At 35.2% G+C, this 72,089-nt stretch overlaps 3 protein-coding genes across 6 annotated transcripts; all 3 read left to right on the forward strand.

Annotated features, from left to right (window-relative positions):
• The first annotated feature begins 6,468 nt into the window (after positions 1-6,468).
• On the forward strand, positions 6,469-9,724 carry LOC108347645 (PHD finger protein ALFIN-LIKE 1). 2 transcript variants are annotated; one of them, XM_017587029.2, is made up of 5 exons: positions 6,469-6,733; positions 6,822-6,854; positions 7,414-7,636; positions 8,427-8,559; positions 9,237-9,724. In XM_017587029.2, the coding sequence occupies exons 1-5, from the start codon at positions 6,643-6,645 to the stop codon at positions 9,486-9,488; spliced, it is 732 nt and encodes a 243-aa protein (XP_017442518.1). In that variant the 5' UTR covers positions 6,469-6,642; the 3' UTR covers positions 9,489-9,724. The 2 variants fall into 2 exon arrangements, with proteins under 2 accessions (XP_017442518.1, XP_017442519.1); XM_017587030.2 differs by having other exon boundaries at positions 6,471-6,733; positions 8,427-8,547.
• Positions 9,725-18,317: 8,593 nt separating this feature from the next.
• LOC108347365 (uncharacterized) lies at positions 18,318-56,031 on the forward strand. Of its 3 annotated transcripts, XM_017586551.2 has the most exons (27): positions 18,318-18,718; positions 19,098-19,257; positions 20,079-20,171; positions 20,256-20,361; positions 20,465-20,633; positions 21,121-21,295; positions 24,465-24,593; positions 34,806-35,360; positions 35,515-36,129; positions 38,565-38,633; positions 40,669-40,785; positions 40,864-41,115; positions 41,372-41,419; positions 41,498-41,635; positions 41,751-41,912; positions 42,010-42,072; positions 42,158-42,265; positions 42,353-42,436; positions 42,513-42,560; positions 47,628-47,702; positions 50,484-50,579; positions 50,652-50,732; positions 50,814-50,885; positions 53,857-53,901; positions 53,982-54,065; positions 55,096-55,199; positions 55,380-56,031. In XM_017586551.2, the coding sequence occupies exons 1-27, from the start codon at positions 18,474-18,476 to the stop codon at positions 55,645-55,647; spliced, it is 4,161 nt and encodes a 1,386-aa protein (XP_017442040.1). In that variant the 5' UTR covers positions 18,318-18,473; the 3' UTR covers positions 55,648-56,031. The 3 variants fall into 3 exon arrangements, 1 of the variants encoding a protein (XP_017442040.1); XR_001833874.2 differs by lacking the exons at positions 55,096-55,199; positions 55,380-56,031 and adding an exon at positions 51,633-51,944 and having other exon boundaries at positions 53,982-54,040; XR_001833875.2 differs by lacking the exons at positions 50,814-50,885; positions 53,857-53,901; positions 53,982-54,065; positions 55,096-55,199; positions 55,380-56,031 and having other exon boundaries at positions 50,471-50,579.
• An 8,085-nt stretch (positions 56,032-64,116) lies between these two features.
• On the forward strand, positions 64,117-65,322 carry LOC108347153 (rhodanese-like domain-containing protein 10). Its single transcript, XM_017586303.2, has 2 exons — positions 64,117-64,684; positions 64,916-65,322. Exons 1-2 carry the CDS (start codon positions 64,215-64,217, stop codon positions 65,106-65,108), a joined length of 663 nt encoding a protein of 220 aa, XP_017441792.1. The 5' UTR covers positions 64,117-64,214; the 3' UTR covers positions 65,109-65,322.
• The last annotated feature ends 6,767 nt before the right edge of the window (positions 65,323-72,089 follow it).

Raw genomic sequence — 72,089 nt, forward strand, 5'->3', positions numbered from 1 at the left:
ATGCACATTCAAAACAGCCACATTGCATACATGAATTCTAACAAAATCATCCTAGTTTCAGTCCAACAACTCTAATACTAACATAACCTATACACATGACAGAAATCATTCAATAATTATAAAGAAAATCCAACTTCCCTTACCTCACTCAAGCTCTACATAGCTCATAGAACCCCGACTGAAACTTGCACCGCAAGGAAACTCAACACAAACCTATAATTCACCGATTGGCGATAGAAAACAGCTCTTAGAACCTAAATTGAGCTGAGAATTGAAGAGAGAAACTATTATACACATGCAGCAGAAACAATTGCATGATCAAGGTTCAAGAACGTACGGGAAAAAGCGAAAAATGACTTACTGACCGAGAATAAGAAATTAATCGGTCTAGATTGTTGCCCTTGATGCCAGGATCGTCTAGGCACTTCCTGATCGTCAATCAGAGACTCCAATTGTGAAAAAAGTGACGGAAAATCCCCTGGCCATGGTCAAGCACTTTCAAGAGAGTGGAAGCCATCCATGAAGATGACATGAACTCTACCTTGTGGGCCACCTTTGGAGCCATCATGGAGCATGGATTGAAGATTAGTGTAGGAATTTAGGCCATGTAGTGTAGGTTTGTTTAAGGCTTGTATTAAGGCCTAAGTAGCATAGGATTTTCCTTAAAAGTTAGACATCCAAACCAAGTGGAAAGTGTGTGCCATGTGTCATGCTTCCATTGGAGAGGATTTACTTTTTAAAAGGTAGTCATATGGCACCTTAGGAGTGGAGAGTTTTTGCTTTTAGTAGTGGTCACATGGCACTCTAGGAATGGAGAGGATTGTGTTTTGTGAGTGGTCACATGTCCTCCCATCATTGGAGAGGATTTGTGGACATTTGTCCACTCCTTAGAAGGCCTCATTTTTTGCCAATGAGAGCAAAGGTGGTAGATCATGCTTTTAGGGTTAGAAGGAGACACCCTTGGCCTATAAATAGAGGTGTCTCCACCCTTGTATTTCATCTTTGATGTTGAGTAATGTTATGCTGCCCATTTTTTACCATACTACTCATCTTAGATCAAGACTAGAGCAACCCATGAGGCCCCTCCAGTCACCTTCCTCCTTGAGTTGGCCTAACCTCTCTTGGAGCCACCAAACACTACACCACCACCACCATATCTCCTAGAGGCTTTGAGCTTCTACACCATTCATACATTAGCTCATCATCCTTGGACCATTTACTACCACATTTCCGCACCATTCATCCAATGAACACCCCTCCATGCACATCTCCTAGCTTTGGCCCAGCCTAGCCAAGGAGGTTGTCATCCTTTGGTATCAAGAGCTTTGGTTCTTCAAGAGCTAAATCTTTTGGTCCTTATCTATCCTTTATTCTTCCATGTTTTTTTATGTTATTTCGCTACTTGTCTTGTGTTTTTTTTCATCTATCATTTATTATGGCAGGAAACTGTGACGATTTTCAAACTTAAACTGCCTCTAGCTCAGTTGTCCACAAAGTATGCAAAAATATTCAAATGAAAGCCCTTTGAGTCTAGTTTCCAAAAAAAAAATCACTTCATTTGGAGTTCTGTGCAAAAAGTTATAAGTAAAACACTCAACAAAGGTCAAAGCTGTCAGGATGTTGTCATTAGCGTTTTTCAAGTTCGTTTTTGGTAGTTTTGGCTACTTTTTTGTGCCTTTTCTATTTTTTGAGCCATTCCTTGCTGTTTTGTTTGGTCTTATATGCTTATTTTGTGTCATTTTTATTTTTGAATCCATCCATGTTGTCTAGAGTCATGTTTAGTCCTTTTGATGTCTCTATTTCCTAGTTGAAACTTTGAAAATCATCAAAAATATATGTTGAGGTCATGTCCAAAAAATGATTTGTATTTGTGCCTTTGAGTGCTTTTATTTTATATATTCGAGTTCATACTTGTTGTTAGATCATGAACAAGTTCATAGAGTTAGGTTTCCATTATGTCACTTTTTGTGTTTCATGCTATATTTGATTCTAGTAGGTTTTCTTCATTTTGGTACTATAAGCTTGTATGAGCTTGAAACTCCCCAGATTTGATATCTGATTTGGTGTCTGTTTGTGCTAAAAATTTCAAAAAAAATAAGAGACAAAAGGTACAAAAGAAAAGTAGACAAAAAGTACAAAAGCAAAAGCAAAAAGTAAAAGTAAAAGCACATGCATGTACCATATGTAACCAACTTTTGTGGGAGCACTTTGATGTTGATTTGGGAGCTGAAACTCATGTCCCTAGCTGTTGTTCCAGCAACCATGATGACCTAAAAAGGTTTTGCTTAGTGCACCATTTGGTCTAGCTTGCAAAAGAACAAAAGCACCTTGTGTTTTTCTAGTAGTTTTGGTTTTTTGTGATTCATTCTAGTGCCTTTCTTTAGGTAACTCCTTTTATTGTGCTAACCTTTCTTTCTTACCATTTAATTGCTTGATTGTCTTCTAAACATTCATGGTTGTCAAAGTAAAACTCCTTTTGAAGAGCCTTTGTTCATTTTAGACCTTTTCTTGATTTTTCCTTGGACTCCTTTTGGCTTTAGTGGTGTTAACTTGTGGTGTAGGTCTTTGGATGTTAAAAAACGTGAGGATCATGGGGATAATAGCCCAAATTAGTGAGCAACATCCAAAGGTGAAGGAGGCCTTGAAGGGAAGCTTGAAGTCTTGGTCTAAACACAAAACAAGAGAGTATACACTTGGTAAGAAAGAGAGATTTATGTGTATTTTCTTTGAATTGTAAAAGTGTAGTTGTTTTCCTTTTTGGACTTGTAATATTTGGCCTTGTTAGGATGTGTCCTAACAAGAACATTGGACTTTGATTAATCTTGCGTTTTGTAGTTGGTAAGTGTGAGGGAACCAAAGTTCCTTCTAACTTCACCATTAGGCCGCATAGATTAGCTTTAATTGCTTTCTTTAGTTGTGATAGTCTAGTGTGTGTCAACTTTTATTTCAAGTTTAAATCCCTTTGAGAAGTTTGGTACAAGAGAACTTGAGGTAAGCTTTGGCTAGGAAAGACTTGGTTTCTAAGTAATCCATAGTGATTCACCTCTCTTTCCTAGAAGTGAACTTAAGCTTCTCTTGTCTCCTTAAGTCTTTTAAGGAATTTTATTTGAAATACTAAGTTTGTTTGCTTAAGCCATTTTGAAAATCTTAAAAATGTCTAGGATTATTTGTGAAAATTGTTTTTCAAAATTCTTTTAAAACAAATGAGTTTTTATAGTAGCTTGCATTTAAGTCATTGTGAGGTTGAGCTACATTCTAAAGTTAAGAGTGACCTTCCATTATTTGGTGAGAATACTAGTGCATTATCATACCTAGCATGGGAGAAAAGAATATAAGAACTTCATCCATTCCTAGTTAGACATGGTAAATATCATATACTTAGTTTATGCATCTCTAGGCTTGTAGGACATGCAAGTGAATGGTGGAATCAAAGACAATCTAAGGTTGAGAAAGGTAGAAAATCTCCAATTAAAGATTGGTGTGACTTGAGAGCATGCATGAGAAGAAAATTTGTTGCTTCTTCCCTTGTAATAAATCAAGAGCAAATATGTGAGATGAGAGAGATAGAAAAGAAAGAAAGAGTTGAAACAAAACAATATCTTGCTACCTTAGAAGAAGAGCTTAGAATCCTTAATGAAAAACAAGAAAAAGTCCAAAAGGATTTAAGGAAGATAAAGAGAAGAAGAGATAAAGACAAAAGAAGGAAGAAAGAACAAAGAGAAAAAGAGGAGCATGAGAAAAGAGAGAAAGAACAAAGAGAGAAAGAGGAGCAAGTAAAAAGAGAGAAAAAGGAGGAGGAAAGAAGAAGAGAGTATGAAGAGAAAAAGATAAAATAAAGGAATGAGAAAGAAAAGAGAGAAAAAGAAGAGATTGAGATAAGAGAAGAAGAGGAAGAGTTACTAAAGCCCCCTACCACTCCCACAATTAAGATTGAGACTAAGATGATGAAGGGAGTTTTCCAATCCTTGAACTTTTCTCAATACATCCAACCATCTTTCATAACTCCAACTTTTACTTTTGAAAAATTTTCAACTTCTTTTTCACCTCCCACTATTTTTAACTCCTCAAATTTTTCCAAATCAAACTTTGAGTTGATGTTACCTTCTACGATACAATTAACTCAAAGTAAACCCAAACAATTTTGTGGAGTAGACCTTCAAAGTTTTCATGTAAATTCTTTTAAAATTAGCATAAGGTCTTCTTTAAATCTTTCATCTAGATACATGTTGTTTGTGGCTCATAAGATTATTGGTTTTGTGTTTGATGACACTTGCATATGGATCTTTGATCCTGGTGGAAAGATACACAAATTAACCAATAATAAGAAAAAGGTTTTTGTCATAAAAGATCAAGAAGATTTGAGGACAAATCCTTTTCTAAAGGGAGGGTATGATGGCATATCCCTAAAAATTAAGTCTTGTCTTGGAATGGATAGTCTTTCAAACATATACATCCAACACAAGACAAATTAAAGCTTCAAAGATGCTCTTACTCTTCAAGACCTTGATCATTCATTTGATTTAAGGTGTATCATTGTTGGGAGCTATATTCTTCATTTACACACTATTATAACATTTCTTCTAACTTGTGTTATAAAATGGGTATTTGACCTTGGTGGAGAAGCACACAAAACTCCAAAGAAGATAAGGAAGTTTGCCTTGTTCCATGTTGAAGATTTGAGGGCAAATCTTTTTCAAGAGGGAGGGAATGATGGCAAATCCCCTAGTCATGGTCAATCACTTTCAAGAGAGTGGAAGTCATCCATGAAGATGACACCAACTCTACCTTGTGGGCCACCTTTGGAGCCATCATGGAGCATGGATTGAAGATTAGTGTAGGAATTTAAGCCATTGTATTAGGCCATGTAGTGTAGGTTTGTTTAAGGCTTGTATTAAGGCCTAAGTAGCATAGGATTTTCCTTAAAAGTTAGACATCCAAACCAAGTGGAAAGTGTGTGCCATGTGTCATGCTTCCATTTGAGAGGATTTACTTTTTAAAAGGTAGTCACATGGCACCTTAGGAGTGGAGAGTTTTTGCTTTTAGTAGTGGCCACATGGCACTCTAGGAATGGAGAGGATTTGTGGACACTTGTCCACTCCTTAGAAGGCCTCATTTTTGGCCAATGAGAGCAAAGGTGGTAGATCATGCTTTTAGGGTTAGAAGGAGACACCCTTGGCCTATAAATAGAGGTGTCTCCACCCTTGTATTTCATCTTTGATGTTGAGTAATGTTATGTTGCCCATTTTTTACCATACTACTCATCTTAGATCAAGACTAGAGCAACCCATGAGGCCCCTCCAGTCACCTTCCTCCTTGAGTTGGCCTAACCTCTCTTGGAGCCACCAAACACTACACCACCACCACCATATCTCCTAGAGGCTTTGAGCTTCTACACCATTCATACATTAGCTCATCATCCTTGGACCATTTACCACCACATTTCTGCACCATTCATCCAATGAACACCCCTCCATGCACATCTCCTAGCTTTGGCCCAGCCTAGCCAAGGAGGTTGTCATCAAAAAGTTAGAGAGAAGGAAGAGAAAGGAAAAGAAACAATGTTTTAGAAAAATAGTACGTATTTAGATAATGAACCTAACTTTAGAAATTTCTATTTATATTATAAGATTATTTTATAATAAAATACTCAGTCTCATTATTTTAATACACCTATCTACTCTAATATTAGGTCCTTACAATTACACTTTAATATTTATTCAAGAAAAAAAATTTACGAATTTAACAAATATACATATTCAAGATATTCATAGTTTATATCCTATTATATAATAATGTTATATAATATCTTAAAAGATAATACTTCATTGTCTCCAAATAATATAATCTATCTAATATATTTATTTATTATTATATATTTCAACTATTATCTTTCTCTCATTTTATAAATGTTAAATATCTTGAAGATATCATATTTGGATTTTATACTTGAACTATTTTGAATAGTCCAATAATAACAATAATCTAAATTTAAGCTGCATATGTACAACACACAAATTAAAAAATAATATATATATTGAAATATTTTTATTTAAATAAATTCATCTTATCAATAATTTAATTAATTTTATTAGAACATTAACACTTTAATAGAAAACACAATTTAATTTATAAATTTTTCAAAAAAACCTAAATTACAATAATTTTCATTTACAAAAACTTTATGTCACATATAAATTATTAAAATTGTTTAATTTAGAAATATTTTAAAAGGCTATAATTTCAATATTCCGCATTTATTTTTCATTTACAATAGTCTGATATGGTTTATAAAAGTGTAATCACTGAATAAAAAGTATAATAATAATAATAATAATAATAATAATAATATTAATATTATTAATAATAATAATAATATTAATATTAATATTAATATTAATAATAATAATAATAATAATTTTTTGATTGTAGCGTTATTCACATAGACACGCAGACATACACTCTTCCACTATGTCTGTTGTTCTATTTATTATTTTCCTCTCCAAATTCCAGCCTCTTTCTCTCAGTCCCTAACACCATCACATGCACCCGCGATCCCTACGATCCCTTCCCATGGTCTCGACCCTGCACCCACGTCGCGCCTTCTAGAACCTTCCCTTCAGATCTCAATTGCCCCTTCCTTTCATGCAAATGGCTTCCACTCCCCGCACCGTCGAAGAGATCTTCAAGGATTACACCGCCCGAAGAACCGCCATCGTTCGCGCTCTCTCTCAAGGTCCTTCCTCTCTCTCTCTCTAACTCCCCTTTTTCCCCTTCCAATTTCAGTCATCGCCCTAACACTTTAGGGCTTTTTCTTCTCTCAGATGTCGATGAATTCTACGGACTCTGTGATCCAGGTACAGCGAACCCGCGGATCTGAATTCTGTTTGCTTTACGTTCCAAGACTGTTTTCTTTTACTGATTTTCCAATTGTGTTTTTTTTGTTTCTGTGTAAATTGAGCAAGTTGACTTTTTTTCTTTTATCAGAATTTGAGCGAAAAAACATATAATAAAAGAAAGTCAAAGTTTGACATGTCCCATCCGACATGTTTTATAACAAACGAATAAATAAATATATATGTATTATTTGTTTATAATATATGTAAATTAGTTAACAAACTAATTATCAGTTAGTGGTTTTGGATTCTTAGTTTGTGTATGTGTGACACTTAAGCAGTTTATGTGTTGTTACTAATCTGGTAAATTTTGAAAAGGTTAAGGTTGACTTGGGTCGGGTCTGTTCTTCTGTGACATGTTGGGTTTTGGATTTTGATTTGGGCGTAAGGTTTGAGTTTGATATGCGCTTAACTAACTGGTTGAGTTAGATGTGGTAGTTGTTATGGTTTTCTGTGATGATTACTGTGAATTTGTGTTGTTTCATTGAGTTCGAGGTTTTACTGGTTTGCTTGTTTTAAGATAAGGAGAACCTGTGCCTCTATGGACATCCGAATGAGACTTGGGAGGTGACTTTGCCTGCGGAGGAAGTTCCGCCGGAGCTACCGGAGCCTGCTCTTGGAATCAATTTTGCAAGGGATGGCATGAACCGCAGGGACTGGCTTTCTCTGGTTGCCGTGCACAGTGATTCGTGGCTGCTTTCTGTGGCTTTTTATCTTGGAGCTCGTCTTAACCGCAATGAAAGGTACAGTCTATCTTTGGTTTGGGTGTGAGCATGTGGTGAGGATTTAAGTTGGTTTTTGCTCGGTGTGTGCAATGCTGATGCTTAATTGCTGTGTGTAATGTTGAATACTGGGGTCTTGTTATTGTAATGGGTTCTGAAATGCCTCAGGATCGTGATGGGTGAATGTTGTTGAAGAAATAATGGTTTTTAAATTAACTGGAAATGAATGTTGTGATTCTGGATTATTTTATGCAAGCAGTCCTTTTATTAGAGGTCTCTTAAGGCAATCTTATCTTCTAGTTTTCCTTCTCATCCAAAAGAGTAACAATTCAGCAAACTAATCATGAATTTGAGGTTGGTGGGATGGATTACCATCGTGCGTCTGTGAATTCTTATTATTTAATTTAAGTCCTCATCTTTTGGCAATCATGTTTATCTTTCCCACTTACAATTATGAGCTCCAAAGGGGATTATATTTTAAGCTGTAATAATATGCTTTATATTTGAACTCAACAATTATGTCAAAGCAATTCATAAGTGCCTTTATCTTTCTGCAATCGTGTTTATCTTTCCCTCCTATATTCAATTTAGAGCTGCAAAGGGCATTATATGTCCCAAAGATACTTAAGGAAAATATAATAAACTGATTTTAATTTATTATTTGAACGGGGGAATATGTATATGCTGTTGCTTTGGTTCTTGGAAGTTTTTCCTTAGTAGAATTCATGTTCTCAGTTTCCACGACATCTGCTCTGTATCGAGCCTATAACCCCTACTTTCTATTGATGGTTCCATAAATTCCTTATGGCAGGAAACGTTTGTTTGGCTTGATAAATGATCTTCCTACTGTTTTTGAAGTTGTGACTGAGAGGAAGCCGGTAAAGGACAAGCCCACAGCAGACAGTGGAAGCAAATCTAGGAGCAGCACCAAGGTTAGTGTTGTTGTAAGTGTATGCATTTTATTTATTTATTTATTTTGTGGTCGGATCATCTGAATTTAGTTGATTAGCACTCTGTCATGGTTAGGTTATACTCACGCATTATAAAAGTTTGTAAGGAAAGTAAATCAATCAATGTCATTATATCTTCTCAAGTTATTATGGTACTAAAAATTAAGCACAAATTTAACACTTTATTGTACATAATCATCGACTTGTTTATTAATTTTTGTACAGTCAAAAACTAAAGGGGCCTTTAAAGATTCTGGATCTTAATCTTTTTGTGGAACTAAGAACAGAATCTGTCACACTGATGCAGCGACAATTATATTTTCCTCTTTGCATTATGATAATAAAAATTACTGTGTAGGTGAATAAATGGACTGTATTTTAGAAACCCTTTGATCATGAAATCTGTTTCATGTTGCAAATACTTTTAGGAATAAATGGAATGTATTTTAGAAACTCTTTGATCATGAGGTGAATAAATGGACTGTATTTTAGAAACCCTTTGATCATGAAATCTGTTTCATGTTGCAAATACTTTTAGGAATAAATGGAATGTATTTTAGAAACTCTTTGATCATGAAATCTGTTTCAGGTTCCAAGTACTTCTAAGACATTGAATTAAAGGTTGCTAAACCTTGCTGCTATATGATGCTTGCTTGTTCATTTATCTGCAGAGATCAAGTGATGGGCAAGTTAAAAGCAACCCGAAGTTTGCAGATGAAGGATATGAAGAGGAGGATGACGAGCATAGTGAAACCCTGTGTGGGAGCTGTGGCGGAAATTACAATGCAGACGAATTTTGGATTGGTTGTGACATATGTGAGAGGTGGTTCCATGGGAAATGTGTGAAGATTACTCCTGCAAAAGCTGAGAGCATAAAGCAATACAAATGTCCATCATGCAGCTTGAGGCGGGGCAGGCCCTAAGCGAGGGCAATCTGAGAACTGAATAATACTGTTTCATGGCCGACAAGATACTGTTATATTGTTGCATCTCCTACAGAAGTTTGTGTAAACAGTATAGTATCTATGTCTGATCATAATCTTTCAGATTAAGTTAATTTCTTCTACCCAGATTAATCATCAGTGTATGTTATATAATTTATAGAATAGGATACCTTACATTCTATTTTGTCGATTAATCTATATTTTGCTTGAATTTACCAGGTGTATGTATGCTTATTTTATTTTGTATCTGAATTCTGACACAGAAGGTAGCTGGTAAAATACTGAGGTGTGACCCACCATTCCTGGATTCTTCTAATTCTATAACTATTGTGTTACCGAATAGGTTAATGAATGTCTTTTCTGTGTTATTCTATTTTTACATTACATACGTGGCAGACTTGATATTAAACATACAAGGTTGTGTTTGATTTGAGAAAAGTATAATGTTTGTATTTCCTTCCGTAAAAGGACTACCAAAAGGGTATGTTTTCATGTTTTATTGGTTCCTAAATATGTTTTCATGAAAGTGAAAAAGTTGTTATAAACAATATAAATTTGGGAATTTTACATGTGTTTCTCACTAAATTAATTTTCGTTTCGGTTCTAATATAAATGTTTGCTTATGTTTTGGTTTCTACAATGTGCTAGCATTGGCTAAGTGAACAAGTGTATTTTTTTTTTCTTGTTTTCAACAATTTTTTATATTTTGTTTTGGCTTTTAATTTTATTGTTCACCATAATTTCTGTTATTATTTTGGTCCATGTTAGAGGTAATTGACTCAATTGGTTGATTGAGAACGGAATATGGTTCCTAGTAGTATAAATCATAGTATAAATCTTTCTTTCGTTTATTTTTGTTCCTTGCATATTTTGATATTGCATTATGGTCTAATTGTGCATCACTAGTGATATATTGCAAAATTTTCAAAAAAGTTTAAAAGTACAAATTATCATCTCTTATGTTTTTCTGTTTGTTTTCACAATTGGTATCAATCCTCTGCAATGTTAAGCATCACTTAATGTCTAAAGGAAAAGGAAATCATAGCCCTGGTTGAAATCAAGCAACAGCTTACAACAAAATAAGAGTCCATCAAAGGCCTCCAACCTTAGAGAAGAATTTCTATACTATAGAGACGGGATGGAGATGTATGTTAAGTCTACACATTACCAGTTGTGGAAGAAGATCATCATTTGAGGATATATTAAGATCACGTCCTAAAAGAAGACTTGGTAAAAAAAAAAGGATTTTAACACCATGCAATTAACCAATAATGAAGGACACACTTCAACTTTTATTTTTGTCCAAAAATGAATATAAAAATGTTTGTAGGTTGAAGGAGGTTAAGGAGATGTGAGACTCCTTAAAAATTAACTGTGAACAACAAAGACGTTATACATTGCATTCCTCATATATGAAAATTTTCAAGTATATTTATAATGAGAGATTCTCCTAAAGGAATATAACATTTTTTTTATATCAACAATATTAGTTGTTAGTATTGTTAATGGAAGGAGTTGAACCCACAATGTTCAGTGAGAGTTAGATGGTCTACACAGGTTGTTAGATGATTGATTTATAAGGCATCGTTTAAACCACAATGTTCAGTGATAAAGTGTTTTTCAAACGTTTAGTAAAACTACTTTAGCATTTGAGAAAGAAAACTTTTAAGGAAAATAGCGTCTAATGACAAGAGCATTTATCAATGATTAAATTCGTAAGCAATTGTAGCGTTTATAAATAAGATATTTTGTAAAGCTAAAACAATAAACACACAATTATTTTATATCGGTTCAGTCAAATAAGTTATGTCTAGTTCTTCTCTAAGACCTTTTAGAGGGTTCCACTATAATCTCAATAAGATTACAACTGAGTATTAGCATCACTCCTGGTTACATTAATCAATCTTGGTAACACCTATTACACTCACTAGAACTTAGTATTAGACACCACTCCTGGTAACCTAGTCAATCCTCATAACACCTGTTACGCTGACGATTTCAAGTATTCTAAACCACTCATGGTTCCCATAGTCAATCTTGGAAAGACCTATGACACTAACTAGTCTGAGTTTATCCACTCCTAATTTCCCCTAGAAATTGTCTAAAAGGCGTTTAACTCAACTAAGCTAACCACCCTAAACCCTAAACCCTAAACCCAAGTGTTTGAATTCTCTTTAGAATGTATAATCAATCATATTGTTTACAAGTCTCAAATGATAACTCTCACAAAGAAGATGTGTTTATAATATAACTCAATCTAATAGATCTCTTAGGATTTTCTCTCTTCTTACATATGTAAGCTTATGCCTCTATGAAGCTTAGGAGTGTATTCTCAGAGTTTTTATTCTTACATGAGTGTGAGTTTTGCTTTTTAGATGATCTTTTTGTTATTCACGTGCATATCCTTCTTAATCTTCTTTACAAGGGATATTATATCTATAGGCTTCATGGGAAAAGATCTGTCAGACAATGGTTGTCTTCAACATGGACTTCCATATAATTTTGTTGAATATAAGTGGATTAAAGAATTACTTGTATATTTAAATCCAAATGTAAAAGTTCCAAGTAGGAATACAGTTGTTTATAATATTTCAAAGAAATTTCATGAACACAAAGAGAGGGTGAAACTTGTAATGCGTAAATTTCATAGTAGAATTTGTTTAACATCTAATTGTTGGACTTCTATAAATCAAGAAGGATTTATCTATTTGACTGCTCATTTTGTTGATGTTGTTTGGAAGTTGAATAGTAAGATTATTGCCTTCTGTAAAATGGAATCTTTACATATTGGTTATGATTTGGCACAAATTTTTTTATCTTTGTTGCTTGATTGGGAAATAGATAGGAAGATTTTTTCTATCACATTATACAATGATAGTGCCAATGAGGTGTTGCATAAAATTTCAAGTGAGCAATTGAAATTGCAAAATAGTTTGATATGTAATGGTGATTACTTTTATGTAAGGTGTAATGCACATGTCTTGAATATTATTATGCAAGAGGGATTAAGGGTGGCTTTCGATGCTTTGCAAAAGATTAGAGAGAGTATAAAATATGTGAGAGGATTAGAGGCAAGAAAATTGCATTTAAAGAATGTGTTATTCAAGAAGTAAGGGGTATTGATTCCAAAGTAGGTTTGAAAATGGATGTTCTTACTAGATGAAATTCTACCTATCTTATGCTTGACAGTGCAATTAGATATCAACGTGCCTTTGAATGTTTGGCTATCCGTGATAGAAATTATGTTCATCGTCCATCAAATGGTGAGTGGAAAAACGCTAAAAAAATGTGAGTTCTTGAAGCCATTTTATGTAATGACTAATTTGATTTCAGGTTCTTCTTATCCAACTTCTAGTCGTTACTTCATGCAAGTTTGAAAAATTGAATGTTTGTTGCAGAAAAATGTAAAAAGTGATGATCCGACGATTAAAGATATGTCATTGAGTATGATTAACAAGTTTCGTAAGTATTGGGATCAATGCTGTAACAATCTTGCTATTGTGGCTATTCTTGATCCACATATGAAGTTTGAAACAATTCAATTTTGTTATAGAAAGATTAATCCTTCTACTTCTGAAGAAAAAAAATAATATTTTAAAGGTTAACGTGTATAAGTTGTTTGAAGAATATGTCAAATTATATTCAATTGAGTCAAACACTTCAAGTTCTCAAGTTTCCCCTCCAACACCACAACCTTCTTTTACTAATGATGAGCTAGTGATGGATGCAATTGATGTTAGTTTTTAATTCTCAACTTATTTTATTTTATTTCTTACTTGTGATGAATGACATATTAAATTTATTTCATGATGTCTTAGGAATATGTTGATTATTTGAGCCAACATGTTAATGACATTGGAAGATTCACTAGTGCAGAATTGGGCTTTAACGTCACCCCGTAGACGTCGGACCACAAAATAACCAACGTAAATTATTGACCGGTGCGTAAATAAAGGGGCATATAGACGTCCGTTAGGAGGGGCACTGAAGTCTATAATATTATAGACACCGGTGCCCCTCCTAACGGACGTCTTTATGGTTGACAGCTAGGTGAAAATTCATTTTTTTCTGCCTTAGAGACGTCCAGTCCCGCCACCCCAACGTCTATATTCGATCATAGACGTCCGTGCCCCTCCTAACGGACGTGTATATGTTTGACAGGTAGATGAAAAATTATTTTTTTCCGTCGTACAGACGTCAGATCCCGCTATCCGACGTCTAAATGGCCTGACAGGGTAGGTGGAAAGTTGTTTTGGATGTCATATTAGTGAGGGCCCTGACGTCTAGGCCAGAATAGACGTCGGTTCACCTGGGGAACCGACGTCTAGTTTGCTGTTAAATCAGACATCAAACCCGCAGTTACAAGCACTTCATCGTCTTCGTTCTCGCCTTTTCTCTCCACGACATTGCTTTTCCAGGTAAGTTTTTGTCTCTTTTGAACCGTTTAAACGTTCTTTAATTCCGATTATATTAGTCTTTGGTTGATTATCTTTCATTTGAACCGATTAAAATGAGTTTTTGTTGTGTTTTGCTGCAGTTTTTCTCGTGTCTTTGGGTAGCGTAGTACCGCATTCTCCCTTTTCTAGTTTCCTCGTAAGAAAAACTTGCGTCTTTTGGATGTCTTATAGCATTTCAACCCAAAACCGAACTTCGGTCCTTGCCTAGTTCTATTGTCACCGTTCGTTTTCATTGGCGGTTTTAGTGGAACTAGGCAATGACCTAGATTCCATTTTTGGTTGAAATGCCATAAGAGATCCAAAAGACGCAACATTTTCTGTGACGAAACTAGCAAAGGAAGAAGGTGTTACTACGCTACTCAAAGACACGAGCTGCAGTAGACGTTGGTTAATGCAATGTTCAACATTTATGGAGTCCTTTAAACGTTGGACAATGCATTATCCGACGTCTATGGAACCCTTTAGACGTCGGGGTCATGTAATAACCGACGTCTATAAAGACGTCGGACCTGTTTGAGTTTGATGTTTGATTAACGTCACCCACAAAGACGTCGGTTCTGGAGCTGACATTAAAAGGCCAAAATAACAGATGTTAAATGCCCTTTTTGCACTAGTGGTTTGAATTGGACCTTTATTTAGATGAATGGAATCTTGATCCAAAGTTTTTTGATAAGTTGGATGTATTGAGTTATTAGAAGGATCATCGAGATCGTTATCGAAACTTATCTAAGATGGCTTGTGACGTTCTTAGTATTCCAATCACTACAATTGCTAGTGAGTCTGCCTTTAGTCTTGGTTCTTGTATGCTAACCAATATCGTTTCTCCATTTTTTCCAGAGAAAGTTGAGACACTCATTTTAACTCAAAATTGGTTGCATGATTTTGAAATAACATGTAACATTAATGTTAGTACTATGAAATTAATTTAATTATTTATTACTTCGTGTTTCAATATTATTAGTTAACACTTTTTTTATTATATTGTAGATGAGGATAAAGAAGAAGATGCTTCAAGAGAGCAAAATATTGTGGATTTATCCATTCAAAACTAATCTTATAAATGGATAAGTTACACAAAAATGATCAATATTAGAAATTTATTTGTTCGCCTTTTGTATTTGCTTTTGGATTGCATTTGGATTGTATTGTTTTTTATTTTGAATTGTCTTTGAAGTTTAATATCATCTTGAAGTGAAATTTATTTAGATTTGAATTACAAAATTTGTAATTTTTTTTTGAAAAAAACTTATAATTAAGTGAGTTAGGGAGCCAACCTATTTAACCCACCAACCCGTGGTAGGTTGGGTCAGATTAAAATTTTTCTGACTTGCTAATAAATAAGTCAAATTGGATTCACTCACTAAATGACCAACCTGTGATAGGCTGAACTGAGTCGGGTCGGTTAGGTAACCCATTTTGAGAACATTACGTTTCATGTTAACATTTGAATGGTTTATACTGACTTATCTTTTGAAAGTGAACTTAAAAACATGTTTAACACTATAAAAAAATTTTAATGTAATTATATTTAACCATTCATTAAATTATAATGGAATACAATTATTTATTTCATTACGATATCTGTCAGACCTCGGAAATTTAACCCAAAACCCCTGTTTAATCTCATTTAATGCACCCAAAACCCTGCTCAGATGCATTAAAAATGCACTCAAACTCTGACGCACAAATTGCCAAGTGTCAAAATGGAACATTCGGAAGTCACTAAGTGGAGTGCAAGTGCCAGCAGAAGAGCGCACGACCGTTTGACGTGGGGAAAACAAAAATGATTTCTGAAAAAAAAAAAACCTGCCACACTCTTCTGCACGCACCGTCTTCCTCCCCAAACTCTGAATATCCATTTTCTCCTCCTTCTCTCTAGAAAAATCTTCCTTCTCTCTACTGAAACTCATCCTTTCTCTTCTTCGTTCATCATTCAGAAACCATAGAAGTACTCCCGGCGTCGTGAGCTTCTTGCTGGACCGAACAGTTTCAGAGTCTGAAGCTGGTAAGTTCTCGTCCTTAGCCGTTCGTTTTTGGGTTACATGCAAAACCAAGATTTGGTTGCATGCAGGGGTACAATCTAAATTCTTCTGTATTTTTATGGTTAGACTTAGTTGGAGGAATTAAGAAAAATCGTTGAGGGTAGAAAGCTGTAGTTGGACGAATCAAAATAATACTCTTAGGACGTTCACCACTGATCCAGGTAAGGGAAACTTATTCAATTTAATTCGTATATTTGTATTGTACTGTATGAATGTTTTGTGTGTCACATGAAGTATGATCTGTATTATTTGATTGTTGGTATATGATTAAGATTATGAGTTGAGGTATGAGAATCATGAAATGTACTATGATATGAGTATTTGAAAGTATGAAAGTTTATGCTGAGAAATGAGTTTAATGTAAATGAAACTTTGAATATGAATTTCCTATGATAATGAACGTTCGTCATTGAACGGTCCTTGACCGTTCGGTGTTGTTACCAAACTTCTGTGAAATTAAATTCTTTCATTTGGAAAGAATTCTAGTTGAGGACGAACGCCCTCTTGCATTAAGTGCTACGTTTGAGCGTTCGACCAAAACGTAGATATCCTGAGTGTTGTGTAAGGAATTGAGAAACTTGTAAACATAACTGGATACTTAGTCATTATGAATTCTATCTTCACTATCCTATATTACTCTTGTTACTTTTTCTATTATGAGTTCAAATCAACGATGGGTCTCGACCCAAAGCGGACGTTATGAGCGGCGCTCGGTCTTATACCGAACGCTCGTCCTTGTCTTTAATTACCAAACGAGTGGAAATAGCGTTCGTCCAAAATTTCAGTAAATACGTATTACCGCGTTCGGTCATTGACTGGCCGTCAGTTTCTATAATTGAATTGTTCTCGGTATAGTTATTTACTCGTCTTGTGGTGTCTCTATCCATTTGTATTCGGCCTAGAGCCTTTGTACTTAACTTATTCTGAGTATTGATCGGATCGTTCTAGAGTCAGTTCATTCAACTGATTCGAGTGGTAATGACGTTCGTCATCTGATATGTGTCGGTTTTATTCTGTTCTGAAACGAGGATTTCTCGGTCTCGTTTTTAACGTTCGTCCTCGTTATGAAGAGGGTTGGACGCTCGTCATTTTACGTAATTGGAACGGAAGATGGAAATGATATTAAAGTGAAAAATTATAAAGAATGAACAGTATATGAGATGAAATGATGGTTGTGGATTTTGAACGAGCGTTCCAGGGAGGAACGACTCTTGGATGAAAGTTGAGATTTGTAAAGTATGAATGTGGACAAAGCTTAGCTGGCGGTTCATCCTGATGTTCCGTGAGTGCTCGTCCTCAAGTAGAGGGGAGTATGTCATGTGTGGGAACGGCAGGAGGTCCTAGTCCATAAATGTAACTTGGACGGAACGGACTAACCTCGGGTGGTAGCTGATGAAAATTCCAGTTACTATATCACCGGGTGCACGAACGTCGTAGCTACACAGAATTCATACGGTCCGGACAGTCAGTCTAGTATCAGGAATTGATTGAGTTAAAGAATTGATTGAATTATATGTTGTGAATTATTCGATATGTTTGATGTGCTATGAAATGCATGTTATTACTTGATTTAAATTCAATAAGCTTACCCTTCGTTTTTCCTTGTGTTGTCTCGTCCTTGTACGTCCGTCCTTGTCTTGCAATGATCATCCGTGTGGATGTGAGCAGATGGAGAGGCGTTGCTTGATGAGACGCTTGAAGAAGGAATCTTAGAGGAAGAAAATCTCGTCGATGTTGAAGTGAAGGCCGAACAGTAGTACGTTGGGCTATCTGTTTAGTTTAGTTAGATTAGAGTGCTGTGTTAGAACGACCCCTTCCCTTTTTGATTAATTTGACCGTTCGGTATTTCTATTTTGTAAACCGTTCGGTCAGGTATGCTTAGATTGAACATCTTTATTTGTATTAGCTTATGTAAGGCCGTTCGGCCAAAAGCGTACTTTATTCTCTTTTAAGTGTAAGACTAAATTGATATATTAATATATGTGAATATTCTATTTGTATGGTTTATGACTATATTTATGGGATGTTACAATATCTATAACCAATAATATGTATAATTATTTTATTTAATTTTAGGTTTTAATATCTTTTACATAATAAATAAAAATAATCATCTAAAATATATTTTAAATTTCTATTGTATTTACATGTGATATTTAATAATAACATACATTATGTTTTTTAAATTAAAAAGAAAAAGTAACATTTTCTTTTCTGTCGTAATTGTGAAAGTGAATATGTGAATTAAGAGGGTATCTTATTATAATTCTTTAATAGTAATTAAATTAACATTAAAAAAGTTGCCCATTTCTTGCAGTACCATTTTCAAACACCCCTTCTCCCTCTTCTTCCACCAAACCCTAGAACAAACAAACCACAGTGATCCCCTCGCTTTCGATTTCCATGCAAATTCTCCCAAACTAGCCTCTGGCTGCTGCTCGTTCTTCTCCTCTTTTCTCAGGGCCATGGTCGGAAAAACCATGTCCATGGTCGGAAAAACCATGTCCATGGCGGCAACTTCGCGCGAAAAGCTCGCAAGTCTCCTGAACGCTGCCAAGTTGGCCAGTGACATCCCCTCCAAGCTCGAATCCCTGCGCCAACTGCGCCATGAACTTCCACCCGAAGACCCCGTCCTCCTCACTGAGTTCCTCCCCTCACTCTTCTTCTTCCACTCAGATCCCTTTGGCCCCGTTCGCAAATTTGTCACCGAGTACACCTTTTCCCTTTATCTTTTCTCCGTTCTCCGTCTGTGGTTGGATGAGCTTTGGCCAAATTGATTTCCAATTTTGGTTAAAATTTGTTTTTAGATAAAATGATGCTTTTATCTTAATGCCAAGTTTACTGCAAAGCATTGGCTAAACTTTTCAACATCATGTAAATGCTACTTGTCGTCGGTTTCCAGATAAAATTGATTTTATCTATAGCAATAATCAGACTTGTTTTGTTAAATTGGGTCTGACTGCAGAAGCCAAAATCAGTTTCATTATTTTGACCTTGAAACCAAACACACTTTTTAACTTTTATTTTTTTGCGTTGGCTACTGGAATTGAATTTTGAGGTGAACCTATTTTTTCTCTCTCTGGTTTCAGGATGCTTGGTGAGATTGGATTGAAGAACACCGAGTTCTTGTCTGACATTGTGCCTGTGCTAATTGAGGTTCTGAATGACGACACACCGGCAGTAGTTCGGCAAGCTCTTCTGTGTGGAATTGAGTTGTTTCGTGGCACACTTGAGAAAATTGTGGTTCAGGTGCGAGCTTTGTTTTGAGAGGGGAATGAATTTACAATTTTGCAAAGAAATTGGTAATGAGTGTGGTTAGTGGTGGTTCACTTATTGTTGTTTTTGGCTGTGTGTTGGTGTGATTGCTCGTTGTTGTGGATTTGGGTTGTGTGAATTTGTTTCGAAATTTGTGCAACTGAATAGGATTGAGTATTTAGTTTTATTTTTCTTTTCAACATGTTGGCATAGATGTTACATTGATTTCTTTAAAAGGTAATGTTATACCTTCTGGAAGGGAATCATGGTTTTAAAAGGTCCACAATTGAGATATTGGTCACAACTGTGGCCATGTTTTCCTGTAATTTCCCAGTGTCAAGGTTGGCAATGAGACTGCAACTGCAGTTTTAATTTTTGTAAAGTGACAGAAATCTTGGTTAGTGAATTTGATGTTTATTTGTTTCAATAAGAGGGAAAGTGAGGGAAGGTGACATTATTAGTTAAAACCCATATAATTTTTCTTGGGTTTATGATATGTCCACAGGGACTGCCAACCGTCCAATTCTGGTTCTGTGCTTCAAAGTTTTTATGCCTTTTGCTTCTATCAATGAAAGCATTATAACTACTAGTCTAGAACATCTTGTATAAAGTTATGAAGCAAGTATATTATTCATAACTTCATGGCCTCTACCAAAACAGAAATCAGAAGACGAATAAGAAAATGCTGGCAAATGTTTAGTAGTTATACGTTAAAAAACTTAATATCTGACAGTAGTTATCTTTCATATGTTAATGTTCACATTGTATTCATTTGATGATATGAGCATTCCCATTCTGGTTTTATTTTGTGTTAGGGTCTTTACTCTAGTGATTTAGATGGTGCACTTGAATCTGCATGGGAATGGATGCTTAAATTCAAAGAAAAAGCATACTCACTAGCTTTTCAAGTAAGTAATTGCTCTCATTGAAAGTCTGAAGTTTCCTGTTTTGGTTTATGGTCTGATGGTTGTCCTTCGTAACATGTTTGAAAGTATGGAAGTGGTGGTGCTAAGCTGCTGGCACTGAAATTTGTTGAAGCAGTTGTTCATCTTTACACTCCTGATCCTAGTGGTTCCTCTGAGCCTACTTCTCATCAAGGTATTACATTTTGAGTTTGGTTGAGAAAAAAATGGTACTGCCAAACCTTTTGCTTTTCTAATTCTTAAATTATGTGCTTTTATGACTTCTCACTTTTTTGTAGGAAAGCCTGTGGAATTTAATATATCATGGCTGAGGCGGGGTCATCCAGTACTCAATATTGGAGATTTGAAAATTGAAGCAAGCCGTAGTGTGGGTCTCTTGCTTGATCAACTCAGATTTTCAAATGTGAAGTCCCTTAGTAACTCAGTTATCATTGTGCTGATTAAAAGGTATTTGATATTTTTCTTTACATCCTTTGATTTTCTGTCCAATGTGACTGCTTAAAAAGTATCATGACTTTATATTTTATTCTCGATGAAACATGCATTATGACAATCAGATGGTCAGTATTTGCTCGCATACTCCCTCTCACACACATGAATAGAGAAAGTTCTACTTGCTTAGAACTTCCTGATTACACATCCACGATGATCAGATAGTCAATATTGGATCGCTTCTCTTACTCAGTCACACCTGCACATGTGCATGCATTTATTGATAAAGAGAGAGGACTTCTTTTAATCTAATATATAATCATCTTATCTCAATGGTTTTGTTTGGAAGAGAACTGATCCATATTTTGAAAATCTAAGGATTTTCTGAGATGGCAAATTAATTATTTTTATCACCTACAATTACTACTAACCTTTAACTCTGTAAATTCATTGATCTGATTGGTGCTTTCTTAATATTGACTTCGTTATTGGTCTATAACAGTCTTTCAGCTATTGCAAATGAAAGGCCTGCATTCTATGGTCGCATCTTGCCAGTTTTGCTTAGTTTGCAACCTTCCAGCTCTGTTGTTAATGGGTTCTGTGTATCAGCTGCGCATCTTGCTTTGAAGAATGCCTTTCTAACATGCTCGAAATGTACACATCCAAGTGCTGCTCCGGTAATTCTATTGGATAAAATGTGTTTAACATATATTGTTTACTTGTTGTGTAAATTTTAGTTTTATTATTTAATTTGCTTTGGGTTCATGTCAATGTTTATAAATTTCTAGGTACCATGTTACAAGTTATACTTTTATATTCCTATAAGGTACAAATCCTTTATAATAAGGAATATCTAGATTATATATAAATTTTTAATGTTTTCACTTATTTCTGTATAATATCTTTATTAATAAAGGATATAAAATATTTCTATTTATTGTGTTGATTTTCTTTTGTCAATATAAAGAAAGCATCCGTGTTGTCTCAAAAACACATGGTTTAGATCAATGTCTCTCTCTTTCCTATAATTCAACATGTTATCCAGGTCTGTTTCAAAAGCGTGTTGTCCAGGTAGATCCATTGTCTCTGAGTTATTTTTTTGGTGAACCTTTCTTTTAGGTTAATGTGCACAGTTTCAGTGTTGTCTTTGGGAAGTTTTCTAGAGTCATCCATTTGCTTTGGTGAACATAGGGTTGGGATACTATTTAACTAGTCTATCCAACTTCACATGCCGACACGAACGACCCATCTATGTACCTTCACACATGTCGTCTCTCTTGCTCTACAACTCCAACTATTGCATACAATGATGCCTAATGGTTGACCAACCTACTCCCTGGATGTCTCCTTCGTGTGACCCTACCATTATGGCGGTTGCTCCATGGAGTTTGTTTGGTGGGTCAATCTATTTTCTCTCTTGGATTACTTTATTATTTTTTATTTTCCAAAAAAGGAAACTCTTCTAGCAACCAATCAACATCCATAGCAAATTCTCCCACCTTTTCAGAATATAACTAGTGTTTCTTTTTCCTTGCGTTGATTTCATTGCTGGTTCTTATCATCCACCCTTCCAACTAGAATTATAAATGATTGCTTCTACATTTTTGGACAAGAGACTATTCCTATATTTGTTAAGGATATGAGAATCATTGCTAAATGCAGGCAAGAAAGTTGGTTGAGGGATTCAATTGAGAACTGAAGGAATAATGAAACAAGAAAATAGAAGAGGGTTCGGATTAAAATACATCATAATTAGAATTGTCAAATGTAGTGAAGAGTTGACTAACATATTCACCAAGCTAAGAGGACCAAAGATTAATCATATTTGCGGCAAACTGAGGACATATGACTTATATGCTGGCTTTAGGATTATAATTATAGAAATAAGGGGCAAATTTATTATAATCAAAGAATATCTAGATTTTTTACACACACACACACACACACTCATATATATATATATATATATATATATATATATATATATATATATATATATATATATATATATATATATATATATATATATATATATATATATATATATGCACCTTAATTAGTAATTTGGTTCTTATATTTATGCCTATGATTCTCCTTGATCCTTATATTTTTTTTACTCAATTGAGTTCCAATATTTGTTAAATAGAGTCAATGAGGCACATATGTTAAATTGACGTTAATGTTTTTTGAAAGTGTCACACGTAAGGGAAAAAAAAAGAAAAGAACTAGAAGGGTTTCAAGTTAAAAGATGACCCAAATTTTGACACTTGATACTCCCCAACGGCATTAACACCAGTTTGACAGAAGGGACCAAATTTATTCTATTTAACAAATATTAGAACTCAATTGAGTAAAAAAGTATATAAGGACCAACGTGAATCATAAGCTTAAATATAACGACCAAATTACTAATTAAACCTATATATATATATATGCTCTATTAAGATTGTTTTTATTTTCCCTTATCATATCTTTATTATTTGAGGGTACCAATCTCTTCTTTTTGTTGTATTGGTTCCCTTTCCTTAATATAAATAAAGCATCTGTGTTGTCTCAAAAACATAGTTTTAGTTCAATGTCTCTTAGTTTCCTACAATTCAACATTAGGAATACTATGATTGATAACGTTGTTGTTTTGTGTGTTTGGTTTAGCTGAGAACAACAAAGTCTGTAGTGAGTGATCTGTCGTTTGGTGTATCAACTAATTTTACATTGAATTGTTTGGTCTAGCTTATTTTAGAGAAATAATCACTTGTTTTTTAGTAATGTTCATGAGCTGAAAATATCAAATAGCTTCTTTGAATATTTTTATATTCATTGTTGTTAATGGTGGTTGGTGTAGCATTATTGCTGTAGTTGTGTGGTGGACTTTTTACCAGCTGCCACAGGTAATTTGCAAAGGGATGCCCACAATGATGAACTGTTTGTCACAGTGATGTGTTTACATTTACCTTCCAACCATATTCTGTCACTGAGAGCACTAATTGACATTTTCCTTAAATGAGTAATTTGTGCATATGGTATTAAACAGTCGGCACTAACCTGATTTTGGCATTAACCTGCATCACCTTGTCATCTCGAGTCTTGAGGCAATTGAACTTTAGTTGGTAATATGCCAATTTATATGTATTTTAGCTTAATGTGCACACAACTAATTTTTTTTATAATACATAAATAATATATGTATATATATATATGTGTGTGTGTGTGTGTGTATATTATATATATATATATATATATATATATATATATATATATATATATATATATAACTTGAGATTAAAGTGAAGAAGATTTAGAGTGAATTTGAGAGAATGAGTTCTCTCCTCTTAGGTTTTCATATTTATAGTAGTTTGAGATACATTAGATACAATAGATGAGAGAAAAGAAGAGAATTCTAGAAGATGCTCCTAGGAACTATGTCTAAAGCATGCTCCTAGGAACTATATCTAAAGCATGCTCCTAGGTACTAGGTCTAGCACAAAGTAAAATAAATCATATTTAAGACTATTTATTCTAACAATATATATATATATATATATATATATATATATATATATATATATATATATATATATATATTATATTTGAACTGTTAAAATAAGAGCGAGAGAAGCATTGGCTGAATCCCTAGTAGATCACATATGGTTATGCATTTATATATAGGAAAATCAAAGAGATGGGTGTATGTATGCATGATGTGGTTTTCTCTATGTGCACATGATGCTATTGCTGAATGTTGTTGGCTTTTGGCCATTTTCTGCAATTGATTACATTGGTGCATATATTTGAGACATTTGGTCGATATGGTGTTATTGTGGAAAACTGATTATTGTATTTTGGTAGTGGAGAGATCGTTTGGCAGGGGCCTTGAAGGAAATACAGTCAGAAGGAAAGGCAGATCGGGTGTTCCACCCAATCTCATCTAGCAATGGAAGCATTGAGAGAGAGAAGGATGATCAACCTGTAATCAAGGTAAGCACAACCACTTCCTGATAAGTTTATTTTTTTATTATTACTAATTATTCTTCTGTTTATTAAATATTTGATCTCTGAACATGTAAGTATGGAGGTTATGTATAGGCTGGATCGAATATTAGCTGTATCCGTATCTATAGATAGATAATTGAATTGATAGTTTCAATTTCCTTTTTTGTTTACAGAAGACATAGATGGTACTCTTTAGAAATTTTAGTTTTAGAGAATGGGTTTTGTTCCATCATTTTTTGCTGCTTTAGAAAAGTAAGATGACATTAATTATTTATTTCCTACTTTATTGGTCTTCTGTAATCTTCAAATAATTGAAATGAAAAGAAAGAAATTAATGGAGTGTGAACTTCATATATAATAAAATTGTCCTCCTTCACACCGGATGTTTGGTGACAAATTTTCCTGTCCAATGGCACTTCCGTAAAATTCTTGTGATTTGGGATTGGAGGCTATTTTTTGTTTTTTCCAATGCATTTACAGAGGTTATTGTGTCTAGTATTGAAAGTCTTAGAAAAGGGATTTTAAGCCTAATACACTTGAGAATTAAACTGTAAAATAATTTTAGAGGGCTTAATTGATCGCTCTCATAATCTTCTATTTATAAGAATAAATTGATACAAGAGTACATGATAAATAGGATAACTCTAGACACAATATAATTATGATAAATAGGGTAATCGTAGACATAATATAATCTTGATAAATAGGGTAACCCTTGACACAATATAATGATGATAAAATAGGATAAATATCTTAACAGATCTTACAAAATTGACTTGTAAGGTTAAGTTTGGACTTATGTATATACTTATTGTTGGAAGTCCCACATAGACTAGTGATAAGGTCAATTTATAGTATATAAATGGGTACAAACTTCATCTTACAAGCCAGTTTTTTGGGGTAGAGTTAGACTTAAAACCCACTTTTTAACATGGTATCAGAGCCAAATTAGTATCCTAGTGATGTTTGTTGGACATGTTTTACCCGTTATCAGACCATCCATTAATATCTAGTTCCACGCTCGAGATGTATACACCTCGGCATGAGAGGGTGGGTTGGAAGTCCCACATCAACTAATGATAAGGTCAATTATACAAATAGGTACAAACCTCATCTTACAAGCTGATTTTGTAGGGATTGAGTTAGGCTTAAAATCCACTTCTTAACACTTATAATGACATTGGACAGTTTTGTTTTCTCTTTAGATACCCTTTAGATTGATTTACAGTTAGTACATTTTGAATTCTAATGTGATATTAGAGTCTATCCTAGTTGGGGCCCCCACTGCAAATGTCTAGTCTTGCATATTCACTCGCAAATGTCCATTTATATGCATGAGAGATGTTCCTGGATTCCATTTTGGCTGGGAATATGGCTGAAGTACTTATTATAATGACTTGGCGAATCTTCCTTACTTGAGCTTGCGTTGGGGTTATGTCCTTTCTATTCTCAGTTTTTATATTTCTGTTAGTATGTAATTAAATTCAATGCTGTTATATTCCATAAGTTGAACCTATTTTATTGCCGCCTTAATTTAATCATTATTTTTACCATAAATGGGAAATGTTTTGAAATAGGAGCAAATGTTAAAATTCCAAACAGTTGGCATTGTGGTTGCAATAAGAGAAATGGTTGTGGTTAGTTACATGGAATATTGCAGATAATTTTTTTTTTGTCAAGAAGCACGGTGAATTTAGGCTTTATTGAGGGGAATTTATATTTATCTTTTAATCTGTTTGTTTGGTTAGATCTGATTCTGAATTTAACATTAGGAGATTGTAACAAAAATAAAATCCCATAATTATAGGAATTTATTCTCTCTAGGCTTGTTTACTGTTTTATTTTTTAATTTCTGTTTTTATCACAGAACACATGTATAAATAAGGTCTGCTGACCTAATAATTGTGAGTGAGAAATAAAGAAATTCTTACCTTCTAAATTTAAGATGGTATGAGAACTCCTGACCCTCTGACATAACCTAAATTTCTAAAGCCTTCATAGCTGTGCAAACCCTAAAAAGACTGTCAGCCTTCATTGCCGCACTTAGTCCGTTATCCCTATTTGCATTGTTGCTACGATCATCATCATCTTCACAACAGCCTTCATTGCTGCACTTAGTCCGTTATCCCTATTTGCCTTGTTGCTAAGATCATCATCATCTTCACGCAGCCTTCATTGCTGCACTTAGTCTGTTATCCCTATTTGCGTTGTGGCTACGATCATCATCATCTTCACGCAGCCTTCATCGCTGCACTTAGTTTTTTCCTTTTATCTCAGCATCTGTCCTTTTCTATTAAAACAAAAATCTGAAGTCAGTTCCATGTGCATGAATTTTGTCTCTGATAAAAAATCAATTTGGTTTCACCATTAAGAAAATCAGATCTGATAACGCTAAGGACTATTTTAACTTGACTCTAAACTCTTTTTGTCAAAAAGAAGGGATTATCCATGAGTCTTCTTGTGTAAACACACCCCAACAGAATGGGGTGGCTGAGTGGAAAATGGGCACCTTCTAAATCAAACTAGAGCCCTTCTTTTTCAAAATCATGTCCTGAAATTTTTTTGGGGAGAAGCCATTCTCACTGCCACATATCTAATTAATCGTGTCCTCATTCTATCCTCAGATAGAGTACTCAAAACTTCAATCTAGAGTATTTGGGTGTGGCCTTTGTCCATGTTCACAGTAATGAAAGTGGTAAACTTGATCCTAGAGCTGTCAAGTGTGCATTCTTAGGTTACTCAACCACTCAAAAGGGATATAGATGTTACCACCCTTTATCTAGAAAATTTTACGAATCTAGAGATGTTACTTTTAATGAACAGGAAAGCTATTTTAAGGAATTTCATCTTCAGGGAGAGAATATAAGAAAAGAAGATGAACTTCTAATATTACCAAGACCTAAAATTAATCCTACTACCAGCAATAGAACTGGAAACAGAGGCGAGACCTGAAATTAATTCAACTACTGCTACTGAAACCCGACCTGAGATCAAACCTGAGAGTGGAACCCTGATACAGCCCAAATATCGGTTGGGCCAAACAATATACTTGGCAAAGAAACAAAAGAGCAAAAGAAATGGGGACAAGTTTATAGCAGGAGAAAACAAAATAAAGGGGCTGAGGTGGACAAAATTAGTTAGAGAGAGAGAATTGGAGGATCCTAGGAATATTTACTTTTTCGTTATTACCTTTATATTGTCAGGGCAGTGTGTGTGAGGAGGGGGTCGGTTGTTGAATGAAATATAGAGTGGAGAGTACCGTTTGGTCTCTTAAGGAGCCTAGCTCTGGACAGTAGGGTATTCCTTCTGTTTTTTTGGCTGTTATTTCAATGAAACAGGATCTATGATCCTTTCTTATATCATCTTGTCCTCTTATTTCATTACTGGCTCTGTGGTTTCCTAACATTTCTGGTCCGACCTGCCGGATTACTTCATTAGAGGGTGAATGGTTAACACTCGAGCATATAGCAGAAAACAAGGAGAACCAGTGGTTTCAGGAAAAATGGAGGAGAGGGTAGGGTATGTAGAAGAAGAAGTTAATCGAATGAAAGCCATTATGGAAGAGTTGCGTCTGCAAGCAACTCAAAATCATTCAGCACTAGAAGAGATGAGAAAAGAAGCTGCAGAAAATCAAACAAAAATGATGGAGTTGATGACGAGGAGTTTTGAAAAGAGAACATATGAAGAGGGTGAAGGTTCTGTGGGAAACAAAAAAACAGAGACTAAGGAAGAGACCAAGGGTGGAGCGAGTCTGACAGCCCTAGAAGGGGATGCTTTGGCGGAGTTTCAACAATCAGTAAAAAGGATTGAGTTACCAGCATTCACGGGCGATGACCCTGCGGGGTGGATTTCGAGAGCGGAGATTTACTTCAAGGTACAGGAGACCAGCGAGATGGTAAAAGTACATCTGGCTCATTTGTGCATGGAAGGAGGGACAATCCATTTTTTCAACTCGTTGTTAAACGATTATGAGGTGCTGTCATGGGATAATTTGAAAAGGGAGTTGCTGGAACGTTATGGAGGAATGGGGGAAGGGAGTGTATATGATCAATTGACGACGCTGAATCAAACAGGGAACATGGATGAATATATTGGACGATTTGAACGCTTGATCGCCCAAATTCCTAAGCTCCACGATGAACAATATTTTTCATATTTTACCCATGGACTCAGGGAGGAGGTCCGAGCTAAGGTGCGAAGCTTACATACAGCAAACCCTCTAACCAGGGGACGTTTGATGAACGTTGCTCGTGCTGTTGACCTGGAGGTGTCGGGACGAAGCAGAGGGTGGCATAGGCGGAACGAAGCACAGGCAGTAGGAGGTGAAAATTCGGGTCACAAAACTGGATCCAACATAATAGGGCGAGTGGGTCAAAAAGGGTATGGATCTAATGGTTGGAGTAATGGGTCAGGCCCAAACTGGAAGAGTGGTGCAAATGATAAGGGATCAGGGGGAGCACGTGAGAAGGGCGTGCGTCACTTATCTTATCAGGATTTGGTGGATAGGAAAAAGAAAGGGCTGTGTTTCAAGTGTGGTGGGCCGTATGGGCCAAATCATCAATGCCCAATTAAACAATTAAGGGCCATAGTAGCTGAGAATGAGATTCAGATTGAATTTGAAGATGAAGAAGGAACCCAAAAAAATGACGACGAGGGCGAAACGGAGGAAGTCGATGGAGTTTGTAGTGCCATCAGTCTCTTCGTGCTGGAGAAAGAGACTCGAGATGCGCCCAGAACGATGAAACTAAAAGGGATGATCAAAGGAGTACCACTTCTCATCTTGATAGATTCCGGAGCGTCTCACAACTTCATTTCGAGAAGGTTAGTGAAAGCAATGGAATGGGAGTGGCAAAATACGCGGAGAATGCGTATATTGATGGGAGATGGGCATCAAACAGAAACAGCTGGGGTTTGTCGGGGGGTGAAGATTGTTCTTGAGACAGGGGAGTTCGTAGTGGATGCGTTTTTGTTCGAACTCGAGGATATTGATCTTATCCTCGGCATGGCATGGTTGGAGTCGTTGGGAGAGATGTGGGTAGATTGGAAGAAGCAAATCATGAAACTTCATTCGGCCCAAGGAATTAAAGTGCTGCGAGGGACAGAGCAAGGTGAATCCTTGAGTGCTAGTCTTTGCAAGTTTGAAATCGAAGGGGAGGCTAAGAAGGAAGAAGTAACTAATCAAACTATACTGGAAAAATTAAAACAGACGATGGGTCAATATGAAGATGTGTTCAAGGACCTAGAAGGTCTACCTCCAAAACGCCAAAAGGAGCATTGCATCAACTTGTTCCCCGGAAGTGCACCAGTTAACGTGAGACCTTACCGGTATCCATTTCACCAAAAAAACGAGATAGAGAATCAGGTTCGTTCCTTGCTGGGAGTGGGGCATGTTCGGCATAGTCAAAGTGCGTTCTCGAGCCCGGTAATCCTGGTGAAAAAGAAAAACAAGCGTTGGCGAATGTGTGTAGACTATAGAGCTTTGAACAAGGTGACGATACCTGACAAATTCCCAATCCCAATAATTGAAGAGCTCTTGGACGAGTTGCATGGAGCTAAGTATTTTTCAAAATTAGATCTCACTTCCGGGTATCATCAAGTCAGGATGAGGGAACAAGACATAGAGAAGACGGCTTTCCGAACCCATGAGGGACATTACGAGTACTTGGTAATGCCCTTCGGACTCATGAACGCACCTTCAACATTTCAAGCTTTAATGAATGAAGTTTTTAAGAAGATGTTGAGAAAGGGAGTACTGGTATTTTTCGACGACATATTGATATATGGAAAGGATTGGGAAGAGCATCTAACAAATCTCACTAAGGTATTACAGCTGTTAAGGGAGAATGTGCTATTTGCAAATAAAGAGAAATGTAGTTTTGGGAGAAGTAGTGTTAACTACCTGGGACATGTGATATCAGAGAAAGGAGCTTTTGTAGATCCTGAGAAGGTAAGAAGTGTGGTTGACTGGCCTGTGCCGAAAAATGTAAAAGGGGTGAGGGGCTTCTTAGGCCTCACAGGTTATTATAGGAAATTTGTGAAGAATTATGGAAATGTGGCGCGCCCCTTAACTGAATTGACGAAGAAAGATAACTTTAGTTGGAATGAGAATGCCCACAAAGCTTTTGATGAGTTGAAGAGATTGATAACAACTGCTCCATGTCAGGGCAGGGGGGGAGAAAGGGTTAACCAATGGCTGGTGCATTGGCTAGGAAAAACAGCAGAAGAAGCAACATGGGAGGATGAGATGTCAATGAAGGTCCAATTTCCAACTTTTAGTCTTGAGGACAAGACTATCTTTCAAGAGGGCGGTATTGATACAGCCCAAATATCGGTTGGGCCAAACAATATACTTGGCAAAGAAACAAAAGAGCAAAAGAAATGGGGACAAGTTTATAGCAGGAGAAAACAAAATAAAGGGGCTGAGGTGGACAAAATTAGTTAGAGAGAGAGAATTGGAGGATCCTAGGAAGATTTACTTTTTCGTTATTACCTTTATATTGTCAGGGCAGTGTGTGTGAGGAGGGGGTCGGTTGTTGAATGAAATATAGAGTGGAGAGTACCGTTTGGTCTCTTAAGGAGCCTAGCTCTGGACAGTAGGGTATTCCTTCTGTTTTTTTGGCTGTTATTTCAATGAAACAGGATCTATGATCCTTTCTTATATCATCTTGTCCTCTTATTTCATTACTGGCTCTGTGGTTTCCTAACAAACCCAACCTGAGACCGAGACTGATTATGGTAGCAAAATTGGGAAAAATTTGGTGTATTCAAGGAAAAGAGCGCCATTCTCCAGTACCATTACATGAGGAGGAGATGTTGATTCTGTCTAAGTATGTGGTGGCGGCCAAAGGCTCATGTACCATGATGGTATAGTTGCTTTATGCTTTCCTCTCTCCTCCACCTCATATGCTGATAGACTTCTTTAATCAAGAAGTCAAGAAGTCAAGAAAATGAGTAGAAACACACACCAGACAAACTCAACACAGTGAATAACCTCTGATTGTATTTAGTGAATGAAAGAATACAATTGTTCCCACAGCTATCAAGGAAGCCTAATCTTCCCCCCTCTCACACTAAACAATACAAAACTATTCCTCCTCCGCCCTTCTCAACAAACTCTTTATTTATACTCTCATATACTTCTAACCAACTGCTAACTGACTTCTTTACTTCCCGCCATTTTTATTCCTTCTTACATATACTTTTAATCCCCTATCATATGCAGCCCAACCCACCTTTACTGTGCCATGTAGAATTCCTTAAACCACTCCAAAAGTGTTCGTCCTCTCCTGATTGGGCTCAACCTAACTTGCGAAGCTTCTATGCTGCTGGGCTGACTTGCTATGCTTCCAGGTTGCTATGTGGTAGTCTATTAGACGGCTAGACTACTGGGTTGTCAAGCTGTTCTGCTAGTCTGTGGGTTTGCAGGGTGGACCTGATTCTAGTCTACTAGGCTGGTAAGCATGCTAGTTTGCTAGATTGTTGAGCATGCTAATCTGCCAGCCAATCGGGCATGCTAGTCTGTCGGACTGTCGGGCATGCTAGTCTATCATGCTGCTAGTTTGCGAGCTACCGAGCTGACCTGAAGCCTTTGAAAAAGTCCTACAAAACAAACAAAGTAAACAAGTAAACATGTCAACTAGGTTCATAGTCAACCATAGTCAATCTAACCACATTGACTATAGATAAGGCTAATTTATAATATATAAGTAGGTGCAAACCTTACCTTACAAGCCGATTTTGTGGGGTTGAGTTAAGCTTAAAATCCACTTCTTAACATGATATCAAAGTCAGGTTAGAGCCTCTCATAATTTAGGGTAAAACGTATATATTATTATCCTTAGATTACAAATCCATATATACAATACTAGAAAGCTATTTTAGGAAGTATAACAATAGCTCCTAAAGAAATAATCCCTACATTTCAGGGATATCCTAATCATATCTTATAATTATAATCTCCTAAATAAGGAAGAAATATAATTAATAAAAGCAAAGACTTTAATAGAAATAATACAGCTAAAAAGATTCTAACACTCCGCCTCAAGCTGGTAAATAGGTATTTTCCATTCCCAGCTTGGAAACAATACTTTCGAAGTTGTTACTGTTCAACCCCTTTGTTAGAATATCTGCAAGGTTGTCTTGTGAAGAGACATATGGAGTACATATTAGACCACTATCTAATTTTTCTTTGATAAAATGCTTGTCGATTTCAATATGTTTGGTTCTATCATGCTGCATTGGATTATGAGCTATGCTAATAGCAGATTTGTTATCACAATAAAGTATCATTGATTTACCTGACTTTATTCTTAAGTCTTCCAAGATGATCTTTAACCATAGTAGTTCGCATATCCCTTGTGCCATTGCCCTGAATTCTGCTTCAGCATTGGATCTGGCTACCACATTTTGTTTTTTACTCTTCCAAGTCACAAGATTTCCACCAAGGAAAGTGCAATACCTCGTAGTTGACCTCCTGTCCACAATTGAGCCTGCATTGTATGCATCTGTATATGCTTCCACACTTACATTCCCATTTCGTTCAAACAAAATTCCCCTGCCTGGGGTTCCCTTCAAATATTGCGCAATTCTTAGTACAACTTGTAAGTGAACCTCCTTAGGTTTGTGCATGAATTGGCTAACAAGGTTGGTACAACAAATGCAACATCAGGCCTAGTGTGAGATAAATAAATCAGTCTACCAACTAACCTCTGATACATTTCCTTGTCAACTGCAATACCTTCCCCAATTTCATGTTTGGATCAATTGGTGTACTCGCAGGCTTGCATGCTATCTTTCCAGTTTCTTTCAACAAATCTGTGATGTATTTTTGCTGAGATATAAATTTCCCTTTTTAGAATGGGCCACTTCAATCCCTAAGAAATACTTCAATTTTCCCAAGGTCTTAATTTCAAATTCCCTAGCTAGATGTTGGCCTAACAACTGTTGCTCCTCCTCATCATCACCTGTTACTATAATATCATCTACATAAACCGAAGCATTGTAACTCTCCCTGATTTAGAGTGTTTAATGAACAAAGTGTGGTCTCCTTAACTTTGTTAAAAGCCCAGACCTATCATAACTTTAGTAAACCTTCCAAACCACAGTTGTGGTGATTGTTTCAAACCATACAATGCCTTTTTTAGCTTGCAAACAGTGTTGGCAGCTGTTTTTCCCTCATATCTAGGGGGCAATTCCATATAAATCTCCTCTTTAATTTCTCCATGAAGGAAGGCATTTTTAATGTCAAATTGTTGCAAGTTCCAACCATAATTAGCTCCTAGGGATAATATCACCCTAACTGTATTCATTTTTGCCACTGGAGCAAAAGTTTCTATGTAATCCACTCCAGAGGTTTGAGTGAATCCCTTAGCCACTAACCTTGGGCTTAAAGTCCACTTCTTAACATGGTATGAGAGCTCTCAACATCTGGGAGCCGCCTCTGACTGCGCACTAAAACCCTAGCCGGCAGCCTTCATTGTTGCCACTCTCCATTTTAAAAACAACGTTCATTGTTGTTGCCAAGACCCTCCCCCTCACGCCGAGGTATAAACATCATCACGAGCGTGAGACTAGACATTAATGAGTGGTCCGATAGAAGGTGGAACAACATGCCCAACAAATATTATTGTTCCACCCGCTATCGGGCCACTATCGGACCATCTATTAATATCTAGTCTGACACTCGAGATGTATATACCTTGGCGTGAGGAGGTGTGTTTGAAGTCCTACATTGACTGGAGTTAAGATCAATTTATAATATATAAGTGAGTGCAAATCTCACCTTACAAGCCGATTTTTTGGGGTTGAATTAGGTTTAAAGTCCACTTCTTAATAGTATCCAAACTGGGAATAAAAAAAAATTATTCACCCGCTTGATGGGGTTTATTCTTGTCAAGAAGCACGCTGTGAATTTAGGGTTTATTTAGTGAAATTTATATTTTTCTTTTATTCTGTTTGTGTGGTTAGATTTGATTCTGAATTTAATATTAGGAGATTGTAACAAGAATTAAATTCCATAATTATAGGGATTTATTCTCTCTAGGATTGTTCAGTTTTATATTTTAATTTCTGTTTTTATCTCAGAACACATATATAAATATAGGTCAGCTGACCTAATACTTTAAGTGTGAAATAAAGAAATATTTCCTTTCTATTCTGGCAGGACATCATGTTATTCCTTACCATTTTTTATTTCAGGAAGAGGAACCTGCAATAAATTCTGATGATTCAGTACACAGTAATTTGGCAAGAAAACGATCTGGATCACAAATTGAAGGTGATTTAGCTGAAGATGTTCCTGGAAAACGTGTCAGGGCAACAATTGATGCTTTGGAAGAACCTAGCAAAGAGTTGGATGAACGTACCACTTCCAACTATCAGGATGAGACTCCTTCAAATGTACCGGCATCTTCAAACGGAGATACGGACAATGGGCCCGTAAGGCAGCTTGTTGCCACATTTGGTGCTTTGATTGCTCAAGGTGAAAAAGCTGTTGGGCATCTTGAGATTCTCATCTCAAGTATTTCTGCTGACTTGCTAGCTGAGGTGGTGATGGCAAATATGCAAAACTTACCTCCAAATTTCCCTAATACTGAAGGAAATGAACGGCTGCAAGACATTAGTATGATTGGTTCTGATGACAAGGCTAAATATCCACCATCATTTGTAGCTGCTGTTATGTCACTTTCTAGTACTTTTCCACCAATAGCTTCCCTTCTTGAGGCACAACAATCAGTTTCAAATGAGGTTGAGGTATAATAATTAATTAAACATCTGTCAACCTTTTAGGCCTAACTTTTATTTTTACATTTTCTTATCTTTCCCTTTCATTATACATTTGGTCTGCCTACTTTTTAGCATATTTCTGAGAAGTGTTTTTTTAGTAAGACTTTGATATATATTACAGAAGTCACAAGGGGAGGAAGAAATTTCTGCAACTGCTGTCAATACTGGTGCTGTTCACTCTGGCATGAATCTTGTATCTGAAAATGTACCATCTCCTACTGATTTTCCAACTTCTGATGCTAGTATACCTGGAGTTGAGAATGGCTGTACAACTATGCCTCCTGACATCCATGATGTTGGAAACTCAGAGAGTGGAATTCCTGGCCTGGATTCTTTTGGTCGTAGTGATGCCTTGTCACAAACTTTTGATCCTTCTTTATTGGCTTCCACGGAAGTGGGCCTAGAAGATGGCAGCCAAGAGCAAGATACTAGTTTGGATCTGAGGTCACCCCTGAACTTAGCTCCATCAATATCAACAGATAGATCTGAGGATCTGAGCCCAAAAGCTTCTGTTAGAGATGTCAACAGCTTGGTGTCATCAACAGCTACTTCAGTTGTGTTGCCTTCCCGTTTAGTCTTGCCAAAGATGATTGCTCCTGTTGTTGAACTTGAAGATGAACAAACGGATCATTTGCAAAAATCATGTTTTATGCGTATTATTGATGCATATAAGCAAATAGCTGCAGCTGGAGGCTCCAAAGTCCGCTTTTCAATACTTGCTTATTTAGGAGTTGAGGTGAAAATCCTATCTAGAAATTTTCTAATTTTATATTTCAATTGTAAAATGACAAATATTAGGTTCTCTCTATTGGAATTTTATTCTTTTTAAACTGTTTTTTGGTCCTTAGAAGCATGGAAGATCCAACTCGATTTATTATTTTTTTGAATTCTGTAACTGTTTCCTATTGATAAAATTTACAATGACTTTAATATGTATCCCTTTTGGGTAGGTGAGTAACCAATAAATTTGCACTTAATAATCTCAGGATCAAGTTTCCCCCAATGATTATAATTAACATGAGCAAAGGATACATAGCCAAAAACTCGAGTTACAAGATGATTTGTTGTTCCAAGGTTGAGGAAGAAATTAGAAAATAGTTGAATGAGACTGTTATTGTTTAGTGTTATGGAGTGTAGAAGATTGACCAAATAGGTAGCAGTAAGGACAATTTCGCCCTAATACTGTTTTGTGCCACTTTTATAGAGAAAAGAGACTCAAGTTGCATTTATGAGTTGCCAAATTTTTCATTCTGCCACTCCATTTTGTTGTGGGTTGTTTGCACAAGAAGATTCATGAATTACTTCTTGTTCATTGAAGAAGGACAGTGTTTGGTTGAAACAATCTTTGGCACTCTTTAGATGAACTCTTTTAATGGTTGACCCAAACTGATTTTTAATCATTTGGATGAAGCTTTTGGAAAATTGGCCCACATCACTTTTTTGTTTCAAGAGAAATATTGATAGTCCTTGAGTGCAGTCGACAATGAATATGACAAACCGACTAGCCCCAGATAAGTTCAAAATTTTAGCGGGTCCCCACACAACTGTATATTTATGCAAAGGGAACAAGAATTCTTTTGTTACTATAGGGAAAGTCAACACACTTGTGCTTTGCAAATATACATGTATCACAATTAAATATTTGTATGTCAACATTTTGAAATAAATTAGAAAACATAATTTCTAGGGCACTGAATGATGGGTGACCTAAATGAAGGTGGTATTACTAAATTTTTTCTTCATTGTAGAAAGTTGTTTCTGACAGCAAAGACAAAGGAATTTTACTCTTATAGTAACAGGATGCATGGTATAACTAAAAGCCGATTGTCTTCCCTAGCAAGTCCAATTAGCTTCCTTGTTCCCTGATCCTGAAATTGACAAGTTATAGGATTAAAAAATACCAAACAGTGTAAATCCATTGTAAGTTTGTGAACAAAAATCAAATTGGCAGACAAGTTGTGCACATGCAAAACTTCCTTCAGAATTGGATTCTGGTTTATCATATCTCCTTTTCCAGTAACTATAATGAAAGTTCCATCTGCAAGTGCAATTCTTTTGTTGCTTGGACAGGGTCTATAAGTATAAACCCAGTATAGATGATTGAGTTATGTGGTCTGTGGTTCCAGAATCAACTACTTAGGCACATTCTTTAGAGGAATTTAAGGCATTGCTTGAGTATGGGCAAACTGACTGAGTAATTCCCTTGTTTTGTATTAGAGACTCTCATCTTAATAATCTCAATGATTTTGGCAACATCACCAACTTTGGAATAATTTGCTTTATAACTGTCCCATACCATCTTAGCTGTCTTCATGTACATGTAAGCACCACTCACCTATGGTGTCATGACATTCCACAACCATGATAGTACAACTGCATCTGCTGCATTCCAAATTGTGTAATTGGTTAAGAGTTTTCCGAGTATTGGACATTTTTGAGCTTTGAAGTATAACAATGTAGGCCAAGAAGAAATACATTGGAAGAAAGAAAGGGGTGTGGTGTTGCAGTAATGTAGGCTGCGCAGGTGAATAGATGGAAAAAAAGAAATGGGTGTGGTTTTGCGACAGTGCAGGCTGTGCATGATATTACACAGGCTCCCAAGGATTTTAGAGCTCTGGTACCATTTCAGAAAAACTATTTCTGATAATATTCATAGAAAAGAAATTGCTCTTAAATAGAATATAAAAGACTTAATACTGGAAAATCTTAAATTATGATAGATCCTGTGCAATAAGTCTAAAATCTGTTAGCCTCTTAATCCAACAAATTCTTCTCCTAATTATGGAATGTAATTAAAACTGTACAAGGAAATATTATCTCCAGCGTTGTAGGAATTACATGATTTATGATTGCCTTAACCTTTAACTGTCTATGGTATTAATTTAAATATTAAATGTTTTCATTTTACCTGTCTCAGTTCTAATTTTCAAGAAATTAGGATCTAAAGTTCATCAGTAGTTTAATGCATTGTTATTGTTCATTGGACATATTTGATTTTCTGATGTTTCTAACAATCGCCATCCTTTGTCTCTTTCTATTCTTAAATGCTTCAACTTACGTAATTCAGACGTCCTTAAGATCTCAATATCAATTCTTTCTTGTAATGGTTTGTGTGTGTATTTTCTTCCAGCGACTTTGTAATTGATACCATGCACTCTTCTTTCTTTGCAGTTTCCCTTGGAATTAGACCCATGGAAACTATTACAGAAGCATATTTTAATTGATTACACTGGTCACGAGGTGAGCTCTTGTCTCAAATGTTGCTGCTTCTTTATCAACCTTTTTTACTTAGCTTTGACGCAGCTCCTTGTCAGTGGCCAATAATTATGAGATGAAGTCTAATATTGCATGTTATCTTCCTTCTTTTTTCACACATGTTCCATCAATTTCATGTTTACAGACATCCTAAAGTGCCTATTTTTTTTTTCTTTCTGATAAAGAGAGTAGGCTTGTTTTTTCATAAAATCAATTATGAACTGGTTTTGAAAGTGTTGGTTCCTTAGCTCAATTGCATTTTGAAAGTCTGAACTTGGAGAGCTTTCACTAGAGACATGTTATCCAAATCAATTCAATTTTGTCATACGTGTTTCATCAAAGAAGAAATGTCTGGCATTCTGGATGTGGAGAATATAAGGATCAAAGAAACATGTTTAGTTGTATTAGATTTGTATTGATATTTGTTAAAAGAAAGAGACGAAGTTTGAGATGAGAGACGAAGGGCTTATTTTCTGAATATGCTTGAGTTGGGTTTCCACCCAGCATATTGATCTATTAATAATCAGAAGTGTTACATAGGTACTACAAGTCTTTTGAAGAGAACATTTGAACTATTACAACTTCCTAAAGTACATTGGACCTAGTCAAATACTTAGAAAAAATAAGAAACATAAATTACTGCTGTTTTAACACTCCCCCTCGGGCTGGAGAAAGACTTTTTTCCATTACTTGCTTGCATATTAATAAAAAACTGGGCTGCTTATTAGAAAAGAATATGGAAGAGAAAGGTAAACATGAACTAACATCCAGTTCAATAACTGAATGTTTTTACATCTCTATAATACTTCTCAATCCTTTAGAAAGAACATCTGCATGTTGACCTTGTGAAGGAAGGTACATGTGGAGTACAAATCAAATCACTGTCCAACTTTTCCTTTAAAAAATGTCTGTCCACTTCATTGTGTTTTGTTGAATCATGCTGAACAAGATTATTGGCTATTGTGGTTTATTATCACAATAGAGCTTCGTAGGTTCATTCCCAATAATCTTCAAGTTTTATAAGATCATTTTCAGCCAAAGCAAATTCACATATACCTTTTATCATAGCTTGAAATTCAGATTCAACACTAGATCATGCTATAACATTTTGCATTTTACTTCTCCAAGTTAGTTACCAAGTTTCTTCCAAGAAAGGTACAATTTACAGAAGTAGTTCTCCTCAGTTATTGTCCCTGCATTGTCAAAGCCAATGTAGGCTTCAAATATTTGTATTCCCATTTCTTCTATATTAAATTCTTCTACGCGGTGTGACCTTAAGAGATTGCAAAATTCTATAAGTGGCCTATGAATTTGCTTCTGTTGCACAGTGCATAAATTGGCTGACCAAACCAACAACAGATGTAATATCTTGCCTTGCATGAGACATAAATTGATTTCCCAACTAAGCATAAAATACTTGTAGATTTACTCTATCTTGTAGATTTACAAGTTGTCATAACCGTGTCGTTAAGCAAATCTATGACATTTTCGTTGAGAAATGAAAATACCTTTCTTGGAGCTCCTAAAAATATTTCAGCCTCTTCAGAGTTTTTATCTCAAACTGCAATGCTAAATGTTGACTTAAGAGTTGTTGTTCCTTCCATTTATCATCAGTGACAATGATATGATCCACATGCACTACATTGCTGTCAGTGCACCTGTCTTTAAGTGTTTGAAAAATAAATTGTGATCTCCTTAGCTTTGTTTGTGAGTCCTGCTATACTTAATATAATCAGATCCCTATTATTCTTGGATATAATTAGTTTCTTATGATTCAAGTATATTGACATTACGCACTTTAGTTATAATCTGCGAAATATGGAATAATAAATTGTCATTGCTGACAAATACTGTTGTTTCTCTAGCTAAATCATGTATGTGGGATGACTGTAAACATCTTGTTGTTGGACATGTAATATCTGATAGATTTGTTTACACAGTTAATGTGTCTAGCAGTTAGATGTCTAATATCTTAATAGACTTGATAGACACTGTTGACAATGATTACCTAATGTGTCAGGGACATGAGTTGACATTACGTGTCCTCTACAGATTATTTGGTGAGGCTGAAGAGGAGCCTGACTTCTTTTCTTCCACTACTGCAGCTTCTGTATACGAAAAATTCCTCTTTACAGTGGTCTGTGGTTTTCTTTCTTGATTCTTTTGTCTCCATTTACAAGGCATGAGTTGAGATTTTGGTTCACTTCAAATGCAGGCAGAAGCACTTAGAGATTCCTTTCCACCTTCAGATAAATCATTGAGTAAATTGCTTGGTGAATCTCCTTATTTACCAAAATCGGTTCTTAAAATTTTAGAAAACATGTGTTCTCCCGGAAATGGGGATAGAGGTGAAAAGGAATTACAGTCACTGAATGCGGATAGAGTTACTCAAGGTCTAAGTGCTGTATGGAGTTTGATTCTTCTTAGGCCTCCGATCCGAGATACTTGCTTACAAATTGCTCTACAGGTTTGTCCATCCTACTTTTATTGTACAAACTTTTGCGCTATTTTAGTTTTGGTTGTTGTTCATAATTCACAATCCCTATCGATTTTCTTTCTTCATATGTTTAGAACTTTAAGAGGTGGCTTTATGATAATTGCCCATTCCTTTTCTACTTGAATTCTAGAAACTGAATTTTCAAACCTTGCTTTCCCTTGTGATTGTAATTTGTTGGCCTTAATTCTGATCTCTTAATTTTGAATTTTTTCTTTTCAAATGAAAGAGTGCAGTGCATCACTTGGAAGAAGTGCGTATGAAGGCTATACGTCTGGTATGTACAGTATAAATTCCTGTTGAATCACTCAGTTGAATGCGTATCAGCATTTGTCAATTTGAGCTCTTCTTGCAGGTGGCAAATAAGCTTTATCCTTTGTCATCCATTTCTCAGCAAATAGAAGATTTTGCAAAGGAAATGCTTTTCTCAGTTACAAGTAACGATGTTTCAGAATTAACAGATGCTGAAGGGTGCATTGCTGATTCACAAAAGGTATTCACACATGTATGGATTTACTTTTTGTCAGTGAGTCCTCTGGATGGCAAGTTAATGTCATTTTTGTTGTTGAACTTGATATGATAGTTTGCTTTTGTCTTTTCATTTTCAGGGACCTGATGTTGAAAAGGTTTCAAACGAACAATCATCATTGAGTGGCAGCACTAAAGATGTCTCAGATAATCGTCAATCATGCACATCTGAGAGTGTCTCACCAGATTCAGTTTCTGAGGCTCAGAGGTGCATGTCATTGTATTTTGCTTTGTGTACAAAGGTATTGTTTATTTTCCCTAGTATACATCCTTTGATACTGTGACTTATGTTTTGTTATTCAATTGGAAGTAATACATTTGGATCTTCTATGATGGCAGAAACATTCTCTCTTTCACCAAATATTTGTCATCTATAGATGCACATCAAAGGCAGTGAAGCAGGTTTCGGTTTTTAAAATTTGGGATCTAGTGACTATTATCAACTAATGTTCTGTCTATAAGTTACATAATTTCTTGTATGCCACAGGCAGTGCATCGACAAATCCCAATACTAGTACGAACTATGGGCTCATCTTTAGATCTCCTTGAAACTATTTCGGATCCTCCGAACGGAAGCGAGAATCTTCTAATGCAGGTTTACTGTTTTACCTTGTATAATATTTCATTGGTTTGAAATTTTTGAAATATATTGAATATTGATAATTTTACATTGAAATGTTAGGTGTTGCATACACTTACAGATGGTACGATCCCTTCTAAGGATTTAATAAGCACTGTGAAAAGGTTGCATGATTCAAAACTCAAGGTATTGTGAATTGTTGTCTTAGCAGTTTCACATTGAAACTTAGGATTATGGTTAATAGTTTGTTGATTCTATACAGGACGCAGAGGTTCTTATTCCGGTATTACCATTCCTATCAAATGAAGAGGTACTCCTTATTATTCTTTCAATTGGATGTAAAATTCATTTTTTCTTTTTTATAATAATTATGATTTATCTATATACTTAAGAGTTGGGAGAGAAACCAAAACTTTATTATTATTTTCTCTTAACCCTAATACATCACTAATCATACTTATATAAGAGATATGAATAGTAGTTCAGCATAAAACAAAAACAGAAGGCTCCTAAAAAGCCTACTACTAAAATACATTACATTTCAACATACATAAAGAATATTAAACTCTAGGTAAGAGAGAAACATTAAGTTGAAACCGTGTTCTTTTAAACATCAGAGGTGCCTTATTTATTTTGTGAAAAAGGAATCAATACAACAAATATAGGATATGATATGCTCTAATAACAAACTCATTAGAGTAAATAAAAGCAATCCTAATAGTATATATATAATCTTGATGTTTGTGATTGTATAAGACTAGGTTCTTACATCTCTATATTATAATACTCTTTCTCATGTTGAAGCGTGTAACTCGTATGTTATGAGTACTACAAAGGTAATGGATTCTTGGTGATCTAGTTAGCCAATTGTTCACTAGGATTGACAGGTTTAGTGGTGATCTAGACTCCAATTTTTCCTTAGAAAGTAACAATCTACCTCAATATGTTTAGTCCTATCATGAAAGATATGACTAGAGGAAATTTGTAATGCTGCCTTGTTGTCATGTGCAAGGTGCATTTAGGAGCTCTCTTCCAATTTGAGCTTTTTGAGGAGTTGCTTTTATCCATATTTGTTTTTCGAACGCATTCTTAATATACTTAGGATCACACAATGATATCCCAATTGTCTTAACGGGGAGAATTTAAATATTGACTTACTATGCCATAGCAAAAGAGAAGTTAGGATGAGTCACAAAGAGGTAATTTAGTCTGCCAACTAACCTTCTGTATCTCCTAGGATTAGAATATGGTTCTAGTTGGCCAAGTGGAAATTTGACACTCGGATCCATTAGTATTTCCAAGGCTTAGTTTATCATCCCCATTTCTTCTAGAATGTGGAAAGCATCTTTTCCCTTTGATATAACCAAACCATCCGTGGATTGTCCACTTCTATACCAAGGAAATACCTTAGGTGGCCAAGATCTTATATATGATACTTTTAAGCAAGATATTGTTTGTCACATAGTGTCTTTCTTAACAATGCGTACACATATACAATGAGTTAGATGCATGTAGAGAATCACAATGAAATAGAGAAAAATGTATTATACAAAATTGCTAGGTGATAGTCCAAAAGTGCCCAAACCATGCATAGGTGGAATTCTTAAGCAACAAACCCAAGAGATATAACCAAACCATCCTAGGTTATTGATAGGCTTCTTTTGTCAAGAAGCTGATCAACACTCCTTAACTCTCAAGCACACACGAAAAGACACAAAACATTATGTATATTATTGATGTATGAGTGAAACAATGTACAAAGAATCATCTCTCAAGGAAGCCTCTCTCCCTCCACTGGAACAATCCAGTCTATACCAAAAGAATACAAAATGAATAATCCCCCCTGTACAGAACACACATTATTTATAAAGTCTTTCTTCCCCTTCCCACTCACTAACTAACTGACAAACAATTCTTCCTTCGATCCTAAACCCATTATATCCTATCACCTTATATCGTATCATATTATATCCTATCATTACACCCCACTGCAAAACAACCTTGTCCTCAAGGTTGGAACCGTGAAACTTGATCTCATGGGTCATCTTCATCAACGTGTTATCATATGAAGGGAACCCACTGGTTACTGCTTGCAAGTTTAGATCTGGAGGCTTGGGTGGTGGCAAATCCTCCCATGACTTCTTCTGTTCCATTAATAAGAACTGCTCCTTTTCCAAGATTCCCTTGAACCATATGACTGTTCTATACTGCTTTTTGACATGGTGACCTCTTACATTGTAAAGTATGAGTATCACAGTTTGCTCTGGTGACCTCTAACATTCCTGAAGTTTCTTTCCTACCATCTTTACCTTCCACCATTATGAGTAATATAAGATGGCTAGTTAATAAAGATTCTGCAAGAAACCTGGAAATTCCTTTGTGGCCATTGCTAGAAGCTAGATCTGCAGGTGTTATAACCTCAGTAATTTCAGGATATGGATCTGTAACAGCCCTAGTGGATGCACCCATGGACACCCATACCACAGCTAGGTCACTTCCTGACACCACTGTTTCAACCCCAGGCCTCAACATTTCTTCCCCTTTCTTCATTGTTTTGACATACCCACCGAAACCTACCACTTTATCTTCACTACAAACAACAACTTTTGCAGCTTTACTTGGAGAAGCAAGAGTCACAACCTTCCCATCATGGTCTTCACCTGATGTATTTTCCCTACCAACATTTGTCACATTATCCACCCTTATAGCAGCAACTTCTGCCACTTTCTCCACAGTCGCCACATCAATGTCTCCATCACAATTTTCATCATTGCCTTCCTCTTCACATATATTTTCTTCTTTAATTCCAATATTTTCACGTTATCCATCCTTACAACAACACCTTCTGTGACTTCTGTAGTTTGGGCTAACTTCTCAAAAACAGAACCTCTATCTCTTACTCTGAACCTCCTTATCAGTACCTCTACTTGCTTCCTCCAATTCCGTTGCACTTTTACCCTGTCTTCCTCCAGCTCTTCCTCTGAACCATCTTTCTTTCCTTTTATGATAGATTTCTCACTTCTTTCTGAGCCCTTTATGTGAATCTTGATTTCTTGCAGCATTTCTTTTATTTCTTGGATATCTCTTCTCCATTCTGCCATCCCATTTTTTATTCGCTGGCCCTCCTCTCCAAGGTATTGTCTCTTCCTTCCATGCTTCCACCCTTTCTTGATCACTTCTTGATTCGACAGTCCTCTCCTAAGGATATCCGACATTCCTCTCCTAAGGCTATTCGGCAGTCCTCTTCTAAGGCTATCTGGCAGGTCGGACCAAACTTGATAGGCTTCTTTTGTCAAGAAGCCGATCAACACTCCTCAACTCTCAAGCACACACGAAAAGACACAAAACAGTATGTATATTACTGATGTATGAGTGAAACAATGTACAAAGAATCACCCCCAAGGAAGCCTCTCCCCCTCCACTGGAACAATCCAGTCTATACCAAAAGAATACAAAATGAATAATCCCCCCTGTATAGAAAACACACTATTTATAAAGTCTCCCTTCCCCTTCCCCCTCACTAAGTAATTGTCAAACAATTCTTCCTTCTATCCCAAACCCATTATATCCTATCACCTTATATCCTATCATATTATATCCTATTAGTTATCCACTTATATACCAAGAAAATTCCTAAGGTATCCAAGATCTTTGTATGGAACTTTTGAGCAAGATATTTAGTTGTATAACGCCCTCCTTATCTTTGCCTATGATAACAATGCGTCCTCATATACAGTGAGATAGATACATCCTTGGAGAGAATGATGTTTAAAAAGAGAATAATGTAGCATTCCAAACTAGTGGATGATAATCTGAAATACCAAAAACCATATCGGGACCTGCATATGAGAAACCATTTAAACGATTCCCCCTTGAGCAACAAATCCAAGATGTTGCTTTATGCTAGTGCACATAATGATGGTGATGGGGAGAGATAGTAAAGACAATATGACTCACATTTGATGCCAATTGTTCGGCTTGACATCTGATCCTGCAAGGTACCATTATATTGTGAGAATAATATCATGGGATTGGGTTAATCAAGTAACCTATTGTAAATTAAAAGGACTATGAAGGACATGAAGACAAAATCGGAGGGGTTTTGGTACCAATGTCCCAAGCCTGTGTTTGTGAACCAATGACAATAATTACAAAGGGCTAATTAACAAAAATAGTAGTAAAGGAGGGAAAAGCAATTACAAGATATGTGATTAGTTGAAGCAAAGCTAATGATCCAAGTACCAAGGGAGATTGAGAAAGACGGATGAATTACCAAGTGTACCACTAGTGGATTGGTGAGTCTCAATATTTGATAAAGTTTTCAAATTTTGTTGGGGATAGATCAATTGGTAGTGTAGAGGCAACAAGTGATTCTACTGTTGATATCGGGGAAAGAGGCAACAAGTGATTCTACTGTTGATATCGGGGAAAAGTTGTGTGAACGAGGGAGTTTCCCATGCACCTTCTAATATCTATCAATTTAATGTCCATTGAGGTGACAATATTTGCATTTTGAACCATTTTTTGAATTATCTATGTTGGAGTGTTCAAAATTATTACTTTGTCATGTGAAGTCAATGTTTTCCCCTATGGATGATTTATGTGGCTCTGCGCTTACATTTTTTGAAGAATGCGAAGGAGTGCAAATGATGTGGGTGTCGTAGTAGGCTTTACTGGTTATCCCAAAACCTGATTAGGGTAGCAACATACTCTTGTGGCAAGCCATACAAAGCCCTAGGTCATAAAGAACATACTGCGGTAATCAAATTCCTTCACATACACATGGTTGAAGGAGCTCATCAAAATCATGCAAGGCAGCATGAAGCTGCCTAGGATAAGAAAACGCAAGACCCTCGAAATGTTGTGGAGCTAGTAGTGTAGATCTTGGCACATGCCGTACAAACATGTGTCATTGGTATAAATGGCAAGATTTTCACTCCAAATTGGTATGTATGTCACACGGGGACAAAAAGACGGGTTTTACTGAGATCTGAATAGTGGATCTAATAACAATACAAAATTTAGCATCAAACTCTTTTCATTGTTCTCATTTTATGTAGGAATGAATTCAAGGCTCTAGGTAAAATTAAATATTCAGCTGGAACGTGTGTTTCTAAGATAATACGAGTGTTTTATTTATATTGTGAAAATGGAATTGATACAATAAATAAAGAGATTTGATGTCCTCTAATAACAAGGTATTATATGAGAATAAATAAAATTGTTTCTTGATTATGTAGGATCAGTTCATTATTTCTATAATTATAATAAAGAAAATTGATTTCACTTAAACAAGACTTGTTTTTCTTCTACTTCCTATATCTTGAATGACATTGTCTTTCCTTTGGTGGACATTTTTTAACAATTCATTTGTCAGGTAATACCGATTTTTCCTCACATTGTGAATCTTCCTTTGGAGAAGTTCCAAACAGCACTTGGTCGCATATTACAGGTAATCATTTGTTTTATAATTATAGTAGAGCTTATTTAGAGCTACAACCAAGCATGGTAGTTAGTATATTGGTAATAGAATTCATACTGTGTGAGCCATTTATCGAAACTGGATTAGAAACTCAAACAAGGAAACTGAAAAGTTTGTATAGAAGTTTCAAAAGTTTACAGATATACCACTGACACTTTGAGGATCCAGAAACCTCCCGTTAATCAACTAATAGTTATCACACCCAAGACCTGAAAATGCATTTATATATACATATATATATATATATATATATATATATGTATATATATATATATATATAAGCTTCCCAACACAACAACAAACTTAAATACAAACAGATTTTACAGCTGTTTGAGTTAAAAGCATTAGCTGTGTTTTTTCTTTTCCCTTGTTTCTTCCTTCATAGACCTTCGTGTAGAAGGTTGTAACCGAACAATACCCGCCCCATCAAGATGCACCTTCTCCCCAAAGTGGAATTGTGGAAAATGTTTAGTGATTACAGAAACTTCCTCCTAGTTGTGATTCCTGCTATACAATATCAGGATAATTGAGTTTCATGTTGCTTCTCCTCAAAACTAACTTCCCCTGTTTTTGTGCTCTTCTTCTTCCTCATGCCCTTCTATTAATACCATGGCATTAAGTTGTTTGTTCTTGCATTCATGATTCACATCCGTTTTGATATTTTCTTGAAGCTCTGACTATGTCAACCTTTTAAAGTTGCCTTTATTGTGACCATCACTGTTAGCCTTTATGTCATTACTGCCCTTACTGGTAACAGATTGAGAAAAAGAATTTGCTTCTTGTGATGATCTGGGTGGTGCTGAATTCATCGCTGCCATTGATCCTGGAGGTGTTGTTATCCATTCCTTTGATCCTTTTTGAATAGGAAAACTCCTACCCCTTCGTGTGTCTCTATAATCCCTATTGTCTTTACTTCTGCTATATTCTTCCTTTCAATAGCGTGGGCTTTGTTCATCATTTTTGAAAGGTTATGTTTTATACAATTTGGATTTTGCTATGATCTCTTCCAACAACCCATTAAAAAAAATGTCATTGAATATTACTCATCCAACCCCTTAACGACACCAACAAATCTTTCAAACTGTGTGATTAGTTCATTATTCTACTACTTCGGAGTCAACAATGATTCAAAAGGGTTTCCTATCAAAATCAGTTGGAATCTTTGAATGAGAGCATTCTTGAAACCAATAACTTGAAAAAGAGAGTGGCTTTATTATTTTCATTCATATCAATTATATTCTCCTTACCTCTATTTGTAGCAATCTAATCTCTTAAAAAAGGGATATAAGGAAACAATATATTGAAAAATAATCTAGAAGATCCTACAAATATTTTTTCTAATTAGGAAGATTCTGTAGATATTTTCTCTAATTAAGAAGATTCTATAAATATTTTCTCTAATTACAACACAATCCAAGACTGATTTGGGTTGCATGTTTCCTACTATTGAAGCCGAAATAGCGCATTTGCCTTCCATCGCCACCATAACCACTTTCAATTTCTCCTCTTGAACCTCTCAAGCGGAAATAGCGCTCAGCTTTTCCTATCCATCCCATACCATCTACTTCAAATACAGGAATGTCAACCTGCCTCCATTTATCACAATATTTATTTCCCAAGAACGTTTCACTTGCTTATTCTTCTTGTGTACCTTCACTAGGGACTCTTTGATTTATAGAATTTGCTGCACTAGCACCTTTCCCACATCCTTAAGTCACAAATCTTTCCACGATCTTTTCCAACCACGTCATGTGTGAATCCTGTTGTGCAAGACGAGATTCCAAATTTGCTTCCATTTGGGTCAATCTTGTGTCTAATCTTGCTTCAAAACCCTCTGTAGTGCTTCCACTTGTGTCTCCATCATTCTTTTAGTCACCGTGTGTAATAACCCATAGAGCCGGAAAGAACTTTGATAGCAGTTTATAGAAACTGGATCAGAAACTCAAAAATGGGGAACAAACACTTAATGAAACTGAAAAGTGTGCATAGAAGTTTCAAAAGTTTACAGATACACCACTAGCACTAGGAGGGTTCAGGAAACCTCCCACTAATCGAGTAATATTTCTCACACACCCAAGACTTGAAAACGCACCTATATATATACAAGCTTTCCAACACAACAACAAGCTTAACTACCAAGATTTTGCAACTGTTTGAATTAAAGTAATTATCTGTATTTTCATTTTCCCTTGTTTCTTCTTTCATCTACCTTTGTAATAGGAGTTCGAACCCTAATGGTCATGAAGCTTGAGATTTGAATTGCTGAACAGCTTTTTTTTTGTGGCTGTGTCTTGGAGTGAATTGTACGAGTTAGTTTGGAATATTCATCAAAACTTTTTGGCATGCGTAATGTGATCCCTGATATTTTGCTGGAAGACCACAAGGATTCCCAGTTAAAGTAATAAAGAAAAACTATTGCAATTTGAGGCACAATAATGGCTATATTTTTAAAATACTGTTTTTTATAAAATGTCTCATTTGTTATGTTTTTAAAATACTGTTTTTTATAAAATGCCTTATTTGTTATGCTTTTATAATGGCTATATTTTTTAAATAGTGTTATCTAAAACAAACAATGCCTCATTTGTTAGGATTAGCCCTACACATGAAATTTAGAGCTTGTGTTTAAGTTTTAACTTCCATGATTACCAAACCTTGTGGGATATTATACATTTAATTATAATTAAAAAAATAGTTCCCAATTGTTGAGTAGATTTTTGTTATTTAATTAATTGTAGAGTTCTTTCCCAGGGATCATCACAGTCTGGTCCGGTGCTTTCTCCGGCTGAAGTTTTAATTGCAATTCATGGAATTGATCCTGAAAGGGATGGAATTCCCTTGAAAAAGGTAGGTATACAATGATATTTGGTTTTATTAAAAAGTGAAACATTTTTCACAATTAAGTGTTTTTATATGCAGGTGACAGATGCATGCAATGCTTGTTTTGAGCAGCGACAAACTTTTACGCAGGAAGTTATTGCAAGAGTTTTGAATCAGTTGGTGTGTTATGCGAAAATTGTTTTATATGTTTGGGCCTTTGCAAGTTAGTTGATCTCACACGGCAAATGATTTTTAATGCAGGTTGAGCAGATTCCTCCACCTTTACTATTCATGCGTACAGTGTTACAAGCAATTGGTGCTTTTCCAACACTGGTAAGAACCTTACCTTTCCCAGGAAATGTTATAATGTTTTCAATTATTTATTGTGGACTAGAATCAAAGAATTCTACGGTTAGTTGATTGTTTCCAACTATTAGTGTTGAATATACTAAAACTAGATATAAGATTAATCTCCCTTATGTCTAAAACACACATAGGATTATATATTTATAATGAAGAATGATACAAGTATATATGACAACAAAACATAAATATGGTAAATAGAAGATATTGTTAAAACCAAGGTTGTCAAACTCGAGAGTTTACGTAGACTCGTGAGAGTCCAGTAAACTCAAATCATAAACTCGTAAGAGTTTACTTTACATGAAAAAGATATAAATTCATAAAAATCTTTTTCATAGAAATATTGTTATTGTGAAACATAAATTGATATATTAAAAAGTCTCTATATCTAATCCTCTAATAATGACATCATTATCTCTATCATCATTTTTCTGGAATATTTTTACTTTTACTTTTAATTGTTGAAAATGCACTTGATTTAACTTTTACCTAGTTTGATAGGTTTCCAGGCATAACAAGATAAACTTTTTCACTACAAACATAAAAGATAAAATGCCAAACAGCTTAAAATATTGTCTCAGCAAGGTTGTTCAACAGTCCAATGTGCATAATTTTATTAAAAATAAAATGAATAGTATGGTGCTATAAAATGAAAACCATTAAATATTGTGCCGTAAATGCTTTGGTAATAAAACATGAAATCAATTTAAACATCAGGTGGCAGAGGGTTTACACTTTCGCAACCCTTTGAAGACGAGATTGACGGCCAGATCGACGACAAAGGCCAGATCGACGGCGACGACTCGATCGACGGCGATGACCCGATCGACGGCGACAGCACGAACGGCGCGAACGAAGGCGAGATCGAATGACGACAAGGAAGGCGTGACAGAGGGCGAGATCGACGACGAACGACAAAGGCGAGATCGAACGATGAGATTGACAGCAAGAGTGCGAGAAAGGAGATGAACAGTGAGAACAAAAGCAGTGAGTGAATCGGTTCAACGAAAGCTCTAAAAACCTAATCTGGTGAGTCCTAAAAAAATTTCTTCTCAAACTCGCAAAATCAGAACCCAACTCGCGATTTCAGGCGAGTTTAACGAGCCTATCACCATTTCCCCTCAAACAATTCTCAGTTTCCTAAAAGACTTAGTGAAAATATGTGCTAACTGATCATTAGAGTTAACGAACTCAGTCTTGATGTCTTCATATACAATCTTTTCTCAAATGAAATGATAGTCAATCTTAATGTGTTTAGACATTTCATGAAAGATATGATTAAAACTGATATGAAGAGTTGTGTAATTGTCACATTATAAGTGTCATTTGAGTGACATTTCCAAATTGTAACTCTCTAAGCAATTGTTTAAGACAGACAAGTTCACAAGTGGTTGAGGCCATAGCTCTATATTTTGTATCTGCACTAGATCTTGCCACAACACGTTGTTTCTTGCTTTTCCAAGAAATCAAGTTATCACCAATGGAGACACAATACCCAAGGTAGATCTTCTATCAGAAAGAGATACTTGAGAATTAAACTGTAAAATAATTCTAGAGGGCTTAATTGATTCCTCTCATGATCTTCTATTTATAAGAATAAATTGATACAAAAGTACATGATAAATACGGTAACCTTAGACACAATATAATCATGATAAATAGGATAATCCTAGACACAATATAATCATGATAAATAGGGTAACCCTTGACACAATATAATCATGATAAATTAGGATAAATATCCTAACAGAGATCTTGCCCAATCAACATCTAAATAGCAAAAAACTTTTGTATGGTTATTGGAATCATATAAAACAATCCTTTTCCGGGAGATCCTTTAACGTACTTTAATATATGGACGATTGCATTCACTGTCTCACTGACTGCATTCACCGTATTCATCTCCTTCAGTCTCACTGCCGCATGCACTTATGTTGCTGCTCACAGCTACTCTCTGCCGCCAGCCGTCACCACCATTCCCTGTTGTCTTATGATTTGTTGTTATTTTAAATTTTCCCAACAACTTGAATTTCATAATCTATGGAGAGTCAAAATCCATGAATAATTGACTTAGGTGCATTTGTTCATAATTCTGGTAATATCCTTTTGTTCTCTTATCTTTCCTTTCCCAAAACACATCATTTCATAGTCCTAGCCAATGGATCTAGAGTAGCTTGCTAAGGAATGTCATCCCTCCCTTGTGCACTTATGTAGGTAAAACAATTCCTTCAAGAACTAGATTTTTTGAGATTCAGCCAATGAAGATTTATTGTGATAACCAAGTTGCTCTCCACATTGCTTTTAATATAGTGTTTCATGAGACAACTAAACACATAAATTGACTGTGATTTTATTTCAGAAGTTTGTTGTCCAAGGAAATCTGCACTAAGTTTGTTGGATCAAATGATCAACTTGTACATGTATTAACGAAATCTTGTAGAGGACCTTGGATAAAATTTATTTGTTCTATGTTTGGCACATACAATTTGTATGCTCCAACTTAGAAGAGTGTTAGAATAAATAGTGTCAAATTGTATTTATTGTAAAGTTGTTGTATGCCTTGTGTTGTACCTAGTTTCTAGATTTTCATATTCTCTTCTTTTTCCCCACTATTGTACTTGATGTATTCAAAGCTATTATTGTGAGATCCCAATAGAGGGAAATTCACTCATTCATTCTCTACTTTTTTGTATTTTTCTCAAGTACAACATTTAAACTCGTTTTGAAGCCCCAAATATATATTCATTAAAGCTTTGCCAGTTAACTTTTCACTGTTGCGCAATATGGCAGCTTTGAGTAATTGATTATTTTCTAACTGAAAACGTTCTACCGTTGTTGATAGGACATGTATATCTAGAAACCTAACAATTGTTCATTGAGATCTGTTTGGTTTGAATTTGATATATTTGAACTAGTTATTGACTTGTATAAATTACTGTAGGTGGACTTTATCATGGGGATTCTTTCTCGCCTTGTGACAAAGCAGGTTCATATATTATTGTTTTGTTTTTTGTAATCTATTTTATTGTTCTGTGTGCTTACTCATTGCTAAATGAACTGTTGCAGATATGGAAATATCCGAAGTTGTGGGTGGGATTCTTGAAGTGTGTGCAGCTGACAAAACCACAGTCATTTAGCGTTTTGCTTCAGGTATTATTATATATGTTTACTCTTGTTATCAGGAACTTACTGTCATTTTTGAAGTTATGGCACAGTTCTGAATTAGTTTTCAGAGTCTCTGTTCATTATTGCGCCCTTACATACCTATTCTATATGATGAACGTATAACTTAAATAAGATGAAACTATCAATTATTTGTTTCCTACAGGAGGAGCTCCGCACGAAATATGTGGAACAATAGCTACTGAGAAACTTTAGTGTTGATTTCTTGGGTTAACTGTTAATATCGCAATTTAATGCTGTTGCTTTCAAATTGTACTTTATTCTATTAAATCATAAGATCTTTGTACGTTTTCTTGTGGCTATTCCGAGAGCTTTTGAAACAAGCTTAGTTACATAAAATTCTGGTCCAATGGAATTTCAGAGTTGGCACACTTGCATGAAATCTTCGTGTTGCGAAATCCTCCCATTTGTTGCTTCGTTTTGTGACTCTTTTGCTCCTTCTCAATCCCCCAGAATATGGCTTTACTGCCACTTGGTGGTGTTTCGTAACTAACTCTGATGCGTGGGTACTGTTATGCCACTGATATCCTCCATCATGTGGCAGCTCTGCATGCTAGATTACTGATAGTCTTACAATTGGAAATATGACTGCAGTAGTTAGATTATTATAATTATTTTTTTTATGTGAAGAGAATTGCATGGTCTGTATTCTAAAGAAATATTTTAGATGGCATTCAATCGTAGAGCTTGACCTCACTTTTATATACCAGATGGGTTTGGGAAGGGTTAATAAAATGTAGAAGTCAGTTGCTTTTAATATCTTTTTTTAAATAATTACATTGCTCATACTTAATTATCGTTTTAAGTGAGTCTTTTTCCTTCATTTTTCACAAGTTTGATATAGAAAATTTCAGTAGCTTAATTTCCTCTCTTTTTTTTCTTGGGTACGCATTCTTTATTCTTTGAGTTTGAGTTTAGATGGTTTTTTTAAAAGCTTTTGAAATTTTAAGACATGTCTGTTCTAATGCTTTTTCTTGTGGTGTATGCTTGCAAGCAGCTGCCTCCAGCACAATTGGAGAATGCATTAAATAGAATTTCAGCCTTGAAGGCACCATTGATTGCACATGCTAGCCAGCCAGATATACAATCCAAACTTCCGAGGTTCAAAATTTCACTGGACACAACATTGCCATGAATTTATCTTTTTCTTTCCTTTCTCTACATCTTATTGATGGTGATCTCGTTTCATTCTTGTTTAAAAACTGTATCTTTTTGGGACGGGGTGTAGCCAGTGTGTTTATTTTTTAACAACATTGATTCTAAGTTTTTGAATGTGTTTAGGGCTATGCTAGTTGTTCTTGGAATTGCATCCGATTCTCAAGTCTCATCAAGTCAAGCACAAACTACTCAGACACAGATTACTCAGACACAAACTAGTCAGACACAAACTAGTCAAACACAAACTAGTCAGACACAAACTAGTCAGACACAAACTAGTCAAACACATACTACTCAGACACAAACTAGTCAAACACAGACTGGTGAGACAAGCAACTCAGACAAGGACACAGTGACAGAGAAATCTAAAGAATCATCTACCGCGAGCTAAAATATAAGCAACCATGATGATGTGGTGGAATTTACTATTCAACTGCGAGTCTCAGGTTGAATTAGCCTAGGCCTGACCGAGACTAACCGCAATCAGCTCTGTCCGACAGAGGAATAAGGAGCTAATACTGATAATTCAACACATTCAGATAGCTAAATAGTTGGGCTGTGCTCAGGGTTTTTGTGCCCTTCACTGTACCTTGGCATTAGGCAACAACCCAGCGTGTACATGTATATAGATGGAATAATGTGTATTGGAATGGAATGGGTTCCTATTTTGGCCCCCAATTTTATTTTATTTTATTTACTGTTTGAACATAATGTGTTCCTATTAAAATGTGTATATACACGTTGATTTTCCCCAGTGGAAACTATTTTAGCGTTTGTCTTGCGCATCTGTATCTCTGATTAAGACAAGGATCAGAGAATCTTTACACATACTCTACTTTTTTAGATTTGCTTTTGAAATTGTGTTGAGTTACTTCGATCTCTAATTTATTTGCAACGATTTCATAATAAAATACGAAATTACGTTCATGTTTTTGCCATTATGTTGGAGTACGAAATAAAATGTCTGAAGTGTTTGTTGGCATTAATTTGAACAATATATAGATGTACTGAGTTTAGTAATTAGTGAACTTGTGGTAATTGTTAAATACAAAATCTGTTTTCGGCAAACAATCTTCCCATGGCTTAATTTAGCATTAACTTCATCCTATATAATTTGGGCTTAATTTCCCTTTTAGCACTTTAAATCGATGATTTAAGTATAGATGAAGTTATCTTCTCTTATATTTTAAATTAATAAATTAGTCTAATACTTACTATTTAGTCTGGGGGCCACCTTTTATACTATTAATAGCGTGTCTAGCGACAGACCGATGTCTTTCCCTTGTAGGCATTTCGTACCTTGCGCAAGCTCCAGTATTGTACATTTACTGTACAGTACATATGGATTTGATTGTAAGAAATTCGTAAAATTAAGGGATTGAGATAGGAATTTATTTGGTAGATTTTCTCCTTATATAGTCTTCGGAGATTTATTTCATGAGATTCGATTCCTTTACTATAGGGGATTTGTTTCTTGTATAACCTTGTTTTTCTCTTCGTAAAATTACCGATTCAAAATCAACAAAAGAAGATTTCAGTTTTTCCCAAAATGATTGCTGGACTCTAAGGCATTAGAGCTTCTACAGATTAAATGGAAAAAAGCTATTATGCAAATGATTCCAACTTGTATGCACTATGAGATGATTCTAATGAATTTCTTTTTTATGCAGAGAATGAAAGAATCTAAAATCTCCAATTGGGTATTAGTTCGCATGCAGTAAAACTGAGATTTATGAATGATGATATGCAGTGCAGAAATTTAATTCAACGAATGCTATATATGAATGCCATGCAGATGCTGAAGTAATCAAGATAGAACAATTTGCAGGATATGTAAAAATCACCAAGGAACCAAAATTAACAGAAGTGATACCCTAATCATGGAACAACAAGATCGACTTATAAAGCATAATTTAAAGAAAAATACTCCGAAATTAAAAGTCTTAAGAATGAATTTAAAAAGACAACAAAGCATACCAAAGCTCAGAATTAAATGTTTGATTTGTTTAGTTAACTGAATCATAACCTGCCAAGAAGACATCTTGATTAATATAGACCCACTTTGGAATCCTATAGGTTCTTGATTAGAGACAAAATAGTGCAAATTTTCATTCAGTCTCCAGACAAAACAAAACTTTAATTCTGAATTAACAGTGAACACAGAAAGAATGAACAAGGCAAAGCGTTTAGAAACTACCATAAGGCAGAAATCAAGATTGTGAAAATAGAGCATGTCGCAAAATTGAAAGATGCAGAAATTGAAAGATAAAAGAAACAAGGTTCAGAGGCAAGAAGACAGTAAATTTATAGAATTGAAATCGAATTGACGTCAAGACAAACCAAGTTTATTAACACAAAAAAACCTTTTCACATCACCCATTTGACGTGTCACATGAGCAAAGAGCCAATTTTAAAATGGTATCATGACATACTTACATTCATTTGATATAGAGTATATGGATAAAATGATCTTAAAAGTATAAAATCTTGTATTTTTTCAAGAAAAAAGAGAGTAAAAAGTAAATAAGAGTAGAGTCAAATAAATATAAAAAATTTAGGTGTGTCAATAATTTTTCTTTTAAATATAATTGGTGACATTTTTATAATTAAAATATTAAAAGTTGGCCATTTAAATACATAACGTCAAAAGGCTCTTTGATGTTAGCAGCCCTAGCTTGACATCTTTGGGTGTCTGTTTGTCCCTTATCCTACGTTTTCGATGTCTGTTTCCTTATGATCAATGTCGAACTATTTAAAAACATAAAAGAAACAATGCGAACCACATATCTTTTCATTGCTCTTTCATGCTTTCTTTTCTTACCGACCCAATAGGTGATATGACCTTGAAGATGTGTACGAAGGTAACTTTTCCTTCGTTTAAAATCAAATGCAACTTATTTCCTTGCCTTCCTTGGGCTTTTCTTGTGTTTTGGACCAAATGGTTTTTGCACTACTAGTTTTGCAAGGCTCCAAGGCTCTCGTTTGCAGTAATGTTGACAAGTACAAAGGTCATGTTTGACTACGACATTCAGCAACTTGTTAATAATGTTGGTGTAAATCAAAAACAGAATCAGTTATGTTTTTTATGTATAAATTTGTATTCATCTTCAGTAATGAAAATACAAAACATATATAATGTACTTGAGTCTTCTCTTCTTCCTATCTTTCTCAATCTTCTGTTCTCTACTTTCCCCCATTCCTTTGTAGCCTTTCTTTTCTTTCTTCCTCTAAAACTCTAGATGGTACCAAGAGCTTAACAGAAAGATCTTTGTGAAGTGTGGGTGAGATCAAGGTCTCTTGGAGTGTGTATCCAAACAAAAAGTGTTCTTTGAAAGTGAAAAATCCTAGAGGTGAACAAGGAGGTCCAAGAAACTTCAAAGATTTGATCAAGAAATATATGGCAAGGTTTGGAGGAATACATGGACCACTTCTAATGTTCGATGACAAGTTGTTTGATGATTATCGCATTAAGATGCAAGCCATATTTGGTTTTCAGGATGTTACAGACGTGATAAATGAATGTCTGCCTGAATTGAGCTCAAAGACTACTGATGAAGATAAAAGAAACCAAAAAATGCAGCTGAAACTAGAGAGTAAGGCACAATTTCTTCTTCATCAGTGCGTCAGTTCAAAGATCTTTAACAAGATCTCAAAGGCTGCTATTGTTAAAGAAATCTGGGAGATATTAGTGAAAACCTATAGGGATGGTGACAAGAACAAGAAGGTGAGACTGCAAACACTGAGAAGACAGTTTGAAATATTAACCATGGATGAAAGTGAAACTGTGGCAAAATATTTTGATAAGGTACAAGAGTTTGTTAATGTATGAGGGCATGTAAAGATGACATTACATATCAGTATGTGGTGGAGAAAATTCTGAGAACTCTAACTCCAAGATTTGATCATGTTGTTGTGGCTATTGAGGAAACTCGTGACTTGAAGACCTTGAAGATTGGAGATCTCCAGCATTCATTAGAGGCACATGAATACTATATTAATGAGCAAAGACATTGCCAAGAACAAGTGCTTTAAGCTCGATCTCAATACAAAGGTAAGAAAGGGTTCAAGAAGGGTGACAAAAGTGGCACTAAGCATAAGGAATCACAAGAACAACAGAGTGAAGATTCCAATGATCCTATAAAAGGAAAAAAGAAGAAATCTTGCACCATTTCTGATGGAGATAAAGAATGGAAGTTTGATAAAAAGAAGGTGAGGTACTATAACTTCTAGAAATTTGGTCACTTTTCCAAAGAATGTTGGAAAGAGGAAGGAGCCAAGAACAACTATTTCTTCTCACGTGGTCTCTCTCTTCTCCTAGCCTTCCCACTATCAACTATTTCTTCCAAGAACATAGAGGACAAGTAGCGCCCAAAGGCTTTGTACCATTCCAATTCTTCTTCTCTTCAACTCAAGTAGGCATTCTTGTGTTTGATTTTCAGTTTTGTTTATGTCTTTGTTGATGTTCATGGATTGTAGATTAATCTGTGACATGATTGTTGTCAAATTTTTGTTGCAATTTTTGTTAGTTTGTATTGTATAGGGTTGTTGTTTAGCTCTGTTGTGTGCATTTGTATCACTGATGAGACCATGCATAACATAAGCCTCATAGAGGGGCCTCAGGGCTACTGCACCTACAACCTCTATTTCAGCCGCGCCCAGCGTCCTCTGCTGAGGGGCACCTAGGCACCAAGAACCCAAGCCATATTGGCCTGCTAAGTTGGTATTCGCTACTACTATTAGTTTTGCATGCTTCTGCCAGCCCAAACATATCATTTTCTTAACTTTGAGCCTTCATGTATGCACTCATACTGATTAATTATTGAAAATTCTAATCCTCACTGATCGACATCCAATGTTATTGTTGGTTTCAATTTCCTTGTACATGATGACCTCTTCCTCCGATTCCAAACGAATCAAAACAACTACTGCCAACACTAAGAGAAGAAAAAAGGGGAAGGAGAAGATCCACTCACTCAAGTTCCTCACTAGAAAACATCAAAAGAATTTTGAGGTGGTTCAAAACCAAAGATTACTGATGGAACGAAAAGTCACCCTCTTACCACTAGAAGTGCTTGATTTTGAAGATGAACTCATAGGGAGGCATTGGAATAAGTTGGCCACCTATCCAGCCCCTGCCAGCATTACGGTTGTCAAAGAATTTTATGCCAAACCAAGAATTTATTTGGATGACGCTAAACCGTTTATGAGCTACGTACGGGGAAAACACATTCCTTTTGATGCGGAGACCATCAACACATTTTTGAAGACTGAGTGCAAAGGGGGCAATGCACCATGCCAATTTGCCCAAATTTTGGAAGGTGACGTCGATTTTAGGGAGATTGAAAGGACTGTATTCGTTCTAGGTGGTAGATTTCAAAGGAACGGGAAAGAACAACCTCTTCAAATCAAGAGATACTTTCTCACCCCATTGAGCAAGTTGTGGATGTCTGTTATACATGTTAACCTTTCGTTGTGTTCCCATGTATCCAAAATCAGTGTTGGTTGTGCCATTAACTTATACTACATCCTTACAGGCTGATCCATCAATTTGGGCAAGATCATTTCTAATGAAATCAACCTTTGTGCCCATGCTGCAAGTGTCAAATATCCTATTGGGCATCCATTTTTAATCACTTATTTATGCTAACTAGCAAAGGTTAACATCTTACCCCCCACATTTGTGAGGCCTCGCAAGGGAATTGATTTGGCATACTATACCCAATATTGTTTGCTTCATGAAGAAGGTCTCCCCATCCCATCACCTCAACCTCCCAAGATACATCATCATCCTTAGCTAGTTCAGCCTCCAGCTCATCCATATCAGATGATGGAGATGAGGATGACATTATTGGATGCTAAACTTGAAGTGCTACACAAAAGCGATTTAGCTACAATTGAGATGATCAGGCACCTGTATTTTGCTTCTCTAGGCCTCAACTACATGTCACCCAAAGAGTTTAATGCTCGAGTAGCATTGCCTAGGGACCAGGCCTACTCTACTGGGGAAGGTGGAGCTTCTACCAGAGGTACAACTAGCAACCAAGCTAAAGAAGAGGAGGAAGCTTATGATGCTGAGAAGGAGGAGGACGATTCTAATGGGACTAGGGACAATGTATCTTGAGTTGCAGATGATCATGAACAGATTCTTATTTTAAATTTATTTTAGTTTGAGTTCCATCTTAAATTTTTGTGTTAGTTTCCTAGTTTTAGATTTAAGTTCTTAGCTTTTGTGTTTTAACTTGCCTAGTGGAAACTCTTCATCCAATTGGTTTGGTGATTTGGGTGAATTATATGCTTTGCATAAATTGAAAATAAAATCTCTTGTGCTTGCTCATTATCCATGTGAATTGCTTTGAAAATCTGATTGAGATTATGGTTTTTGAGCTTGTTGAACATAGATTGTGGTTTCTCTCATTTGTTTGTATATATGCTTGGTTTTTCTTATGGTCAATATGCATGGCATTGTGTTTAACAAGTTTTGAAACTCTGAGAAAACCTGTGAGATGTTGTGCTCCAAATTGTTTTGTGAAGCGCTATCACTTTGGATCACAATTGATTTTGCTAGAGCTTCTCCTTTTGAATTATTCACTTTCTTGTTAGAAATTATCAAGGCCATTCTTTCTTCTCCCTCCTCTACAGTTGAGCCTAATAAGTCAATGGTAACCTTTTGAACCTGAAAAGAAAGACTTTCTCATTCCTAAAACCTTAAGCTCACTGAAAAATCTTTGACCTCCTCACCTTGACTTGAGTAGAGCATTCATTTCTGGTATAAGAGAATGGTTTAAGTTTGAGGGAGATCATGTTATATAGGAGCATTGAGAAAAACAAAAAGAAACAAGATAAAGAAAGAAAAGAAAAGAAAAGTGAAGAGAAAGAAGAAAGAAGAACAAGATAAGGAAAAAGAGTTCGATGAATGAAAGCTGGAAAAGAGTTGGGAATTGGTAACATTTGAATTGAAGCAAAAGAGAGATTTATGTTATGATGTTTTGATTTGTGTGCTCTCTTAACTTAAGGTGCTTTGTATCTAGAAAAACCAAATTTTTTTCTTAGCCCAGTCACAATACAAGGCTTGAAAGTCCCTGTGATGCTAACTTGCATTTGAATGTGTTTATTTTGGTTGAAATGAAGGTCAAAGTTGATTTGTGTGACATTGTAATGGTAGAGTGAAAGACATACATCCTTATACACCAATGATTTTGAGTGAAACACTTTCTTTGGCGAGGAATGGTTCCATGCATTTAAGGAAAACATTTTTCCATGTTTGTTGATCCCTCATAAAGCCTTTGCATCATCAAAATTTATGTTCTTCAGCTTTATGCTAACACTTTTCAAATTTCCCCACCTTGTCTACTGGTTAATTAATAAATAATAAATAATCTAATTTTACATTCTAAAATTTAATAAGTCGAGTCTGCGTATTGATCCTAGGTTATCCCTATATTACATTAGTGAGGAATCTAGTTTGTTGACTTTTTGTGCGGCCAAAAAGTGTTTCAATAGGTTATCTCTTAAAGAAGGATATATAAAGAGCACTCGCTGAAGAGAAAAAAATAATCAAGACAACAATTCATCGAATCCTTATGCTGCTATTCTTTTTCTCAAGCTTATATAGTCTAAATCTTTCTTTGAAAGAGAAAGGGTCTTTCCAAGTTTTCATATTTCATTATACTAAATATATCCTTTGGGAGAGTCATTTGAATTTGTACTTGTAAACCAAAAACACTTTGATTGTGTTCATAAATTCAGAAGTGAATTCAAACACTTGTATTGTTTGACTTAGTGGAGTTAAACATTCTAGACATGTTGTCTAGTGTGAATACCAAGAGTGGTTAAACTCATCTAGTCAGGTTGATTAGTGTTATAACTTGGAGTGGTTGATCATACTCATTGTATATTATGAGTGATTTGTACTCGTTGTAATTTTGTAAAAGATTAGTAGGACTCTTTAAGAGGTCTTAAGGGAAAAACTAGACGTAACTCAAGTTGGAACGAACTCATATATAAAAATTCTTGTGTTATTGTTTTCTTCTTTAAAATGTTTTCTTAAACGCTTTATTTAGAGGCGTCTAACAACTATTGTAGTTCGTCTAACTCATACAATTATACTAAGCGCTAATTTGTAAAAAAGTTTAAAACACTATTTAAAGCCCTCCTTCAAGTGTTGTATTTCATCAATTAAGGGAGTCTAACAATAATACACATTAGACCAATATGTTATACATCAAGTTATATTTTTAGCGAGTGTATTCTACATATTTTGTATATTTTTAGAGAGTCAACTTTTTATTTTTTGCACATATTTTATCGTTTTTGTATTTTAACAAATTCTACTATTTATATTTTTCAAATATATTAATTTTCTAAACCTATAAATCATTTTTCATATTTATTCTATTAAAAACTTAATTATAAATTTAAAAATATTTATTATTTTTCTTTTCAATTTTTAAATCTCTTTTAATAAAAACACAAGCGAATTTACATATAATGTAAAACTAGTTTGATATAAACTAAGTTTAAAATTTAAAGATATTTATTTATACAAGCAGGCCTTATTTTCGGTTTTGTTCTAATTCCAAAGGATGTCAGCTCCAGTTTTCATCCCCATTCTATTTATACAACAAATTTTCAATATTAGTGTAATTTAATTTTGTATTTGCAAAATTTTCTGACAGCTAATTAATGGCATTAAGAACTTTTGTTTTTGGTTGAAACACCGTGTTAGAATAAAATAAATCAAATGTTTGATAAAGTATTTTTGGCAGTAGAATGAAATTCCTTTTCTTATCTTATCCTTTTGAGATAACATTAGATCTTTTTGACTCACTCTTTCAATATATATTAAGCTTGTAGCAAAAAGACAAGGAAAATCTCATACATCAGATTTTTCTTGTTATCTGAAACCAATGAAATCAAATCCTTCACAGCAACACAGAAGGGAGAGAGAAACATAGGAATATGGCAACCCATCTGAATCATGTGTTAAGAACTTCAATTCTGAAGCACAAAACACAATCAGAGACCCCTTTGAGAACCTCACGAAGAACCCCAAGATTTGAAGTGATCAATGCAACAACATCTTCCACCAGCAGTGCAAGGCAGCTCATAGAGTCTGGCACAGTGAGGCCTATATTGCCCAAAGATGCTTCCTCAGCAATAAACTCAGAGGGCTTTATTCTGCTTGATGTTAGGCCATATTGGGAGAGAGAGAAGGCACGTGTGACAGGGTCTTTGCACGTGCCAATCTTTGTCGAAGACAAGGATAACAGCCCTATAACTTTACTTAAGAAGTGGGTGCATTTTGGGTACATTGGGTTGTGGACTGGCCAGTACCTCACTACTGTGAATTCTGAGTTCCTTAGTCAAGTGGAAAAAGCCGTTCCTGGTAAGGACACAAAGCTTCTTGTGGCATGTGGAGAAGGATTGAGGTAAGTATAATGGAAGAAAGTTTTATTTTTATAAAATATACAGCTATTTAGTTGTATCAAATTATTATATTAGCCTTGAACTTTGGATAGACACATATTTCTTCTCATTTCTTGCACTTAATTAAGTTGTTCCTGTTCTTAATGAGGAATTCAGTTAATTAAGTTGTAACATTAAGATGCACAAGATTATAAAGGAGAATATTAATTGGTTGGTTTTGGTGAGTGATTCAGGTCAATGACAGCAGCTTCAAAACTGTGTAATGGAGGTTACAAAAATCTGGGATGGTTGGCTGGTGGATTTAATCGTTCAAAGGACAATGACTTCCCATCAGCAGAAGGAAAAGAGAAGTTGCAGTATGCTACAATTGGGGGAGTTTCTTACATATTCCTTCAGTTGCTCATATTTCTAAAGGCTGTGGGATAAGGAGTTATTTTGACACCTTTTAATGTTGTTCATGTTGTGCAACTTTTGAATCTTTAAGCCTCTGTAGCCTAGTTACAACTACATCTTCTTCAACTTCCATATAAAGTATGACGTTTTGCAGTTTTGTAGATAGTTATGCCAGTTCCCTGTTTGATACAATTGCAGAAGTAGCTTGTCATTTATCATTGCATATATTAAATCTCTTGTTTTGGTATCATAGAGTGAACATTCCAATTTATTTTATGAATTTCCTAATCTATGTTTACTAAATAGCTAATTTTGGTTTATTTTTCATTATGAAAATGTTGGCAATGTAATTTTTTTTTCCGGAAACTGAAAAATTTCTTGCAGAAATCATTAAGGTGAAACCTGAGTTTGAGTTATGGATTCTGGACGAGAAACAACTTAGCTGTTGGAGTATTGTCTGTATATAATATGATACTCTTAAGCTGAAGTTCGTAAAAAAAATAATAAATAAATAATTGAAACTTAGTGACAATTAGTGGTGGATTTTGGCACATGTCAAATGGCTTAATTTGTTAGGTTTTCGCAACTAGGGATTCAAAGTAGTTAAATAATATATATATATATATATATATATATATATATATATATATATATATATATATATATATATATATATATCCTATGAAAATTTAACAATTAATTTAAGTATTTTAAATAATTTATTTTAACTTTAAAATAAATAAATTTAATGATATTTTTTTTAATATTAGAAGTTTGCGGGTTTTTGTCTAAAATGTCTCCAAGTTAAGGATTTTAATACTAGATCCATGTATCTCCTTAGACTTTATCTCTTCTAGGCCAAAAATCATACACTACAACCTGATATCCAAACACAAGGTTCAAAAGAAATTTTAGACTATTTACCGTATTATATAAGACTTAAAGTAAATCTAAATCTACTAAGAATTCACTAATAATCCATGATAATAAGAGTTTAGGTTCATCTTCCACATATAACTCCAACTCTTCTTGAGTATGCATATTCATGGTTAGGAGATATGCCATCAATTCCTTTATGTACAACTTTGCTAACTTCTACAATTTGTACTTCAAGTCCCTAGGTACAAACTCTTGTGTTGTATAATTCACTACGTTGTTTCTTAATGCCTTTGAAGCTTATGCAATGACTATTTGTTCTCGCATCAATAATAACCTAAACTTTGTCTTGATGCATCACAATAAACTTCAAGCTTCTTCTTTGGATCAGGTAGAATTAAAATTGATGCATGAGTTAATCTTCTTTTAAATTTCTGAAAATTAGCTTCACAACCATCATTCCATATCAATTCTTGTTCTTTTTTACTTAACTTGGTTAGCGGTAAAGATAAACAAGAAAATTATTTAATAAACTTTCAATAGTATCCATGTAATACCAAAAAACTTTGAATTTTTGTTGGAGTTGTTTGTCATTCCTGTTAGAAAAGGTGATGCCTTATATCTGAACCAAGAGGGGGGTGAATTGGTTAGCCCTTTAAAACTTGATCCTTTCAAAAACTTTATGAGTTCTTTGTGTTTCTTGAAACCAATAAAACAAGTATGATGAAACAACAATAAAAGAGAAAAGTGAGAAAGATCAACACAACGATATATACTAGTACGATCACGCCTACATCTAGTCTTCCTTCAACAACCTTAGTTGAAGGGATTCCACTATAATGATTGAGTTACAAGAATACAGAGATATACTCTCTAATTGTACTTCTCACCACACTTAAAATCACTTATAGTAACAAGATGTGAACACCCTCACAATCTTACTAAAATAGATAACAATACCAGTTCTCCAAACACCTTGAAAGCAATCCCAACTTTTCAAGAAGAACACCACAATTCTCTTCCCATGGAAAACCTACACAGGAACACAATCCACAGATTGAAAATGATAAATCTAATCTTCACAGTAGTACACCAGCAGTGCAAAATTGATAAGAATGCTTCAGCTCAGATTTCTTGAAGGAATCTTGATGATAAACCCAAATTTTATTTTGATTCTTCAAGACTATTCTTAGACGCTCCTGCAATCAATACTTAATCAACAAGTTAGTTATGAAATTGATAGTTGAAATGATTGTATTGAAACAACACACAAGACAATTATATATAGGATTTTTTGAATCTTGACGCACTTTAATCGATTACGCAATTAACGTAATCTGTTAAACTTTTCATTCTGCTTTAACAATTTTACATTTGTTTAAGATTTAACGCGCATACAATCGATTAAATAATTCATACAAGCCAAAAATAAATTCATATGACCGTTAGAAACAGTTAAGACTTTAAATGAAATTCATTTTCACAAGAGAAACATATTTAATCGATTAGGAAACTTATGTAATCGGTTATGTTCAACACTTAAGTAAATTTTCATATCAATTTCCATTCCACACAGATCAATGCACTTATCAAACACCTATTAGCATAACAACGTGTTTTAATCGATTATACAACTAATGTAATCGATTACTACACAGCTGTTTGCCCTTGTTAAGAAAATCATGATATCTAAAGAAATCTAACAGATTATATACATTGTCTAATCGATTATTTCTACAAAAAATGTAGTGTGCAATCTGTTTAAACTCATGATTCATTTACAAACAATGAATACATATATCAAGAATCGAAAGAACAAAAACAATAAGGATAAATCAATTGTTATGTTATTTGTTGTGTAAGAAACCATAAAATCATTCTTGTTCTTTATCAAAAATATTAGATATATAGGTGATATAGCTCCTCCTATCAACAATTTCTAATGTGTAACTATTTCAACCTTTGATGGATCCATCATTTCCCTCATTGGAAACAATGTGGCCTAAGAATTGAACTTGACTCAACAAAAATACATGTTATGATAATTTAGCATATAATTGCAATTCTTTCAAATTTTGTAACACGATCCTCATATGGTTCTTTAGAGCTTCTTGAATAGATAAGGATATCATCAATAAATACCACCATAAATTTGTCCAAAAACTAGTGAAAAAATTACTTCATGTACTCCATGAATACAATTAAACATTAATATCTTAAATGCAGTCTTTGGAATATATTCTTTTTGAACCCAAATTTCGTGATATCTTAATCCTAGGTCAATTTGTGAAAATATTAGCAAGCTAATCTTCTATGTTTACATATTGTAAATCCATAGTACCCTTTTGCTCATAGTTGTGATGTATTCAGCTTCAACTATCGAGAGGGCTATTGTCCCTTGTTTCTTGCTCATCCAAGATATAAGGTCCAATGAAGTGACATACTCCACTTGTGCTCTTTCTTTCAATCATATCTTTAGTGTAATTTGCATCATAGTATCCTTGGAACCTGAAAGTTACCTTTCCTTTAAAGTAAAGACCAAGATCAACAGTTCCAATAAGATAACAAAAGATTCATTTAATAGATTCATTTAATAGTAGTCATATGAGTATTCCTAGGGTCTGATTGAAATCTAGCACAAAGGCAGACACTAAATATTATATCAGGCCTACACATAGTAAGGTATAAAAGTTAACATATAATTTGTCGATAAACGATTTTGTCCACTTTTTACTTAGCTCTAATCTTGCCCCAAGCTGGTTAATGGATGCATAAGATCTTCATCTCCTTTGGTTCGTCCAGGTTGAACTTCTTAAGAAGCTCACTGACATACTTCATCCGATGGATAAAGATAATGTCTTACTATTGTTTGATCTGCGGACCTAAGAAGAACTTCAACTCTCCCATCATGCTTATCTCGAATTCATTCTGCATTATGTTAGAGAACTCCTTGCAATGATGAAATCATTGTTGAGATTTTTGGTTGTCATTTTGAACTAGAAAAGAACTTAATCGTTCATACAAAGATTTAGGATCTTGTTTCAATCCAATAAGGCTTTGTTTAATTTAAAAACATGTTTGGGGTTAGTGGAACACTCATAGGGGGTTGTTCCACATAAACTTCTTCTTTGATGTCATCATTGAGAAAGGCACTTTTGACATCATTGAAAATAATTTATTTTACTATAAGCAGTAAAAGATAATAAAATTTTAATTGCCTTTAACTTGGCAATAAGAGCTTAGATCTATGTGTAATTTATGTCTTCGTATTGTGAGTCAACCTTACAAGTGTTTTACTTAACTTTTCAACAAACACGAAATGTTTTGAAATATTACAAAAACATAATGAATAAGTCTCTTCGAGAGAAGACAAAACTTAAAGAAAGAAGCAACATGAGTGTATTGCAATAAGATAATTCTTGTTGTTTTTCTTTTTATGCAACTCTCTTTATATAGACGTCTTCAAAAAGATTCGTTACTTAAAGCTTTGACTTTCTTCTAGAGGTGTAGCCTTTAAGGTAGAGTGAGAAGCTTTGTTGCGTCTTGGCAAAACAATTGTGTTGTGTGTACGGAAAGACAAGAAAAAAGCATGTAGGAAGAATTCCTTGAATATTTTCCTATCTCTTAATGTTATTATGATTTTGGAAAGGCTTTTTGATAAAGGTAAAAATCTACACAGGAAAAGAAAGCATAACACAACATGCAAAGAAGTATTAGAATGTTTATGCTTTAAAGTGTTAGACGATCCTAAACGTTTAGACATAATTCGAGTACTATTGTATAACATTGTTTGTTTGAGTAACATTATGTCATTTAGGATATTTAAGTTATATAGCGTTTAATTGATGATATAAAATTCCGTTAGACACTATTCATATTAGACGTTGTGTTAAAATTTCTTATAGTGTTTAGTGCTTATCTAGATGGTCAAACATTCATTAGACACTATTCTAGTTAGACACTATTCTAGTTAGACGCTCTTATATCATTTAAAGTACTTAAGATGTAGTATTTATCGCTTCTTATCTTTTAACCTATATAATTAAACGTTATTTCGTTTTGACTCTATTTTAAACTTCAAAACAAGATTTGCTTAAACGATATTATAAAAGAAGTAGGCTTTTAATTCTAGTTATTACATTTGGAAGGTAGTGATTTTATTTGGAAGGTTGTCATTTTATTTGGAAGGTTGTCGTTGAAACAGAATAAAAATATTACTCAAAGTTATTATTTGCGTTAAATTTACTATGTGACATTGGTAAGATAATCTTTTTATTTTATGAATGAAATTTATTAGAGGATTAAGCTTGATACCTCGCACTCGGACTTAAACGTTCGACAATGTCTGTGGACGAGCGTTCAAGTATTCAATACCGTTCGTCCACTCGGTTCCCAGCGTTCGACCTCGCTTGCCACTTGGCCAAAACGACAACTTATATGTCGAGCGTTCAAAAAGTTCTGACGTTCGGCCTCGCGTTAGGCCTCACATGTCACTCAGCCTCTACCACCCGAACGCTCGACAGTCAGCGTGTACGAGCGTCCGAACAGCCAGCTGTTTGGCATCCCTTCGGTTTCAACCGCTCGGCTTAGCATTTGGCCTCTACTGATCGGACTTACCTCCAAACGAACGCTCTATCATTCGAGCGCCACTCCACTCCAATGACGTTCGTTCTATTGGCATCAACGTTCGGCCATTACATTTCTCGGACGTTCGTCATTTAGCTCAGCATCGACGTTCGGTCTCTACCACAGGAAGCGTTCGGTCAATGGACCTCTTTGACGTACGGCCTCAAGCATACAGCATTCGGGCTAATGGACGTTCAGCCATCAGGTTTGCAACTGACCAAATGATCTCACCTATATGCTTAGTATTATTTCTTATAGTGCAGATAATCATATCTTGTACGTAAAAGCGGACACTTGAAAGCCGATCATCCTGAAGCAATCCCACTGGCCGATGTTCACCCTTGAACACCCAGTCCGATCGGGATACACTCCCACTGGCCGATGTTCACCCTTGAACACCCAGTCTGATCGGGATACACTCCCACTGGCCGATGTTCACCCTTGAACACCCAGTCTGATCAGGATACACTCCCACTGTCGCACAAAGCATTATCAATACACTCGACATTCACACTCAGTCAATCGTTCGGCCTCAACGCTCAACATTCAATTGTCAAAGAGCGTCCTCATGATCGGCCTCGCATGCCACTCGGCCTCTACCGCTCGGTCATACGTATCCTCACGTTCGGCCTCACTTGTTCCAGCTTTTTTTGGCTTCGCCTCCTTTTGGTCCATCAAAATTCAACCACTCGGTCACGTTCAATCCACACATGAGCAATGACCAGGAACACACTCTCTAATTACAGCAAAGACAGCCTCCCTCAAACTCATAAGTCCTATAGTTACCACGTCAACGGTTAACTCGGACTTGGGGGGCATGTTATGTAGTAAGGATATTTATGTAATAACATAAATATCTTAGATATTTTAGACAGTTAAAATATCAGTCAAAGCCACTAACCACACTTTTAGGTAAGGTGGTTATTTTTATTCTTTATAAATACAGTGACAGGACCCAAGTCCAGGTACGTTCTCTTTATGCTCTAGAGATCCTGAATAATACTTCAGAGCAGTATCCAATTACTCTCTTTTGAGCTTCAGCTCCATAACTCATATCTGACTTGAACGTCGGAGTATCTTTGCAGGTACCTCCCCCTCCTTTGGTGAATACGAAGGACAACAGTTGAAGAAATGCAAGCATCCCAGACATCTAGGAACAACAGAGACACACAGGAAAATGTACACCGAAACACTATGTGTTCAATTAGAACCAAAAAATGGGCTTGAGTTTATGGATTTGTAATACACAATTTCACTATTTTAACTCATTTGTAAACCCAAAATCATGCATTTTAATAAAAGAACATTTTAAATGATTTTTTAATACATTATAACATTTTTTTATGAATTATTGATAGTTTATCTTAATTCTAATTTTTCTAAAATTGTAGAATTTTCCTATAAATTTTATTACTAATGGATTTTGCAAGAGAATTACTCGCAGTAACCTGGAAATATTATATATTTTAGTTTGGTTTCATACTAGAAATCTAATAAGAAACAAAGATGTTT

The sequence above is a fragment of the Vigna angularis genome, chromosome 9, assembly GCF_016808095.1.
Source record: "Vigna angularis cultivar LongXiaoDou No.4 chromosome 9, ASM1680809v1, whole genome shotgun sequence".
Lineage (NCBI taxonomy): Eukaryota > Viridiplantae > Streptophyta > Magnoliopsida > Fabales > Fabaceae > Vigna > Vigna angularis.

Bases quoted from the DNA above. Each gene is read 5' to 3' on its own strand.
- LOC108347153 (XM_017586303.2), top strand. From the start codon at position 64,215: ATGGCAACCCATCTGAATCATGTGTTAAGAACTTCAATTCTGAAGCAC. The intron at 64,685-64,915 runs GTAAGTATAATG...TGAGTGATTCAG, and splicing joins GCATGTGGAGAAGGATTGAG to GTCAATGACAGCAGCTTCAA.
- LOC108347365 (XM_017586551.2), top strand. From the start codon at position 18,474: ATGGTCGGAAAAACCATGTCCATGGTCGGAAAAACCATGTCCATGGCG. The intron at 20,634-21,120 runs GTATTTGATATT...GGTCTATAACAG, and splicing joins ATCATTGTGCTGATTAAAAG to TCTTTCAGCTATTGCAAATG. The intron at 41,420-41,497 runs GTATGTACAGTA...CTCTTCTTGCAG, and splicing joins GTATGAAGGCTATACGTCTG to GTGGCAAATAAGCTTTATCC.
- LOC108347645 (XM_017587029.2), top strand. From the start codon at position 6,643: ATGCAAATGGCTTCCACTCCCCGCACCGTCGAAGAGATCTTCAAGGAT. The intron at 6,734-6,821 runs GTCCTTCCTCTC...TTCTTCTCTCAG, and splicing joins CGTTCGCGCTCTCTCTCAAG to ATGTCGATGAATTCTACGGA. The intron at 6,855-7,413 runs GTACAGCGAACC...GCTTGTTTTAAG, and splicing joins CTACGGACTCTGTGATCCAG to ATAAGGAGAACCTGTGCCTC.